A 72,089-nucleotide genomic window follows, 5' to 3' on the forward strand; every position below is an offset into this window, starting at 1 on the left:
TCCCTAAGACATTTCATGATAGTTGTGTTCTGCAGGCCCAGGTCCCAAACATGGGATGATAGGCCATGAAGTTGGGCTCATTAACATTCATGGGAATCATGATACCTGAAGTAATTGAGGCCACGTGGTGAGGTTGACTCCCAGAATTCATAAGGCCATAATTACAATAAGGACCAGCAAGTTCAGAAGTGTCGCCAAGGAGGATAGCCTGCAAGGGTGGGAGATAATAGCAAAATAGGCACCTTACAAAGTGCTTAAAGTGAATGAGGGTGATCACTCAAAAAAAGTGATGATCCTTTATTCAGCTCCCAGATAGAGACCAAGACGAAAGAGGTGCTCGAGTTCCTAGAAGAAAGGACCCTGAACCACCACGACAAGCTTATACTATGGCAATTTCCCAGTCTGTCCACAAGAAGACCTATGTATTAGGTGACTGTACGCTGGGGAAAGGTGGAATAACCAAACATTTTGACGAATAGTGGACAGAGGGTCTGAGTTTACATTGATCCCAGAGACACAAAATACCACCATGGCTCTTTATTAGAATACAGGTTTAAGGGGGGACAGGTGGAGCGATAGTTAAAGTCTAATTCTGTTCCATCTAAGTATTTGGGACCTGAGGAAATGACAAATGAGTGCGTCTGTGGAAGGAGAAGTGACCCAAGTTGTGGGGACAGAGATTCCTGGGCAGTAAGTAATGTCCTGATCATCTGGTTAGGTCACAGAAGAAAAACGGCTGAAAGATCAGAGACAAAGAGGTTTGGGATACAGACACAGGAATGGACATATGTGAGTGAGCAACAAGTGCGAAGATTTTTATATCACATGTTATTATGCATCAGAAAATATCCACTGTAGAGGAGACACTGAACAACAATCAATTGATAGCAGCCAGGGACACTAAAGCAAATCTGATGCTAGGATATGTAGGAGCCACGGGACCTCTGACATCGGACTCTGGCTTAAGGACAACCTGACAACCTTGCCAAACATTCTTTAGACTGCCCGGTCGTCAAGGATACTTGCACCCAACGTTCCTTCCCTCTCCTTTCCTCAGAGTCAGACTTGCATTGTGATGTGAAAGCTTCAGCCTCATCAGGCTCCCTTCATATTTTCTCTAGCAGCTGTTTCACCTAACAAAATGTTTGCCTGTTTAATCCTATCATGGTATCAGCTCTTGCAGGCTCCAGTCTAACACAGCTACCCTTTTATTTCATGCTTCTAGTCTCAATAACAAAAATATTTTTAATCTCTCCACCTATTAAATGCTTTTCCTTTATTATGCATGTTGATTTTCTCTGGTCCCTCTGCAATTCTGACAGAACAACTCAATATTGCCAGGTTTGGTTAAGCTCACTCCCAGCTTCCTGGGAAAAGAAAAGAACTCTAGTGAGAATTCCCCACTACAGCTGGATATCATTTCTACTCCTCTTGAAAAGAAACGCCATGAATCTTAAAAAAGATTTCTATTAATTCAGGAAATCTTCAAATGGTCTTGTATTGTTCTTGTTCTTCTCCCTCTCAACTCCTACTTCATCATATTTTTAACTTGTGCTTTCTAGCTGGCATCTTTAAGCTTTGCCTCCCTAGTGAAAACAATTGTATCAGAAACATTAAATCAGAATTTTTGAGCAGCACACCTAGTCTTACTATTTAAAAACAAATCAGCAAGATGGCAAAAAACAAACAAACAAACAAACAAACAAACAAAACAGTAAGAAAAAAATTGTTTTCACAATCCTTGCTCCGCCCCCAGCCCTTATTCTGTTCCTTCATTATCAATCTTGGTCACTGCTTTTTTTCTTGAAACAACATAATGTTCGTTGAGGTTAAAAGTAGGGTACATATTAAGGTAGACGGCAAAAGGTCTGAAAAAACGTGAGTAAAAGTTACCACATTTACTTCCATTTGGTAAGTAGTTCTGTTCTCTGTGAACTTTCAAGTGATCCTCTGTGAAAAGACAAACCTCAAATAAGCGCACTTAGTGCAAAGGAAGAAAACTCCATTGAAGCTGCTGAAAGCACTGCAGTCACCTGTTATCTTCAAAGTTAGCTACTAAAGCCAGTGAGAGGTCTATGGTGATCAGGCAGACCGTACACCTTACTGAGGAGGAACTCTTTCAACAGTCAGAGAACCTTTGAAGTGTTTCCTACTAAGATGGCAAAATGAAAACTCCTCAGTTCACCCAGCTTGTCTGTAAAATGCACTGGGCTGATTCACGTGGTGCTAAGAGTGCGCTCATTTTCATCAATGGTGACAATTAATTATGAGCAAAAGGTGTTAACTATGAGTCTGAAAGGCTATTCAGCATTTGATTTATTAAAAAGAAACTATTTTCCTAGAAGCTAAATTCTCTACAGTGTCCCGACTAAGTGAAAAAATATTTCAGGAGGACAAAAATGTATCATGACACTACTAGAGAAACTCAGGTCGAACACAGCTATCTTGGAGATAGGAGTCTTATACACGTGTACAAGTAGACTGCTTTCGGTAATCTTATATTGCCTTGAAATCATATTTTAGAGGCATGTTTAATCTGTGATCACACCAAGTCTACGAAATAATGACTTCTATTATGCGAAGCTCTGACCACATTTCGAAAACAACAAATAATTTAGTTCTACTTGCTCTTTTCTTAGGATATTAAAACAATGTCTCTTTGAAATTGAGTTAAATTCATTTGTTCAATATATATTTAGATGTGATAAGAGTGGCTCTGGTAGAGAAGGGAGATATAAAGCTTCCCACTTCTCAAGGAAGCTTTCAGATTGTTTATCTCAGATTACAATAGATCAGTACATTAGGACAATTCCTATTTCACTAGGAGGGGAAGAGAAAGACTGACCTGGTTTTGTTTAATCATGCTCTCTGAGCTTACCCAGCTTCTTGGTTGGCTGCCATTTTGCTGACGCAGTGAGTAAATGTGTTTCATTCCCATGTGCCTCTGAAATGTAAAGCCTGTCACCTACTAGATCCAGAAGGAAAAGTGAGTTTCTTGGTGGATTATGACTCTAGTTTTTTTTCTTTTCCATACCACTTTGGACTTCTCTGAAAATCTCGCCAGCTGAAGATAGATCCAAAGAGAAAAGACGAAAATTTAATAAAAGTCTGCAAGGGAATATTATCTGCAGTACCCTAGACACTGTGTGAGAATTCCTGCCTTTAATAAATAATAAGTAACATTATATGTAAGTAACCTAATAAGCAACAAATCTATAAACAGATTACAAACATAAGCTGGAGAAGGCAGGATCTATTTCAATTTAGTTTACTCCCTGGAGTCCAAAACTCTTTGTACAAACTTTATAAATATTTAAAACAACCATCATGTAAATATAATTAAAGAACACGAGATAGAGAATAGGAAAATTCCCCCTTTAATTTGTGAGGTGGTTTCTATTTCTCCGGTGTATTGACAGAGACAACTTAGAAAGGGTTTCTATTTGTTTATTCTGGGACTATTAGTGGTTGGCAATGAGTAGACCTTTCATTTTTATGTTGTTTTATTTTATTTTATTATTTGTTAATGAAAGGTAGGGTTATTTGGTATTCAGTGTGAAGTAGATCATAAAAATCCTGCCAACAATCTACCTTGACCTGCAGCTCTTTCCCCACATGTACATTCTGGATTCTCAGGATGGACCTTATCTCACCTCAGTCTCCTCCAGTCTTGTCGAAACTTTCCTCAACCATCAGCCTTCCTCTCCTTTGCAAAGCCTTCCCAGTTGGTAGCCACAACCAACAACAGCCTTCAACGTCCAAAACCCTCCCCCCACCCCTTGCACAAAACTCCACCCAACCATCTTCAGATGATTATCATTAAGCCTTAATAACCAGAACAGATTCGGTGACTTTTATTCGTCCTGTGCTTCCCAAATCTGTAATGACATGACTTGAATTTGTCAGAGGTTAATTTGATATCTGAGGCAAAAAGAATACTTTAACACAAGTTTAGAACATTATATATTTTGGCTGATATACTTTTAGATGCTTTTATAGCCATAGTGAATGAGTCTGTATTTTGCCACTTTCTGTTTTTCTACGTAGAAGTGTTAGTACTATTTGTTAGTACTATTGTATTTTCACTAGTAGGTTTTCAGAGGACAAGAAGTACAATTTGCATTCTTGGGGAAAGAAAATGAGGTTAACAGGGACACAGAGTATCTGTGAAAGTAAGTGACACATGATTATAGAATTTTTAAATTATAAAATAACTTGCTGAGTCATTCCTGCCTTTTTCAAAGAAAAATTTTAAAATCTTGAAAGGCCAGAATTCATGGCAATCCTAAGAACTGAATGATATGTAGTACTAGGGTATTTTTTTTTTAGTGCAGCATTTAAATGGTAATAATGCTGAGAAAAACAATTCTGCTAATTACTAAGTAATTTAAGTCACAGCGATTTTATTCCCTTGGATGTTAGAGATGTTTGCTCCATCAACATTAGTCTAACCCATGCTACCTGCCAGTCTCATCCTCTTCCAAAATCCACCCCCATGTCTCTTCCTAGCAATTCTTCACTCTAAAATATTGATCCTAAGGCATATATTTTCCCATTGTGGGCCTTCATGCATTTACTCTATAGGTATAGGATTTATTTTCCTATTTAATTACAACTCACCCACTATATTCACCTGGCCAAATCTCTCTCTCTCTCTCTCTCTTTCCTAATCTAAGTCTAATTTTCCATCTGACGTATTTTCCTATAATGCCAGCTGGAACTTATTTCTTCCCCCTGTACTTTTCCACAGGTCCTCTCTTTTAACTGTGTAACACGCTTTAACAGACTGATTGCATGTATGTTTTTCCACTGACAGGTATGCTTCTTGAGGCAAAAACTATAGATTATTCCTTTTACAGATGTTCTGTTTGTTTATGAGTTTTGTCTGTTACCATTTGGAATTGTTTTATTTAAAACTGAGAGAATTCAAAATTATTTACTAATTACTTTTAAAATAACAATATTAAAGTCATTATGTTAACATAATATATTTGTACCAAAAAAAAATATATTTCCAAAACGGAAGAAAATTTGTGAAAACAGTGGCATCACTTGTTATTTTGCAAACCTAGTTAATGTATGGCTTAACAGAAGAGAGTTGGATTTTCACATATGCTTCTGTATTCAATTTGTTACGATTTATTGGTTTGGTTGAAGCATATGAAGAAAAAGGGGCTTCACAAAGATATGTCATTGAAAAAGGGAGGAGTAAGTTAATATCTGTTTCAGAGAATTGTGGATATTTTCCTTTAATATTATGTTAAAACTTGACAGGTAACAGAAGTTTCTTGTAGGTTGGTTGAATGTGGGATCTAAAACCACATTAATAAACCTTTTTGTACTCTATTACATTAAAATCCATTGGTCTATCTTGCATTTTATGCATCTTTTATCCATGTATGATTTTGTTACATCGTGCACTGGTCATTTGCCATTTACTGAGTTATGAAGTTCTTCCAAAGTTGACGCCTTTCATTATAGTTGTGTTGGGGGTTCCTAAGACCACCTCAGGCTGAATTCACTAGAAGGAATTACACAGGGATGTGCTTAATTCTATTCACATCAACATGTGACAACACGTGCAAAGTACTGCCAACCAGAGAAGTTCACCTGAATCTTGATGGCCAGAGTTTTTATTGGGGATAATTTATATAGGCATACAATGTTCTCATAGCTGACTTGAGCTACTCAGTCTTCAGCTCCCAAGGGGTCAGACTGATACAGCATGATCCAAGAACTCAGGCACACAAAACACTTTTTAGGGATGATATTACCAGCATACCTACCATGAGCTAGTCAAAAGCCAGTGTTTTCTTTGGAATGTGCAGAATTGAACAACCTGCCTGCTGAAGAAACTCTTTACTGCACAATACTATAGTAAAAGAGCACATTTGTTAAATCACCACCAATCTCATCACAAAAATCTTCAAGTATTAGAAAATTTTTAAGCTCTTAATGATAGATACAAGTTTTCCAAAATTTCCTTTGAAAGCAAATATTATCGTTGCCAAGAAATACTGTTAATTATTTTCCTTGAAACAGCAGGCTCAGTCCCTTCACTTTTGAGAGACTATACATCGAATACCCAAGACTAGGTAACCAAAATGTGTCTATCAGTTATTCTTCAAGGAAAAAAAAAAGTGATATTCAATGAAAAACGTACCCAATTCAGCCTGCAAACCAAAAATCCCACAATCACTTTTTCTCTATATGACATCACACAAGTATTTTGGTTTATGTTAGAAGTACTTTATGTGTATTTCCTATTTTATCACATAAAATTTTAATGAGATATGTATTCTAGGGTTAAGATTTAGTGAAATTAATTAGTTTTGCTGCCTTATATTCTTAAGTGAAATCGGCTTTTTTTCCCTGTAAGTCCATGGCAGTGAAGAGCACAATAATTACTAGTATAGTGTCTGCTGCTGCCCTTACTCTTGTTAAGGCACCAGCAGTTTTACTCACCATTGATTTTGCATAATTAGTGCAATGTTAACACGGTAATAAAAAATTATCACCATTATTAAAATGGTTTTGACCTCATGGGCCTCCTGAAATTGTCTCAGGAACTTCCCCACCCAGGATTCTGTGGATCACATGTTGAGAATTACTGTTTTAGACTTAAGTCATTTCCCGCCCCTCCGAAAAAGTGTGTTGTACATGTAGCCTTAGAAACTGCTAGAGGTGAAGACATGCTTTTGATAGAACTTCGTTTAAACCCATAGATGAATGATGTTTACTTTTGATTTTACTAGAGGAAGTTTAGGTATTTTAAAGCATTGAACTGATAAAAAGTCCTGAAAGTCAAAGCCATAAAATATAAAACAATGAAAATAATATCTTTTGGGTGAAAAAAAAATTATATGCATGTGTTATACAAGCAGTATGTAAGAAACTAGGAGAGAACGTGAGCACTATAATAAATTTGAAAAATGACCACTCTTCCAGCATTAGCAAACGTTATATATTCTGAAATTAATTTATAACATAAACTATCATAGCTGTAAGAATTCCAAAACTATGATCAAACGACTGATTTTCACTCTTCGTTTTCCATAGTTGTTAAACTTTCATTTCTGATTCTTAGGAGTTAAAAATATTTCTCATATTTTCTTGCTTTTCCCTTCTGCTGTCTTTTTAGTGAGACGTAATTTGGATAGGAGCCATTTTTCTACCACACGCTAACTCCCTTCTCCTGGGAAAATGGGATTGTGTAAAGCTGGTTGCATAATGCTGTTGTTTTCATGAGCTGACTGTTTTCATGTGCTGTAGAAAACTTGAGGAATCCAGTCACACCCACTGTGTCCATATTGTTAGGAAATCCAAAGTAAATTATATAGGGTCATTAATCAAAAGTTAAGGAAAAGATTTATCTCTTTAGATTTCTTCCATTTATTTATTTATTTATTTATTTATTTATTTATTTATTTATTTATTTATTTATTTTTAGCTTCTATAATTGAAACCTAGAAGATTTTGCTCCGGAAGTGGTTAGCTACATTATTCATCTTACAGGCTGTGAAACTGAAAGTGATGTTGTTTTTTTGTGATGTATATCATACATACAATGGGGACTTAGCTCCAAGAACTTACAAAATAGTGGGTTACAATAAAAAGTACATAAACACCTAATGCAAAATAGAAAATGTGCCGTAAGAGAGGACCAGAAAGAGTTTAAAAGCCATAATAATCAGATATGGGTCATTAAGAAAGGTTCCTCAATGAAAGGAGCATTTGAGTTCGGACATAAAGAGAGCGAAATAATGGGGCAGGTAGATATGTGTTTGAAAGGGAAAGCAAATGAGAAAAATGGCCTAACATTAGAAGCAGAAGCAGAAATGTATTTTTAGAGACGAGTGAATAGTAAAATTTGCATAGAGTATGGAAACAATATATGTGCAAGAGAGTGGGAGAGAGAAAAGAAAAAGGGGAGGAGCCCAAGACAACACAGGACATGGATAACTAAAAAATGTAAATGCCTTTTACAACAAATACACACACACACACACACACACACACAACAGAGAGAGAGAGAGAGAGAGACAGAGAGAGAGAGAGAAAGAGAGAGAGAGAGAGACAGAGAGAGAGAGAGAGAGAGAGAGAGAGAGAGAGAGAGAGAGAGAGAGAGACCAACAAACAAAACAAAGAAATTTAGACTGAAAGTTGTCATGGTCAGGAATAAAAATGAGTTCATATTTGTATACATATTTACATCAATGTTTCTCAACAATACGCCTATTTAAGTCTACTCTTCAGATTCAAATAATTGATTATGTGAAATAAATATTAAAGATAACCTCATTGTTAACTGGATGAGCACAGGCTTTGGGATTGAAGACAGACTGACTGAGTCCTGAGTCTGCTTCCCTCCCATCATATTCACCTTCACCTTTCTCTCGATGACCTTTCTGTCTGGGACATTTCATTGTTCATGAACTGCAGACCCAATATCTACAGGGTGCCATCATTCTACAGTGTAGGGAACTCTTAGGTGCCTTGGGTTGGGTTAGCTTGGATATAAATGGAGTATTTGAAATTCCATACTGTGCTTTTTCAATTGAGTTTGTACACTCGAGTTCAAGTTTCTCAGGAGATTGCAAGCAGTATGAGCCAATAATAATTAATCCAGCAAAGACCCTTGGTTGGTTCTAAGAGGGAACTCCAGCCACATAGTCACATGTAGGGAGAAGGAATGACAGCCAATGACAACACCAGATAATGTGCCTGTGAATCTTAAACGAATAGACCATGCAGTATTTGGTGGGGTATTTGTAAAAATCCTTAAAGTGTAAAGGGAACTGATTGAATTCTGTGCAGGCTGCCTGCTCAGGTTATATGGCTGATTCCTATGGCAATGTTTTCTGAGACACCCACAGCTTTGATAAAGGGCTCTTATATTTCTCTTTGTTAGTGTTCTTTGACTTTGTTCTGAACTAATTGTGTCATATTTATTGTAGACAGTTTACAACATATTTTATTTTCATTAAACCTTTAATAAGTACTTATTTACCCAATGCTACCATCTCCTAGAGCTAAAAACAGTATCACCAATATTATTAAAACAAGTTCTAGTTTTGCTTTTAGAATTGGGTCCCAGAAAAGAAAATTTATCAATCATTTAATTTGATATTTCATGTAATTGATTTTTAAGTTGGAACAAGTTCAGTTTATCTAGAGTTAAAATAACTGATTTACTGAAAAACTGATTAACTAGAGTTAGAGAAATATATATCATTGTGACATCTAAATAGAGTTTGTTTGGTAATGATAACAAACCAAACTTTAAAACACTAAACATGTTTAATTAATATAAAGTAATTTTTGCAGGACTGTATTTGAACAGGCAATACAGTATCAGCAATTATCTATAGTTACGCAACTCCAATGATAGAATAATAGAGGTTACAATGTCACTAAGCACAATAAGGTTAATTACTCCTCCATTATTCTGATGGGCATGTAATTAACAACTTAAAAAATTTTCATAGGACTATAACAGCTACAGTTTCAGTAAAGACGATGTAAGCAGCTGGATTAATTGTAGTATAGTTAAAACTGACCTTTTGCATTGCAATTTGAAATCCCATACTAGCACTTTTTCAACCAAGATCTATTTTTTTGCCTTTTTAAGCCCTGGCAAAATCCCCATTACTACAATATCTACAGTATGCCTATGGACCTCATGTTTTGCCTTAGAAATCTTGTCATGATACTCAAGATGACATCTACTTTCCTGCGGTTAAATAATCCGATTTCCCTATGCCCTGATTTCACCTTTATAGAAACAGGCCTCTGAAAAGGTCCTCACTTAATCAGGTATCTACTTCTAGTCCAATCAGATGTGGCTGGGGCCAGAGTCTTGGGGTATACTCATATGTATGGTACTCCTGATGGGGGATAGTTGTCAGAGTGAAATGTAGGGGTGAGGCAGGCAGCACAGTCAATTAGCATCACTGAGCTGATTAAAGTATAATTGAAAGGCTGCTTCAATAACCATGGTTTACACTGTTTCTAAGGACAGTACCTAACAAATAACGTTTAATATATATTAGGTGAACTAAATTAAACATTTAAAAAATACTAATTTTCTTTAGACTGTGAATTCATCCAGGTCATTAAACATAATGTGTGTGTAACATAGTAATAATATATCTACCACATAAACCATACATATTTGTGTCTGTTCATTATTACTATATCTCAGTTTATTAAACAGATGTTTGTTTTATTATTACATGAATGCTACTATAACTTTTAAAGTCACTTGTAAACTGCTAGAGAAAGAGCATCATTTTACTGATTTAGCATATTAATCGCACATTAATTGGTTCTCTTTAGTTTTTGTTTCAAGTCATATTTCAACAAACTTTTAATAATGTTACATATGTCCTATTCGTCATCTTTTCTTCCCTAACATCCTGGTTTTCTCCCTAAAAGAACTAACCCTTACTTCTCAATGTACTTTTAACATATGAGTTAAAGATGAAAAATAACTCTACTTTATCAATATTTGCTATCTATATACTTCTTTAAAAGTTAAAGTCCAATTGAAGTAGAGGCACGTGAATGTTTAATAAATGATCTCTAAGATAACTTTTGCTGAAAGATTTTTTTATTCTAGATCAACACCCTGTCATCTTGCTACATATTTAATTACTTCTTAGATAAACAAGTCAAGACAATATATTTTCTTTACTGTTGATTAGCTAAATATGTCATATTAATTTTCGTTTAAGTATTAAATTTAGTGTCTGCTATTTGTATATTTTTCTTTCTTTTCTTTTTTACTTTTACCAATAAGTGATTAGGAAAAGACTGTTCTTAATTCTTTTTCTTCATGGAGACAGACCAAATGTGATATTTTCGAGTGAGTTTCAGGGAATATGTACATTGTTTTGTACATATGTTCAGGAATTGCCTGGGATGTATTTGAAGATGTTTAACTTCCAAAGACTCCCATTAGAAAGAGGTAGATGCCTGATCAATGCACTGTACACCTGAAGCTGAAGCTGAACAATAATGAATGTCAACTATAATTATATATACATATGTGTGTGTGTATATATATGTATATATATACACATATACATATACGTGTATATGTATATGTGTATATATATATATACATATATATATATATGTATATATATATATATATTTACAAGAAGCGGAGTACAGCATTAGGAATAGAGACAGTGGAAATGTAATGAATGTAACGGCTGTGTGCAATGTCAGAGGGGTAGTGGATGGGGTTAGGGGGCTGTCACTGTGTGAGGAATAAAAATGATAAATGTCTAACTATTACATTGTTTTGTGCACCTGAAACTAATAAAAAAGTTAAAGAAAAGAAAGATATAGAAGGAAATTTAATGTGTATTTATATAGGCTTGAAATAATTTTGTAGAAATAAAAATATTTTAGTCTGTAATCTCTTGCTGTTTATTCCATAGTTATCCTCTAATTTAACATATAGGATTTATAACTTTTCTATGTGTCCTTAAATGTTAATAGGATTTTCTGTGGAGTACTTCATCCTTCAAATATTCAGCTAACTTCCTCAGAATATGTAGGCACATTTTATCTCTGTGCCAAAATCAGATTTGAAAAATGTTATTTCTACAAACTTACAATATATTAGGGACTATAAAAAGAAAATGCTTTAAAATGCAGGTTTGGCCCTTTTATTAACCTTTTTGTTTATTGACAACTTGAGTGTTCACGAAACATTTCTATAAAAGGCACCACATGCAAATGGAAAGAAACAGTAGCCACCAATAGTGAACCCTTCCTGTGTGGTATCAAGATGTGTTAAAGCCTATACACAATACAAAGAAACTGGCATTATAGAAGTTTTTGCTACATTAATTTTGTTAATATATTTATATGTCAATATGTTACTTCTGGCCCATAATCAAGAGAGTTTTTAACTATTTATCCTCTTTAGTTCTTTTTTTAAAAAATAACCATCAATGTTTTCATATTTCCTACCGTTTTTTTTGTTTGTTTGTTTTTTCTGGGAGCTTTGTCTGGTTGATACCAAATAGTCAATAAATTTAAGGGATTAGGATCAACATATTCAGCATCATTTTTATCGGGTGCATAGAAAATGAGTTAACTCATCGATATTGGTATTTGATAAGAGAATGTATAATGATCCAGGGATCAAGAAACAAACGCTAGAGCCCAATTCTACTCTTTAATTGCAACAATGGCAGATTCTCTCAACAGTATTATTAAGAGCAGACTCTAAGAACTATAACTAATACACTAACTCCATATAAGCCAAAGATCTATAAGGTCATTGGGAGACTCGGAGAGAGAATATTTGCCCATCAGGAAATTCCAAAGAAGAAACGTGAGCCAGAGACGCATAGACATAAGTGTATGAAGTGAATGAGACACCAAAGTCACCATATGTCAGTGGTCAGATGTGCTAAAATCTTAGCAGCAAGATAAATACAAACACACATCCAAGGAACCTGAGATGGGCCTAATAATAAGTCATTAAAAATTTGATAAATCTGACTACGTAAAAACCAATGTTTGAAGTTAAAATAACACTATAAAAAAAAAACTAAGAATCAGAGACAAATCCAATAAAATACTTGTAACTTATTTGTCAAAGTATTATTGTCCTAAATTTGCTGTGCAAATCAATAAGAAAAAGATGAACATCAGAGTAGTAGAACAGTCAAGGTATAAGGAAATTCATCCAAAAAAAAAAAAAAAGGAAAAATAAATTTACACGGCAAATCAATCCATGAAAACTTTCAACCTCAATAGCCAAAGCAATTGATGTCTAGGAGATACTTAGTCAGTCTCTAGAAACAGAAAACAGTCATTGCCCTTCCCTCACACTCTGTTAAATATATCTAGTGTCTAATGCAGGACATTTAAAAGAGGTTGGCAAACTACTGTCAATCTGACCTGCTATCTGTTTTTGCAGATAAATTTTTACTGCAACACAGCCACACATATTCACTTACGTGTTGTCTCTGGCTGCTTTTACAAACAATGACAGAGCTAAATAGTTAACAGAGACCATAGGGTCCTCAAGCCTAATATATACTGGTTAGTTCTTGATGAAGTTTGCTAAACTCTGGTTTAAAGCATGACTCTCAGCCAATTGCCAACATCACAGATGATTCCCAAAATAACTATGCTAATATAGAGATACCATTACAGAGAAATTCTTGTTGAGCTGCAGAAATATGAGGATAATACTGATGAATGTTCATAATGATGACTCTATTAATACATTTTGTGGGAATATTTTAGATTTTCTTTTACTAACCAAAATAGGTACCATAAACAAGTTAGCAGCGATGATTATTTCTAAAAAAAATACTCCCATTTCCCCATGATTCTCATGATAACATTGGTGATGAGTTTGTAGATTATGTCTACAATGTAGGATCCATATGTAGGATCCATAAATCTGTGATTTCTCAATCTGGAGCCCACTATTGCTACAGCCATTGTTTCTGAGTCAGAGATGAAGAGAGGGAGGGAGAGAAGATGAGGGAAGGAAGGAGGGGGAGAGAGAGAGAGAGAAGAGAATGGGAATATTTCTCAAGACATTGTTTATTTTAGATGGTCAAAAGAACTTGATATCATTAACTTCTTTCTGTGACCATGTCATTGCTGTCTAAGTACAATGTTAGATACCATGCTTTGCTCGCTACAGTCCTCCTGAAACTTCACATAAGGATATTGAGGAAGTTCACACAGAACTGGGGATATATTTGTGGTGGATTTATTTGCTCAAAGAAAATGGATGAGATCCAATGATCACAAAATTTAAAATGCACGGTTTTCAAATTTCAACCTTAAACCATGTAGGTAGTTTGGGATTTTAATAACAACATGGTGACTGCAAGGAACACGGCCAGGCCATGATGGCATCGATATGCACAAAGGATATGATTTTATTACAGCAGGAACTTGAGTACTTGGATTTGGTATTTCTTGAGACGGTCTGTCATAAGCATCTGTCAAGTTGGGTATGTGTTGCTAGACATAAAGTATTGGTAAAATCCTGTGAATTAGAATAAAAGTCATAAAAGGAATGTAAACAATATCCTTATGGAAAAGGTTGTTGTTTTCTTTTTCTAAAACTTTAAATATGAGCTACAATTTCTTGCAACAGGTTAACAGAAACCTTCAAAGCTAATCTCACATAGGAGTTGTTTAGTCAATGAGTCAATATTGAGGCTCAGTCAGTTATCTGTGTTTGTGTGGTCAGTAAAGGAATCACAACATTCATGTCATATAAGTCATTGGAGCTAACCGGGAAAGGAACTAATGCATTACATTTCCTTCTAGACTGATTTTTAAAGCATATATGCACTGAGCGTTGTGATGGTATAACTCCTACTCTATGAATCTTTTCTAAAGAAATAGATGTCGCAAACATTACGTTTTCCCTTCGGAACTTTGGGTAAATGCCTTAACTACTAAATTAAAGGTTCTTCTCACTACTGCAATGACTAGTAAACTACATGGCAAGACACATTGCATATTGCCAATTCAGTGCTTTGTAAAAAGAAAAATTGGTAGACTGCCAGCTTAATATTTTTTCCAACAAAAGTGAAGTGGATTTTCCAGGTGTCCAGGTACCTACTGTTTTTGAAATGTGTTATAAAAATTAGTTCATTCCTTTTTGCAAACAAGACAGTAATGTTGTTGATACATGTAAAAAAAGACAAAGCTTATCCATTGCCTGGCTTATAGGACAGACGCATTCTAAATTTGCATGGTACATTTATATAAGGAACTGATAACTATGGTAATAGCCAGAGGCACCTTATATGCCTTTATGTAGAAAACTTGAATTTGCATAAAGTATATATTTTTTTTTGGATTGATTTTAGTTTTCTAAAACATCTTTTGTTGAGAAAATATGCTTTATTAATATATTGGAGACACTGTTGTGACAATAAATGAATGCTAGATTTATTTCTTTTTAATCTACATTTTATTACTAATAGTGATTTGATAAAAGACTCTCCCTTAATAGATGAAAGATGAGACAATGGCCAAGTAAAAACAGAGTTAGAGAAAATGAAATTTTGGAATTTATCTTGTGCTCAACTAGCACAGTTTCAACAAGTGCTTATAAACAGGGCTGGAGATCCTTGTTCATTAAAAAAATACATATTTGTGTGACATAAGGAATCATTTACCGTTGCACATTTTAAAAAGTCCACAAACATTTACATTTGAGTTATAACTTGCTGAAGGCTACTCTTAAGAAAATAATTTCAGCCTCATTAATAAAATCTATGGTAGAAGTTTACTGAGCAGGTAGACATTTTAAAAGTATCATGTTTATCGGTATAATGTTATGAAATGAAAATAAAATATTTTTTCTCATCAATTCTGTAGTTATGTTTTATATAGGAATTATACAAGGATTTATGCTAGTAATTTTTGAGAATTAAAGAATTGTAATTTGCCATACCATTAAAAACCATGATTTTAGAAATAAACTAAAACTGGAGCTGAATCTCATAAATCATTCTCTACATGGCAGAGGTAGGATGCAAGTGGAAGAGAAATTTTGCCTGAGGTAGGATGATGGTGATTATTTTGCATGTATTTATTTTTGTGGGCTTTTTGCTATCAGCATATCACTATTTATTTTGCCATTTATCACAATCAACAAAACATTCAAGCCACCACATTTCTAATAACTAGCTGGATGGTTAGAAATCACAAAATGATCCAGCTAACTTGACTACTAAACAAAATAGCAAGTAGCAAAATTCCTGGATTTTTAAAAACAAAAAGTATGACTATTTCATGATGGTAGTGGTATAGAAGATATTAGGTAATGCTAAGGTGTGTAACATGAATAAACCTCGGTGATGCTTTTGAGTTGATACATATTTGCTTTAAATTCCTGATCAATCTGCCAAGTTGCTGAGAATACTAGAAAATAGAGCATTACAGGGAGAGAGCAAATTCTGTCAATACTCTGAAATTTTCATTTGAGCCGTGTATGTAAAACTTTTCCTCCAGTTGTGGGGCTGTGAAATTGATTGGATTTATACCTCCTTTTCCTTTCCTTCCCACCTCTTTGGTGATAGTGCTAATGGACTATCAGATGACTGGAAGTGAACAGTCAAATCCTGGCAGCAGGAATATGAAGGAGAATTGAGAGGGTACAGCGTTAAGCCTATTAAGTTATCTCTGTTCTTTTTAACTAATTGAGAAGCTAGTGGAATGAGCTTTTGCTTGACTGGGACAGCGTCAATTTTTATCATTGGGATGGTATGTCTCATATATCTGGCACACGAAAAAATACCAGTGTAACAGAGGCAATTTTGTTGACACTTTACCTGTTTAAACATAACCCATTAATCTCAGCATTTACCTGAAGAGGATGTGTAACAGGGAAAAGTCATTGATTGGTTCCAGAAATCTTCATTAACGAACAGTCAACACACTCAGTTCTGGTGTCAAAAGTAGAATTTCTTTAAGCACACATTTCATTCCTTGGCAGGCAGATGCCAAGTCTACATTTGATTCCTATAACTGGAAAAATAATGTGGAAAAATACTGCTTTCATTTGTGTTGATCAACTATCACTAATTTTTGCCAAAGTACAATCTTATCCAAAAAGGGAAATTAAAGGACATTAAGTGACATGTTATATACTAGAGTTTAATTTTAAATAAAAAGAGCTTCACCAATAGGGTGAACTGTTAAAGAGGGTTTTTAGAACAATACTCCAAAAGCCATCAAAGAGGTATATGGAACTAATTTGATCAGTCCGAGTAAGTTCTTCCAATGCAGGCTGATGAACTAGCACACAGAATATTGGGTAGGGGGTTGCTGACATCTGAGTGGCATAAAGCCTCAGGTTTATAATATATAAGAGTTGAAGAATGTTTAGCCTAAAGAATTTAAGAATAACATCAATTTAATTATTAGACTTTTATCTGGGTGCAGGGTTAACAATGCGATTATTGATAAAATAAAAGTGAGTCATAATTCTTTCTGAGGAACTGCTTTCCCAGAATTGTTCAGGACCCTGGAATGACCTTGAACAATTATCTAGGTATTACTGTTTCCACATCTGGCATGTTTTTTGGGGGTCACTTCTTGTCTTGACCTTTCCATTCTCCATTTAACTAAGATATTACTGCTTACCCCTACTGATTCCTTATTCTTTATGATTTAACTTATTCAATTCTTTTTCTCTGGTCCCAATATCTGCCCACTAACATTATCTTGTCCAATGTTAACTTCTTCGTTGTTGTTTTCACCATTCCACAAGCAGTCGTACCCCACAGACTGGTATGCATATTTAGAATCAATGGCTATATGGTCATCTATCCATCTAGCCAACTCTAAGTAGTTTATTGAAGTCTGTCTTCGAAGTTGAGCTGTCACTGGCCACTGCTTCTTGCAACTCAGTGTGGTAAACCTCTTCCTGTCCAGTTTCGTTTGTATTCTTGCTCATGTCAATTTTCTGCATGGTGGACAGTTACTGCATTTGTGACCATATGGGAACATGAACATTAGAGATGCTAGAAGGTTCTCAATGACTACATTATCTAAGTTAAGATTGGTGGGGTTCAGTTTGGAAAATCAAATAGTAGCTTGGCAGCTTCAGTCTAGCAAGGGTAGATATGGGAAAGATTAGCAACTGAGAATGGACCTGGCCATCATACACGACTGGACAGTTAGAAAGACTGTGGTCATTATCACCTCAAATAGCCAGGGCACGATGAATCATGGAAACATATCTGGGTTAAGCAAAACTGAACTCCTTGATAAACTAGGATATCAAGCTTCAGATCCAGAAGAAATATTCAAGAAGCAATGTTGGTAATCCCAAGGATACATCTAAGATAGTTGTTCTAAAAATGCTCTTGCCTAGTTGGGGAAAAATCTAACTATCTTATTATCATTAAAGGTGTATATGTAAAAAAAAAGTTTTCATCTGGGTTTAGCTTCATGTTCAGAGGACTCCATTGTCCCATTGGAATGCTGGATCATAAATTACACATTCCATCCTGATTTAATAATAAAATATTCCCCAAATTGTAAAGGACTTCATACTCAGTGACCTAGTCAGGTTCTGAGTTGAGACTGTAGGACCATTTACAGGTAATTTTTTCCATGCTTTTTCTAGAGTACTCAGGCAAAGTTTTAATTACAATATCATTCCCATCAGCATGATAGCATCAGGAAAAATGAAGTACACAGCTTATTGAGTAATCTTGATTGGCTAACCCTAACGACATAGTAGTAAATATTTTACTACATTACCTTTTATATTCAGCAGAATTACATTTACATGGATGGAAGGGAAAAGAAAGAAAGTGTTCTCTCCTTCATCTGGGACTTATAATGGGCCAAAAACTTTCCTGGGACTCAAACTTTAACATAAGCATAATAACAATTATTCTTATATAGATTTCTTCCTCTTATTTTACCCAATTTCATTAGTTTAGAGCAATTGGCCTTGAATTAATTGTAAATAAAATGATTTTTTAAAATATATTTAAATAATATGAAAGGGGCCCTTTCTGGCACTGTGACCCAACAGTGCTGTGGGCAGAATCACAAGATTTATAACAGAATATTCAGATGTTTTTTCCCACTCAGAGCCTGCTCTGAAGATTCTTGAGAGTAGCAGTGACTTCAAGCAACATTATTTATTATTAGAAATATGCCCTCCGAGCTCTCATAAATAAAGTCAGAGAGATCAAAATATTCTTCATAGCAGGAATAATTTCAAAACAGAAATATTAGGAATAGTAGACCTTCGGGTGTACCAGTAGTTATTGTCTGGGAGCAGAAGAAAATTTCTGATTACACGGTTTACCACGTGACCGCACATTAGCTGAAATGCTATATTCTATCTAACACTACCCCATAGCTGGAAGTAAAGTGTTAATGGGTTACACCTCGATGAATATAAAGAACATCCACATGGCATTTTAAAGTCTATTTTTAAAGTGTACACTCTTACCTCTATCAAGCAATGTCGTAGCCAAATATTAAGCAGCCTGTAACACTGGACATTTTCTTTCTATTCAGATTTACATTTTCAAAGGTTAACAGCTTAGTTAAATTTACCATCCCAACAAAGTCCTTACTAAGTCTAAAGAATTGCTTGAAGCTCAGAATGCTTAGTTATGAGAATAAAATTCTCTGTAGAACAGAAATTGAATGTCAAGAGTTCTTTTCCAACAAGAGACTTTCAGAAAAACTTAAGACTGAAATTTATGTGGGGGGATTTATGTGGAAATCTTAATTATTTGAACTCAGAATTATGAAATTTGCAGATTTGTTCTTATAAATGCCTAGCACAATGTACTCTGATATATGAATGTAAGTGTAAAAAATTAAGTAATTTCTCACACTCGTGAAATTAGGAATTCACAGATCACCAAATTCAATTTCTCTCTTGATTCAAAAATGCCTGCTGCCTTTGGGAAACAGAGGCATTTGACCTCTTTTTGGCCACAGCTCGCGCTTTCTACTTTGAAACATTTCCAATGGGTTTAAAGTTGTTTCTCACACTACTCCAGAGCCTATCCTCTCTCCTCCTGCCCGTGGGAGTAAGACAGCACTGGTCTTTTCTCTCTTCCGTATGACAACAGCTTAAATATTTAAGGCAACTCTCTTATTGTTCACAAGTTAATTTCACACATCCCATAAGTTATAGAGCCTCCTGATCACTCTGCTGGTCAGTACTGGGACACATACCATCAAGTTTTCATCTGAATTCTTACGGAGGCAAGTCTTCATTACTTTCCATTTGAGAAGTCATTATTTGAATGTGAACATTAGTCATCCTAGGAATGAAATAAAGATAGTACATGGCAGAGGGTGACAGGTCACCAAAGGCAGCACACAAAATTACCAAAGTGCTGTACGTGTAATTGAAACAAAGGATGTTACACCTGTTTGCTTGTCTGTGTATCAAACCCACTATTTTGTGGACAATGATTATTCGGAGTAGGCTAAGTAAAAGAAGAATCGATTTAAAGTTAGTTAAAACAGAAATACTAAGTAAATAAAGAGCCCTAATAAAAAACAAATGACTGGAATGTATTTTGTGGTCAGGTCTCTTGAGATTAGTGTTTACTGCAAAATATACCTAATCACCCATCCTAAGAATGTACACATCCAAATTTTATAATCATGTGTTCCATATCGCCGTTAAGTCGATTGGAGAATGTTGGAGAATGTTGTCTATAGGGAAAATTGGAGAATGTTGTCTATAGGGAAAAAAAAAACGAAGCTACCAATTATTAGTGCATATTTTTCATCAGATAAAGTCTCACTCTTCATGAATCAACTATGGCAAAGCCTGTACAGTCTACCCAGGGCAGACTTCCTAATTCCATCTCTGTGTTTCCAAAGCTGTATTCATTTCCCGTTCTCAGAGTTTTAGAATCCTGTCTATTTTGCTGGAGTTCAAAGAGTATATGACTAGGTATACATAGTATCTGTGGCATAGTGCTATTATCTTTTAATTAAACAAAAGATAGTAGTTGAAAATTTGTTATTACACAATTGATTTCTTTATACAAAGGAGATAGATAAAGGTGAAGCTAGAAGTATCAAAAGACATGGAAAGGTGATCTGTGTTTGATGAAACAAATATGGAGCAAAGTGAAAAGAGAAAGCTTAGAGCAAGGCAGACATGGATTTGAAGCACAGCTCTTCCATTTACTAGCTAAGTGAACAGAAGCAAATCATTTGTCATTCCTGAGTCTCAAATTTCTTGTCTGTAAAATAAGAACCTGTGTGTAAAGTGCCAGGGATAAAGTAAATCCATACAGTAACAATCATCAACAGTGTTGTGTTATTCTTATTTCATAATTCAGGGAAAAAAACAAAAAACAAAAAAGGACTGATGCCAGGTTTTGAGAATACTCTTTAATATGACTCATAAGAAGCATTATTGTATATACCAGTATTTCCTCTTAAGTAAAGAATCAAACAGACAGTAACACAGTATCAGTAGAATTCACTATATAATGAAGCTTATGAATGGTCCAAAAGTTACAAATAATTAAACAGAACACAATTGAGTTTTCTATTTAATAGTTTCCCAGGTTACAAACAATTTTAATTTGGATTCTCGTCAGTTTATTGATATGTTATTTTTTTAAAAATTTTTATCTGAAAAGTATTATTGTTTAATCAGAAAAAAAATACCAATCTTTAAAAAGTTAATACCCTGGTAAAATCTTATTCCAATTAAAATGTGATTAGTTAATTAGAACTTCTTTAATACTAACTGATGGGAATTCATAGTTACAAAGTCCTTATATGAGATTATAAGGTACAATATACCTAAAGTAATCTTTCTGAATCAAATTGGACTAGTTTTATTTTTCCCAAATTAAATCCAAATCTCCTTAGGGCATTTAATATGTCTGAATGGAAATTGGTTGGCTTTTTATTTTAATAATTTTCAGCACTAGTGTTTACCTACATGCAATTTCAGAAATTTAAAGTCAATGAAATCATTTATAGTCAAATACATTTAGAGAAGGCAAATATGCAGCAATGAAATTTTAATTTGTGTTCCTTGTAGGCTAATGCATAAGGGAGATTTGAAAAGAGAATGATGGGGAGTAAAATGTTATATTTTTCTTAATATACAAGCAGAACTGGATTTTTTTTTATGTTTCTTTCTAATTAGATATCGTCACTATGGTAGACAATTTAAATTTAGAATGTGTCTCTCTGCAGAGTAGGAGTGCGAAATGTATGAGCAATTTCAGGGGCATGTGATATAATTAGAAAATCCTTGGTGAATCGTTGACACCAGGAAAGGCATTAAAAACCCAGTCATGGCCCTTTTAAAAAAATCAAATTCCTGTTTCCATTAAATGGAAACCCTGAGAAAATTAGTGAACTTAGTCACAAAGGTAAAATAAGGAGGTTGAAGTGATCTGACGTGGTCAATATCGTACAACCCCATGTGCTCAGCTATTTATTTGTTTTTGGAACAGTGACCCTGGCGGCAGGAAACTGAAAGCAATATATGCCTCCATATATTGTTCCTGACCTGATGGCAGTTGCACAACCAGAGGCCATGATTAAGGATGGATTACCACTCAGTCAATGCAGGTGGGTTACATTGCTACTGGATTTAAAGAACCTAACCACGTGAACACAGACTGTGAAGCCAAGTCAGACTGTCCTGCTCCTCTCCTTAAAATCCTTCAGTGGTTTTCCATCTCACTCAAAATATAAGCCCACATCCTTCCAACAATCCATGAGGTTACGATGGGTCTCCCCCTTGCCTCTCTGACGTCATCCCCTTCTACTCCTCCCCATGCTCATTCTGCTCCAGTCTCCCTGACTTTATTCTGAAAACCCACCAGACAACTCATGCATTAGAACCTTTACAGGTGTTCTTCCTTTCGCCCAAGTGTCATAAGCAGCCCCCACTACATGCACACGCATGAACTCAGTGCCATTAATTTTCTTGGGTGACATTGCATGCACACGTCATCCTATCCTATCCTTCCATGAGAAAAGTGTGTTTTCTATTCCATGTTCTCTAATATAGATAGATAGCCACTGCACATTTAGCAAACCGTGTCAAAATCGTGCCATAAGCTAGGAGGAGATACAATGAGTAAAGTTATACCAAAGATCTTTGGCTGTCTTACTCCAATGATAGTTCCTATGGTGTTGCAGCTCCCAATAGATATTCAAGGAAGGAGGATTCCTCATCCAGATCTCTTACAAGAATGTTAAACTAGCCTAGTTTTCTTATGTTCTCCCCTTCTCTTTGTCCTCACTATTAGGATCTAGGGAAATGCCTTTTAAATTAAACAATAAATCAAATTGTAGTCAAATATGTCCCTTTCTATTTGGTTTCTTTGCTTTTACCTTCACGATTGGGTACCTCAGAGGAGCCCAGAGGTTATAATGTGAAGAGAGCTGACCAACTCAATGATCCTAATGCACAGTTAAGGTGGTCTGCCTTCTAAGGCCATTTTGGGTTCCTGGGAGAGTGTAGGAAATTATTCCAGGGAGACTTGATTGCTTAAAAGTGATGTCATAAAAATTTAGATGGAAGTCATTTTGATCTTTTTTTTTTTTTTAATTTTTTTTTTTTATTTTACTTCATTTCAACCTGCTGGATCTCCTAGTTAGTCTCTTTTCCCTGATTGGGATGCTTTAATGGAGTTTCCCCAAATTATTGCACTTCAATTTCAAAATGTGATTTCCCTTTTCAATTTACCTGGATGAGAGTTTGAACTACTTGACATCATCAGTCACTGTTCTATTCTTATTTCTTCTGTAGTTTCTTTACTAGTAAGTCTTGCTTCAGCATAGTCAAATTGGCCCAAAGGGATTTCACACACACATATGACCTGGATAGAAATGCCCTAAATTGGTTTGGAACTGGGCGCGCCATAACATGGGAACAAGGCCTTGTGGCAGTTGAAAAGCCATTTAATGGGACCTAAATGGCAGCTCTAGAGATTTGGTAGACTTGAAAATTTCTGGCGCACAATGACAAAGACTCCTACCCTGGAACACTGCAGAATGTATACTTATAAAGTAAGGTGCTTTATGTTCTAACATACCTGAGGGGCTTTTTATTTTATTTTTACCATTTATAGGCCTTTGAGGAAACTCACTTTGAATAATTTTAGGGCAATTGAGAGATGTTTCACACAGGCCTCTAAACTTTAAAATGAAATAATTGAAAGGAGTATCAGAAATTCACATAAAAGAGACCCACAGTCTTCTAAAAGATAGAATAAGGCATTTTCCCCCCAAATGACTATGATATGAGAGGTCAAAGATCAATTCAAAAGGCAGCTTTTAGGCAAAAGAAACAGAGGAAGGAAGGAAGAAAGAAAGGAAAGAAGGAAGAAAGGAAGGAAAGGAAGAAAGGATAAGAAGAAGGTAGAAAAGAAGGCCTAAAACTTTTCTGAGCGTATTTTATTATGGAAAAGTTTTAATTTCATTTAAAATTTTTTTCCTCATGTTTCTTTTCTTCATTATAGTTTGCATAAGAAGAGTATGAAATTATCAAGTACTAATATGGTACTTAACGCTCAGTTTTCCTTTGTCTTTATTTTGTTATTTTTATATCTGTTTTGGCCCCCACTCCGCCCCGGTTTTATTCCAGTCATGTTCTCCCTTCTCTGCCTTCATTTCCTTTCAATCCCCACTCCCCTCTTTCAGAAAGCGTGCATCTTCATGCTTGCTTGTGACAGAAATAAAATGAGCACCTCTCACTTAAAGATGTTTTAAAAAACAAAATGGTTTGTAACGTATCACACCTCAAAATTCTCTCCATAGCACATGAAGGAGGGGAAACGTTTTGATTACAGTGTCACTGACGGATGGGTTATCAGTGTCAGGCTTTAATAAAATTCACCAACTCATGATTTCCTTCTGCCCTGGCACTGTAGCCCTGCTGTGAAGAATCACTCAGTTCCGTTCCCAGGTCTCTCTCAAGATCACTATGAAGCCCAATATGGGCCTTTGCTAGGTAGGAGGTTAGTTCATGAAGATCAGCCAAGATTTCTTTTATTTCTTTTCATCACTTGACTCTTGGTTAAGCCTCTGGTGCCTCTGGTGGGAAATTTTCGATGTTACCATCCAGTAGCTATAGCTCAAGGAGGACAATTGCGCTTTGTACTTAGAAGCTTCATCGCAGCTTTAGACTGGAAATTTAACTCAGAAAGTGTCTCAAAGTCAGAAGCAGAAAATTGGGATATGGGGAATCTGTCTTTTACATACTCTCTCCCAACATATGGCAGTATCTGTAGGTGCCAAATCCAGTCACTTTTAATTAAAAAATTAGATGGTAGATACACAGAAATATGAAGGCTTTTCTCTAAGCTCTTTTACATTATTCAACCTGTCCATATGTCCACCAAAGGTCGGGGGAAAGTGGAGAGTAAAAAGGCCAGAGATTGTAGAGTTCTGTTTTCCTTAATTTAATATTACAACGCTGTATGAGTAGATTTGTATCAAGCTTGCAACCTGATAGCGCGATGGTGATTTCATCTCACTACACTGAAGTCAATATATAGAAATTTAGAACATATTAATTTTCAACCTGCAATAATTTGCATATTGATGGGATTATTTTCCTTTCATTGACCATTAAAACAAAATGGATTCACAAAGAAAATGTATCATCTAAGGAGAATGTATAACCAATTAATAAAACAAACCACTGTCAAACATGTTTCAATATACTTTCAAACAATTATATGTTAATTATAATTCTTTTAAAATATATTGGTTAAACTGGAACTTCTCATGAACAAGTGTTTTCTGAGTATAGTTTACATCGATTGTACTAGAAAATTAACAGAATATTTCTAATAAAATACTCTTCAGTTGAATTGAACAAAGTTCACTGATTTATATATACTATTCTTCCTCCCAATTAGGCTTCACAGCTTTACTTGAAATTCAGCGGGCTATGTGACACTTTTACTTGATGTCTTCCGAATTTTTTAGAAAATTATTATCTCTGCAAATATTACTTCTTTCTTATGTCTACTTTCCTCTCTTCTGGAATTACAAGTAAATGTATATTAAATCTCACTGTATCCTCTTGTTCTCTTACCCTCTACTGTGTACTTTCCATATTTTGTTTCTTCAGTTTCATTCTGGATGGTTTCTTTTGACATTTTCTGATTCATGAATTCTCTCTTTATCTGTGTCTAATCTCTGCTTCAATCCATCTCCTGTGTTCTTAATTTTGGTTCTTGTATTTTTCAGTTTGAGAATTTCTAGTCTTTTCTTTAAAATCACAATATCATGTTGTAAAGTGTCCAAATCCTTGATAATATTTCTAAGTTCAGCTTTTATTTCTATGAGCATAATGAACATCTTTTTTTCCCCAATCTGATCACAATATTCCCACTATATTACATACCTATGGCTCCTTGTCTGTTATTGGTTATTTGTACTGTTTCTTTTTCACATTGGCTTCTCTTCCTATGTCCCTTATTATCTTCGTTGCTGCACATAGCATTTGAAAAATTTAGTGGAAATATTTTGAGGCCTAAAATAATGTTATTATCTTACAGAGAACATTTTCATTTGTCTTTACAGGTGCCTGGATGTCTTAGTTTTCCAGGATCACCTTCATCCAATTTTTCTGGGCCATGTAAATTACTTAACTCTGAGCTGCAATCTGTTCCAAGACTGTTTTACTTCTGGCTCAATCTTCCTCCTAGATTTGGTTCTCAAATTTAAGCCAGTGAAGTTCATCCAAGGAGAATCACCTTTGGCAAGCCTTGGACTCCAAGTTTTGTCCTTGAAGTCCTGAAACTTTGTCAAAGACCTGCTCAACTCCTCCTGTGGATTAGCAAATGTTCCTGGGCCAAAAATGTTCCAAATTCCAGGCTTATGTCTCTAAATTATTTCTTCTGTTACATCTTGGTCCAGTTATTCCTCATTATATTGTTAACTATTTAATGTTCAGAGAGTTTTGTTTTGTTTTGTTTTTAGTTCATCTATATTTTCAAATTACAGCTAGCAAGAAGGTCGGTTTAAATTACTCAGTATGAGATGCCCATAAACCAAAGCTCTTTTATAAGTACTCTTAACTTGGAAGTTTTTAACACATACCACATGACTGTACTGATATGCATATCCCACAATGTTATTATTTTCACGAACAATGAAGGCAAGGCAGATCTAATTGGAAATTTTGCCATCCATCCCAAATATGCCCCATCTATTCTGACAGACAAATAACCTAATAGCTCAGTGCATTGATTTCCCGGTATTGCAAAAAGGATTTATAGAACACTTTAAGAGAAAGAGTGAGTAAAGATAAAATAAAATTGCTAGTTTGTGTATTAGGAACAGAAGTGGAGCACACAGAGAAATTTAAGAAGGGAACTTTGTGAAAACTGAGGACAATAACAATGTCCTAATAAAATCTATAGAGCAAGATAAACTGTAGTTTGAAGATATTTTTGGATACGACAAAACTGCTGTGATCAAGTCCAGGTGTCATGCCCAGATTCTGAAATTGAGATTTTTAACAAAAATCAATTGCTTGAGAATGATGACCACCATACGTATTAAATAATTTTTCATTTACTAAATAGTTAAGTTAAATTCCTTGGCAATTAAAAACTTGCATTATAAATGTAAGTTTTAATGTTGGCATTCAATAGCTTTTCATACAGATTAGGTGGTAGATGACCTGAAACCGGGGACGCTGAGGACAGTGTTGAAAACCTGCCAAACTAACCCATTGTACTTCTTTTTTCTCATTTGTTAGTACTTTCTGTTGTCTGTCTTCCCACATGTGTTGTAAGGTCTTTATAAGCTCCATCTGTAGCCACGTGTTCTCCAATTTAATTTCCTTTCATGCTATCCTCTTCAAAAATTCTATGAAAGTTTTATTCTTAAGTACTTCGATATTTTCCCCAAAAAGGAGCTTCCCTGTGATTTTTCAGAGCCCGTGGTAAACAGAGAAGAGCCAGACTGAAGAGAAAGACAGATTCTCTCTTCTGTCGCATGCTATGTGATCTTGTGTCATTCTTGTAACCTCACAGTCTTTTGTTCCATGGCATGAGAATAATGACACCAACATAATAGGCTTTTGTGAGGATTACGCAATCCACGGAATTATTGTAAGCATTTAATGATGTGGTGAATAGAAATATTTAACCAAAGTTCTTGGGACATATAAGTCCTCAGTTGGTAATAATTGGTGTTTATTGTTGACACTTTATTACCATTATTAATAACTATCTTGTCCTCTTCCCACTAGAAGGAAAGCTCATCAAAGATAAATATTTTTGTGTATTTTATTGTCTGATATGTTCCTAATGCCTAACATAATGACTGGCACTTAACAGGTAATAAAGAGTTGTTGAATAAATGAATAACTTAATGAATGAACAATTTTTATTTATTTCAGTTGCATTTATACAATGTATGTTACCAGTTTTACCATCACCTTGCCCTAACAGTATTATAACATTTTTTTTGCTAAGCTGTAAAAGGTATAAATTCATAATTTATTTAATATTTTTGGTTACTGATAAGGTGAAACGTTTATTTTTAAAAAAACATTCTTGTGGGGTTAACACACGTATTAAAGCAGGTGAGTTCATGAATAAATTGATAAGAAATATTATTACATTCCAAGTGGGAGGAATATCTTACACATGAAATAAAATTATAAAACGTTTCTCATCTTCGCTTTAGAGTGAAAGTCTGATGTTCTCTCCTCTTTTCTCAATTTCCGGGGATGAACTTGTCTCATGTCTCATGGAGAACACAGATGAATTCCATGTTTGTTCTACCACATCTCCGGCCCTCCTGCACCTGGACCCAAACTTTTCACCTTCTTTTCTGCTGCGAAAATTGATCCAGTATCTCTGGCCCTATCAAAAATCCACACGTCCATCTCTGGTGTAGATTTCAATCCCTCCTCCCTAACAAGGTTTTGCCTTCCAGAATTTTCCCTTTTTTTCTAATCCTGGATTTCTTTCTCTTTACCAGATCATTTCACCAAAACATTAAAATGTGTTACAAGAGTCATATGTGAAATATAATTAATAAACCTTTGGCTTTTACCTTTCTTATCAAGTGATTTTCTTCCTGAGGAAACCTGCAGCCTGGAGAAAATGAGGAGCTCAATTTTGTGTACCTCCCATTTTTACACATTCAGAGAGAGCATAGAGAATTAAAATTTAAATAAAGAACATCAAAACAGAAAGAGAGAGGATGTGTACTAAAGCTTGCCTCTTTTTAGTTCCAGGGAGGGGGAGGATTCCAGATGTCAGTGTCTGAATATTCTTCTCTGTGGCTTTGGTGGAGTGTAGAATACATTGCCATTAGATACGCGGAAGTGAGGGTATCATCAACAGTTCTGCATTTATGATTCAGGAAAGAGATTAATTGTCTGACTGACTAGCTCTAAGAAGCACACTAAAGTGTAATTTTACAAACTTGGGGGTGCAATGTGGCCAGGCAAAGGGTGACCTTGATGTCTAAAGATCTTGATGGGTCCTTGGTGTGAGTCCTGGTGGTCTGTGTTGATTCCTTGGGGCTTGCCTTGTCTGCTAAAATGACTTTGTAACATTGGCTGGTCTCCAGCACTGGACCAGAGGGCAGGATGCAAGGCATGTCAAGGACTTAGGGAGAGAGTGGAGGCTGAGAGAGCCAGGGAGAATCCTCGGGCTTTGAGGAAGGCAGAGAACCTGTGAGAGCGAGCAGACCATGAGTTAGCGCAGTCAGTCACAGACTTCAGCGTTCAGTATCTGAAATAAACGATATCAGCTCGTTGAGAACAGAGGACCACACAGGATCTGAGTCTTTCCCTTCACCACCACGGGGCTGCAAAAGCAACAACCCCATCCTCCACACAGGAGGGAGATGCCATAGTACAAAGGCACTTGGGGAGGCAAATTGAAAAACGAATCACTTTTTCCCTAGAAATCTTTTTAAGGATGATTTAAATCATCAGATTGGGTAAAATATTAACCTGGAAAAAACACTCATTTATTTCTTTTTCTCCTTTAATCAGCAGGTGGTGGCTAATGAGAAAGCAAAAGTAGCAGTAGACAAAACAAAATTACATATTTTCCATACACGTCAAAATTAGTGTGAGTTATGTTGCATGATTTTTTTTGTTTGTTTACCTATTTTTTTAAGAAAGCTCTCTTAGCCCCAATTATCTCATCAGTGACAATGCCCATTTCTTTCTTTTATTTTCTTTTTTTAATTTTATCTTTTTATGTCAGTTTGACATGTACAAAACAACATAATGATGAGACATTTACACCTCTGACAAGGTGATACTCTCCCAAGTCTATTACCCCTCCGACACCATATATAGCTGTTGCAATACATTGACTATGTTCCCTATGCTGTACTTTACATCCCATGACTATATATTTAACTATAGTTGACGTTCAACTTCAGCTTCTGGTATACAGTGCCGAAGTACAGTACAGTCAGACATCTACACATCTATGAAGTGATCCCCTTGATAAGTCCAGTACCCATTTGGCACCCTACATAACCTCTACAGCATTGTTGATTATATTCCCCATACCGTATTTCACATCCCCATGACTATCTTGTGACTACAAATTTGTACTTTCTAATCCCTTCACCTTCTTCCCCGTCCCCCAACTCCCCTCCCATCTAGCAACCATGAATTTGTTCTCAGTATCCATGAGTCTATTTCTGTTTTCTTTGCTCACTTATTCTTTTCTTTAGATTCCACATATAAGTAAGATCATATAGTATTTGTCTTTCTCAGTCGGACTTATTTCACTTAGTATAGTATCCTCTAGGTCCCTCCATGTTGTTGCAAATGGTAAGATTTCATTCTTTTTTATAGCAGAGTAATACTCCATTGTATAAATGTACCACTATTTCTTCATCCAATCGTGTATTGTTGGGCATTTTTGTTGTTTCCATACCATGGCTATTGTGAATAGCACTGCAATAAACATAAGGGCACATATATTTTTTTGAATTGGTATTTTGGATTTTTTTGGATAAATACCTAGCAGTAGAATGCTGGGTCATACAGTAGATCTATTTTTTAATGTTTTGAGGAACCTCCATACTGTTTTCCACAGTGGCTGCACCAATTTGCATTCCTACCAACAGTGCATGGGGGATCCCTTTTCTCCACATCCTCACCAACACTTGCTGTTTGTCGATTTATTGATGATAGCCATTCTGACAGGAGTGAGGTGGTATCTCATTGTGATTTTTATTTGCATTTCTCTAATGATTAGTGACATTGAGCATCTTTTCATATGTCTATTGGCCATCTGGATGTCCTCTTTGGAGAAAAGTCTCTTCAGGTCCTCTGCCCATTTTTTAATTGGGTTGTTTGTTTTTTTCATGTCGAGTTGTATGAGTTTTCTATAAAATTTGGATATTAACCCCTTACCAATGCATCATTAATGCCCATTTCTTTCGTCTCCAAATTTGTTGAACTAATTTTCTGCCTGCTAACACCATTTTCCTCTGCTTTCTTTCTCTCATCCCATTCAGATTGCTCATCTTTCCCTTAGAACATTATTAAAATCCTTCTTGTCAAGATCACCAATGAGCTGCAAGTTGCCAAAACCAAGGGGCATTCCTCTGCCCTCACACTACCAATCTCTCGGCATCATTTGGCGCAGTTGAGCAATTCCTCTCCAAAATACCTTCTTATTCTGGATTTCAGTAGTCACCGATTTCTTCTACCTCATTGGAAGCTACTTTTCAACTCTTTTTCTCCGTACTTAACCCAGTTATCATTTCCACATTCTTCCTGTGTGACTGTCTCTAAGGCCATGGCATTTGTAACGTACTATCTATAGAGTAATGACTCCCACATCTTCCCAGGAGTCCCACTGCCATCGATCCAACAGCCAATCTGATATCTTCACTTAAATATTTATTAACTTTAGAAATTTAGTAAGCGTCTTGACACCTAACCCCCCCACCAACACACACACACACACACAAATCCCTTCCATTGATCATCTTAGGAAACAACACTACAATTTGAACAATTGTGTTAAAAAACCTAGAGTAAACATTATGTTTGACTGTGCTTTTTTCCTCACACCTTACACCCAATCCATCAGCAAATTCATTGGTTCTGCTTTTCCAAATCCGTAAACTTATTACCATCTCCAAGACCACTCTCTCTTCTAGTCATCATTAGTTCACACCCAGACTAACCCATTAAACGCCGAATTGGTTTTTCTTTTCATCCTCTTTGTCCCATATACATAATAGCCATGGTAAGTTTGTAACATTTTCTTTTTAAAAATATTTTTTAATAGGAAAGTAATATAGCTACAGAAATTTTTGGTATTGAATATATAAAATGTCTATCATAGAAGGCAGTTTGATTATCTTGCTCTCATGGAGGACACCGACCATAAACCATATGAAGTTCAACCAGTATGTGAGGTTTGCATTTTCCCCCAAAATAAATACCTATCTATAAAATCAGGCTCACACATGGATTCTTTCTTTGAGTACAAGAAAACTGAGAATAATTTTAGGCAAAAGATATTGTCTAGAAGAGGTATACAGACAAGGGGAAGACACATTGCAGAATGAGAAAAAAGAAAATGACAAAGTAAGCCAGAAGCACAGTGAATGTTCAACAACTATTTGTTGTTGTTTATGATGAAAAGGCTTTCCAATGGGATCAATGCAATGCCTGGTTCTGGCATATTTTCTCATTTGTCCAGAGTTGACAGAAATAAAGGCGACATTGAAATAAAAGTTTGCATGGATTTTGTTGAGCTGAAGAGGGCAGATGGACATCTCTTTAGAAAAATGACAACAGCCCTGGTCATCTGTCTCACAAATGTGTATCATTAATCCAATGGAGACAGTGAGAAACAGCATGAATTAAACCAAATCTGAGGTAAAACAGAAACAGTGCTGAGCTGGGAGTTACAGAATCAAAGTGCTAGAGACAACTCTCTTAATGGGCAATGTGACCTTCAGCAAGTCTTTGAGCATCTGGCTGTTTATAAGGTAAGTGGACTAGATCAACTTCAAGGTTCTTCCAGCATCTGGCTGTTTGTAAGGTAAGTGGACTAGATCAACTTCAAGGTTCTTCCAGTTTGTATCTTGTAGAATCTATATTTATAATTTCACAATTGGAAAGCCAACAGATGCTGTACTGACTGTGGTGGGTTAGTAGAGTTATTTTCATATACAAAGAAGGCACAGTGCCTTAAGTATATGGGGAGGTATCCAATGGATTTGTCTCTTCACAGAGTATTTTGAGCCACTGACTGATTACACCTCTAAACTTCCCATTTAGTAACATGAATGTGTGATTTTTGAACTTACCAGGGGTCCATTGCTTGAGGACAAAGAGAGGTCAATTCTTCATTGTAGAGCAGTCTGAAACAAGACGTTGGAAAAATTATTATTAGCCATAAAATGGCTTGGGTATGTGTGTTATACGTGAGATCCCAGAGTATAGAATAGTCAGATTGTATTTATTTAAAGAAGTGCATATCAGGATAAATAAATATTAGCAATTTAAAAAGTACATGAGGTTTTATGAAAGATTAGATTTGTTATGGTTTAAAATACGTTATTAAAAATCCAACAGATGCATTGTGTTTTAAAAAAAAAAAACAACAACAACACATAACTTGGGCAATGCATTTTGCTGACAATTTGAATAACAGGTCAAATCAAAGCTTACTGCTTTGCAGGAAATTGGAGATCCCTGAACAACTGAAATGTAGGCTGTGGGAGTTTGTCTTTCATGAGACACCTTGGAAGAAAGTACCATGAGCTAAAGAAGTATTCCAGTTAAACAAAGAGTGCAGTGGTAGGCACCTCATAGCAAAAAGTCATCTAGAAGAAAATACTACCCTCAGAAGAAGAAACTACCCTCATCAAAGTGAAGCCTTTGGATAACATGGTAAACAACACACGTTAAAACAGTTAATCACTGACTTAGTGCCTCCTACATTACAAACCCTATACTAGGTGTTTTACATTTCCCATTTCATTCTATATTTACAGCAAACCTAGGGGTTATATAATATTATTCCCATTTTGCAGTTGAGAAGCTTAGAAAAATGAGGTGATTTCCAATGGTGACAAAGGTGGTATGAAGCAGAACAGAGGGTCCAAATCCAAAATTAATGCTATTTCAGTTTCTTTGAACTACGTAAATGGCTGCCACATCATTATTCTGAGAAGTAGTATAGGAGAATCAAGTGAAGAATAGTTATGTCACAAAGCACGAGTATTTATAAAGAAATACTTGAAGTCAAAGTGATGTATGATGACTTAAGAATGGAAGCTCATTGTTTCTGTGGTATTAGAGCACCAGATTTCAACCTTTTCACCTGAATGAAAGAAAGCATTCATGTGTATACTCCAAATTACCAAGTAATCAAAGGAAATTGTTTGGGATACATTTTTGTATTTAATAAAACCTTGAGTATACTTGATTTGAAATTTCAAACACTATCTACCTTATAAAGATAGAGCATCACACATTCCATAGAAATGCCAAATACTACTTAAAACAGACTTCTATTTGTTTTCTAAACCAGAAATGTATTGAACTTGTATTTAACCTGAAAAGCAATTTGTTTGACTGGTGTGCATAAATTCTAATTTGTTAATGAAAAAGGAGATGCTAGTCATTTAATAAGAATTGATAAAATGCTACCAAAGTTACTTCTTGACGGAGAAAATTGAGTTTATTGCTTATCACAGTAAGGGAGATCACTATCTTCACAGAATTGTAGTAGCTTTTCAAAGGAGGGACAGCAAAATTGAGATACTTATGAGTTTTGCCGGCCCAATTTAAAACAATATATTTTATTAGGATTGGGTAAGAATCATACTATAATAGATTAGGACTGAAGGGCACAGCAAGCTAAGGTTTTAAGAAGAGTGTTTCAAAGACAGTCTTCAGAAGCAAACAGTCTTTGGTGCTCTTTATTGAAAAACTAAACAGTATAATGTTCATGTAAATGGGCTTCTGAGGAGTTCCTGGAACAAACAGTAAAGTTATTTGCAATTTTTTCTCTTCCTGAGCAAAAGTTAATTGGAGTAGTAGCATCATACTAATGCAGAAAGAGAGTGGTGTGGTCGTAAATGGCTTTGGTTCCAGAATCATGAAAGTATAAAATAATTTTAGTTGGGTATTTAATTTGGCCTAAGAAAATCAATTCTTCATTATACTAGGTTTATTATCAATCTCTGCATAATTTTGGGGAAACTTTGAAGAATATTTTTTTCATGACATGTGATTGAGAAATTTTATGTTTGTGGAAGTTTCCACTAAATTCTGTTCATTAATATTAATAATCACTATTATTTACTGACATTTTTATGATACTTAAGTAAATGTAATTTTCACTTTGCTGTTTTCATCTGAAAACACTGTCTCATGCATGACACAGAAAAAGGCCCTTCTATGGGCAAATACTTAATTCACCATTTTTTACCCTATCAACAAGACTAATAAAATCATATCTGCTACTGAACTGGTAGAAGGAGAAAAGACATAATTTCATAAATCACATCAGATAGATTATAGACTTGCCTTGGGTTAGTTTCCAACCTTAGTTGAAAAACGAGGTTAAAAAGGTTAATGTGGCAATAACTGTAAAGGACACATACAATGTAACACAGCAGAGGTAATGAAAAGGGAACTATTAGTTCTTATTATAAGTGCATTGCAAATTGGCGCCCATATACAGAGGGCAAGGAGAGACTAAAGAAGGAGGCAGACCAATCCAGATTAGTAGGTGGCAAGTTTAATAAGCAAGGGAACCTACATATGAGGCTTGTCTTGGATGTCTGCAAGATTAATAGATCTCCACGCATGTGTGCCAGAATCTTAAAAGTTTATATAGAGGCCTTAACTGGGTTCAATCACATACATGGTCCAAATAGACTCAAAAACACATTGCTCTCTCAAGGCTCTGTCCTTGAAAATGGCTCCCACTGCGGGAATAGTGGGCAGAACATATAATTGAAGGACAGGGGAGGGAGGGAGGAGCCTCTGATTGCCTGAGTCCAGCTTGCAAGTCAACTGGTCAGGTCCTCTCGATGATGTCTTCCAAAAACTACTGATCCCAGTAAGTGTCAACAAGGAAGTGGATCTAAGCTAATCTTGAAGGTGAAGAAACACATTCCTAAATGAAAGAATAGAAAGGCCCAGTAATGAACGAATGTTGGCTAAGATTGGGGCACAGTAGAAAAGTTGAATGGAGTAGGAAGCGCAGGCTGATGAGAAGCTGCTCTCATCTCTTTTCTCTTCTCAAACTTAGTTCCTTTTCTTGGCTACAAGGGAAATTTTAAACTAGCGAATCATTTCATTCTGTTAAGCTGCTAAGTTGGTTATAATGGCAGGGGAAAATTCAAGTAAAAGTGTAAATGTCTTTTCTCGATAGCATTTAACACAATTATAATTAAACAATCATCTGTGAAGACACTGTTTTCTCTGATGAGGGTCATCTTTGCATCTCTAGTGCCTAGGACAGTGCCAGGCCATGGAGTGGATGAACTATTAAGGGGCTGCATGAAATGCATTAGTTAATTTGGTATGGCCTGCGATGGAAGTTGTTATTGTCCTAAGAAGAAAACATATATTTTGGAAAATAGAGACTGTTTTGTATACATATCACATATATAACATAAATATAGTATATATATACACACACACACACGTGTATATATAATATATATGTGATTTATGTATATTATATATACAGGTATATAATGAATATACATATATACTAAAACAACTCCCAGTTATACCAGTCAATAAAGGTATCCCTGGGCCATGTGAAATTACACATTTTTTATGTTTGTATTAGCATAATATACACTTTGAGTTGCTTTTCTAATTTAACTCCCTAGCCCTTTTCCTTTATTGTTACTCTTGTGAAATTTGTTTTTCCTTTGTCTTATGTTTTGTTATTCTTTTTCCTCTGAAGATAAGTGGTTTATACAAGGATGGAAATGTTGGCCTTTGCTTCAGAATCCCCCGTTCTCTACAGAGACTATACTTATTCCAGAAAGGACAAAGGAGTAATTTAGGAGGAACAGAGGATTTTCGTAATAAATGCTAAGTGTCCACTATTCTTCAGGATGGATGTTCTCTTGTTGACCCTACCTGCCAGTTATCCATCTGTGATGTTTGTACTTAAGAGGAGTTAACTAAAAATTGTATATATCTGTAAATATGGCATCATCAATGATCTTTGATGTTTTGCTTCACTTCTGACTCGTTATTACTCAAATCTGGCAGGAATTATCTCTGTGATGCTCGATACAAGGCACACAGGCTTTCCTTCCTTCTGAGACCTTGGCAGCTCTCACCAACATATTCTGAACCTTTAGGTGAAAATCGATATAGCTTCAGAAATCTCAACACACACAACACTGCATCCTCTAGTGGCGCTGGCTTTGAAATGAAATGTCTTTGCCACTCTTAAATTTTCCTTAGTGTTTTTAACTTTTCTCGAATAGGAAGACAGGTTGTGGGTTACAAGGAAATCAACAAACAGTAAGGCTCTGGTAGGATGAGGAGCTCACCTCTGAGAAACACATAGGAGGGCATTTACTAGCAGGGCTTGGTTAACAGGCCTCTCTGCTACTTAGTCGGAGGCCATGTTCATCTTTCTCACTTACTCTTTTAAGGATAATAATAAACTACTGTTTGGCTCCCCATCTGTCAAGGAAAAATAAAGGTTGGATGTAAAATATGGAAAATCGAAAACTATTATAATAAGCTGTGCAGATACAAAATATGCATGCATGAAGCCATGTAGTCATGCATTTGCTTGTTTAATCGGTGAGTAACAAAAACATATTTGGAAGTTTGTACTATTCTACCTTTTATAATAGCATTAGAGGAAAGAGAGTGACATTTTTGCATTTGGGAAAATGTCTTTTTCTTCACTTTCATGTATCTCATTCATTAAGACTAAGAGGAATCATTATATTAATGACCTGTAAATATATTTATTGAATGTGTTTCTTTTACTTTAAAACTTTCATAGGCACCAACAATCCAGCTAGACAATAGGCCTACCTCTGTGGGCCAACCACCAGTCACAATTTAATGTCTGCCAGATATAACCATGTCACCATGCTTCAGAAACATTTGTTTAGAGGCAGAATATGGCAATTTGTTCTAGTCCACATTAAACGGAAACGGACAACAAAAATAACTTCTGCTGCTTTTGGAAAGTTATCTTTTTCAAGTGTTCTACTGATGAATATATATTTTTACACAGAGAGCACACTAACATGGAGAATGGAACAGATATGTCCACTTACAAGAAGAAGGTTTCACAGCTATATGGCAGGGAAGTACTGTGTAGACACTGCAAGAGTTCATTTACAAGGTTCAAAGACCTCCCTCAACAAGAGGCAAGTTTAGGCCTTTATGTTCCTAATTGGGGTATTTCTTGTATGTCAAGCAAGTTTAGGCCTTTATATTCCTAATTGGGGTATTTCTTGTATGACACATATTTAGAAGAGCATAAAAGAAAAGAATAATTGGTAATGTGCTAATTAGGTCTCTTTCAATGAGGGTTTTAACCATTTAAGGGGACAACTGAAAGCCACAGCACTGACTATGCCCTAATTGAATAGGACATCAAGGGAAGATAGGATTTCATTCCACATGGAATTCTTCAGCCAATTCCAACTATATTATTTGCATCCAGGCTTCATAAGATTGATTAAATTAAGTTTTAAGTATCTTTATATAAGTGATATAGTCAAAGCTCACCGACTTGAATTCAATTATATTTATTTTTTGATAGTGTAATTGGTATCAAATTTAATTCTAATGATCTGCTAAAGCTATGGTTTCTTTTGTCTTTCTAATTATCATGGAGTTATTTAGGAAAATAAGGCTACTGTCATCTTTGTTACTCTTAAGCAACAACAAAAAAAATTCAGTTTCAATTTATTCATACCAGAGAATACAGGTAATTATTATACCGACTAATTATTATTCACTGTGCTGAAATAATTCTATTAGATGGTTCACATGAAACAAGGAAAAAAAAAACAAAAAAACCTGCTAACCATTTATTTTCTACCCCTTGCTAATAAGCGACCTTAACCAAAGGAACACTTCTTTATGAAAGGGAGTTAACTTGCCATATCATCTCTTGACTGGCTTATAGATGTTTCTTTCTGTGTAGCAACTAAAATTGCTTCTCGTATGAGCTTTTTCATGCTGAATGGGGGGCATTGTTTCGATATTGATTTTGAGATGGAGTAAAATTCTAGGTGGGATCTTTTAAGCGCTCCAGCTTCACTGAAACTTCAAAGCAAATCTGTTTACTTGAGATCAGTCCCATTCCTAAATGCTCGGCTCCAATGGCTTTGTGTTCCTAAAAGCTATTCTTATTTCTAGGGAATAGCCTTGCAAAAATGAACTGCCTTTCAAAATGTGTGTGGGGAGCATGAAGGATATATTATTCGTGTTAATGATGGACCATCGAAAGAGCGTGTGTTTTCAAACTTACTCCTACGGTAGTTTGGGAGGTGTATTTTCTGTCATTTTTCACATTCTACCAATCCTTGCTCTTTGGCTATTCAGTCGCTTATGTTGTCTTTACCTTGCCCTGGCCGATCAGAATTCACATCCATGGATGTAGAACTCTTAAGTGCCTTAATGTTAGAATCTATTTCTTCAGATGAGCTCTAAGAGAATTATTGATTTAGAGTGGTAAGGTACCTCCAGATTTCTCCTAACCTAACATTCCACCCTGTGTAGCAACTCTACAACAGCATAAGCTAGGGATTTGCTGTATTCCATCCAATGACTGAAAATGAACCATATACCTCCAGCATATTGATGGCAAGATTTTATACACAAATATAGCTAAATTATGTTGTACGTCTAAGTGTTAGCTGCTATTCTTAGTTTTGCTTGTGGGAATAGAGAACATGTTCAAATTTTATTTTACATACAATCCATGAAATATTTTCATTTCTTTGTCACATATCCACATTAATTCTTCCATCATTTTTGCTTTTGATTCTTGCTATTATCTATACTCTTTTACGATATTGAGGTCTCAGCCCCAGCCTTCCAACAGGTTGATCATTATGAAAATAATGCAAGACAGACTCTACTGCATCATAGAGTCTTTTAAAATGTGCCACCCTGAAAATAGAAACGAAATGCCCCCAAACAGTTGTTAATCAGGTAGGTCGTGGTATTATCTAATATTAAGATTCTTGTCAGTAAATTTTTGCTATATACTTTTTCCAAAAACTCCTGCCAAACCAAAATTTTCCCAATTTGTATTTAATGAGATATGCAGGACTTCACTTTTCTCTTACAGGTTTCAGTTTGACATTTCAGCTTATCAGATCAATTTGAATCTTAAATTTGACATTGAACACAGTAGTTGTCCATTCAAGTTTTTTGTCACTTGAAGTATTATATCTCTTATATATGAAAAGATTCTTTAAAAAGAGGCTACAAAAAAACTTTATAGAAAACTGAATCAATAAATGCAGAAAAAGCATTTGGCAAAATCCGATACCACTTCATGATAAAACATTCTCAGCAAACTAGAAATAGAAGGCAACTTCCTCAATAAACTACAACTAATATTTTACTTAATGGTGAGAAACTAGATGATCTTCTATTAAGATTAGGAATAAAGCAAGGATGTGTTCTCTTATCACTCCTATTCATTACCATACTGGCAGGCCTAGCTAATGCAATAAGAGAAGAAAATAAAATAATAGGTAAACCACTGGGAAGAAAGAAAGTTCTCTTTGTTCACAGATGACATGATCATCTATGTAGAAAAATCCCAAATGAACAATAACAACAAAACTTCTAGAACTAATAAACTAAGGACAGCAAGGTTGCAGGATATATGGTTAATATACAAAAGTCAATTGCTTTTCTATTTACTAGCAATGAACATTTGGAATTTGAAAATGAAACCATAATACCACTTATATTAGCACTTCCAAAATGAAATATTTAGGTATAAATCTAACAAAATATGTACAAGATTTATGTGAAGAAAAGTGCAAAAAAAGTGATTAACGATATCAAAGAAGATCTAAATAAACAGATATTTGATGTTCATGGATAAGAAGAAAAAATATTGCTAAGAGGAATGGATACATAGGTCAATGAAACAGAAAAGAGAGCCCAGAAACAGATCCACACAAGTATAGTAATTGGATCTCTGACAAAGGAGCAGAAGCAATTCAGTGGAGAAAGGATAGTCTCCAACAAATGGTTCTGGAATAATTAGACATCTACATGCAAAAAAATTCATCTAGATACTGACCTTACATCTTTTACCAGTAATGACTCAAAATAGATCATAGACCTAAATGTAAAATGCAAAACTATAAGCTTTTTAGAAAGTAACAGAAAAAAAGTCTAGGTGACCTGGATTTGGCAATGACTTTTTTAGATACAACACCAGAAGTACAACCCATAAAGAAAAAACAAATGATAAATTGAACTTCATTAGATTAAAACGAAAAAAAAGCTCTGTGAAGGATACTGCTAAGATAACGAAAACGTAATTCACAGACTGGGAGAAAATATTTGCAAAACACATATTTGAGAAAACAATGTGATACATTCCTCAAAACCAATAAAACTATACAACACAAAGAGTGAATCCTAATGTAAGCTATGGACTTTAATAATAATGTTATAGCAATCAATATTGGTTCATCAATTGTAATGCATGTACCACATTAATGTAAGATGTCAGTAATAGAAGAAGTTGTATGTGGGGTGAAATATTATATGGGAACTCTCTGTACATGCTGCTCAATTCTTCTGTAAACCTAAACTACTCTAATAAAGTCTATCATGAAAAAAATAAAGTAAAACATTTTGATCTAGAGCCATGAAAAGAGAGTACATTAAAAATACAAATAACTCTGAAAGATGCCAGAAAATGGCTGCATTATACTAAAACTAGTAAATATGGGGGGAGGAATTAAATATTTATTCTGCTTTTTTATATGGCCTATCCTTTGGTTGAAGAGGAGAAATTTCTCTTTATGGAATTATTTCAGCTGGTAACAATGAAGAATTATAGAATTAACATATCACCATTCTGCAAATCCCTGATGGCTTAATGGATCTAAACAATGATTATTGGTTACAGTTAACATCAGAAAGAGAGAAAACCAGACTTAGGAATCTATTTATGAAAGTACACAACCCTGCCTGTTAAGTAGTTTATACAATACTAAAGAAATGAAAAAAAAAAAAAAATTGAACCTGAATTTGATCAAACCTTTATATCAAAAACCAATTTATCATATATTCAAGGTACAGAGAAAAATGTTTACAACAGCAAAAGTATACAATTCCAATTCACATTGGAAAAGTTTTGCAAGAAAAATCCTCTAATTTCTCATATAAAAAATATTGCAAAAAAGAAAAAAAGATACAGAGCCTAAAAGAAACTGACTTAAACTTAAATATAATGTGAAATCCTGGAATAGATTCTGGATTAGTGAAAAAACTGGTGACATTTGAATAAAGTCTGTAGTTTACTTTATAGTTTTATACCAGTGTTAATTTCTTAGTTTTGATGTATTATGGTTATGTAGGATGCTAACATTAGCCAAAACTAAGTAAAGGATATTCGGGCATCCTCTCTATTATCTTTGCAGCTTTTCTGTAAATCTAAAATTATTCTTAATTAAAAAGGTTCTTTTTAAAAAGATATATAAAAGACATATCAACCAATATATGGACATTGTTTTAATCCCAATGCAAACAAACAGGCTGCAAAAAAAATAATAATAATAATTACAAGGCAAATGGGGAAATATAAACATTGACCGAATATTTGAAGATATGAATGAACCATAATCAATAATACTAATTATTATTAATAATTTAGGTGTCATAATTTTACAAAGGCTAGGTTATTAAAGAATTTCTTTGGTGTTAAATATACATACTGAAATATTTCAAGATGCAATGATGTAATGTCATATCTGTAATGTAATCTGGTTGGGAATGCTGGTGAGGTAACAAGTTAAAAAAAGATTAGTCATGAGTCAATTTTTTATTAAATTTATTGCGGTAACATTAGTTAATAAAACTGCATAGGCTTCAAGTGTACAATTCTATAATACGCCATGTGCATATTGTGTGTTTATCACACAAAGTCAAATGTCTTTCTGTCACTATATATTTGATCCCCTTTACCTTTTTCTACTACCCTCTTCCCCTTTCCCTCTGGTAACGACTAAATTGTTGACTGTGTCTGTGAGATTTTGTTTGTTTGTTTTGTTCACTTGTTGGCTTCAGTTTTATATGACACATATGACTGAAATCACATGGGTCTTGACTTTTATTCATCTGACTTATGTAGCTGAACATGAGAATCTCAAAGTCCATCCCTGTTGTTGCAATTGTCAGTATTTCATCTTTTCTTAAGGCCAGGTAACATGAATCACTTATTTTTGAAACAAGTACGATGTGCAGGTATTGTTAGGAATTTTACACGTTACTGGTAACCTCTGTTACCCAAAAGTAGAATGTTCCTATGAAACGTTTCATAAGCCTTTCGAAATGGCATAAAGCAAAGAAGCAATTACCATTAAGTTATATGGAAAAAATATAACCTACCAAATCATACCATGTAACACATAAAACCTAAAATAACACTAACATATAGTAAAATCAGGAATGATAAGATACATAGCCTATATAAAGTAGAAATAATGTATGTACAGTGTAGTTGCATTTACTTGTGCATGCTGTCTCTATAACTGCTTGCTGCAAAGAAACGGTGAACGCTATTTTTTTCTTTTCACCTATTTTCTTAAAAGTGAAAATCGTCTTTAGATCTCTTTCAGTTAGTAAAAACAAGTACTAATGTAGGTCTGAAAAAGTAAAGTGGCATAAAGGAAACTTTGGTTGAAAGGAAGGGGGAGAGAAGCATTTTTCAAAGTGGAAACACTCATTTATTAGAATTAAAACTTAATCCTAGGTATTTGTGATTAATACCTAAGATTAATGGTTTGGAAAAAGAAGGATGGCAAGGGATTAATTTTATAGTTTGGTTACAAGGTAGTAATTTTGAAGAAGATTAAAAAGTCTATGAGTATGATGGGCACTTTTCGGGATATTAGGCCATAAGAGACGTCCCAACATCTCTCCTGTTGGAAAAAAGATTATTTGCTTCCAGAGGAACTTAGGACATAAGAGAAACCCCAGTTCTTGCAACAATTAAGAGATAGGAGTAAGGACACTAAATGTTTCAAAGATATAGAAAATTTGTCCTAAAGGAGCCAAAAAAAAAAAAACTGTGTGGAACACAGAATTGTACAGATTTTTTGTATCCTTGGGTATTTATTAAAGTACCAATTTTAAGCTCTTTGGCTAATGGCAGTGCACTGAATACATGAATTTATTTTAGCTTCCCTTCAAAAATTGCATTAAAACAACAGTAAAAGATTTTTTCCAAACATCATAAACCCACAATGAAAGGCAACAAAATAGAAAAGGAGATGGGCAATACAATTTTGGAACATGAAAAACAGAACCTGAAACTGACGTATCAGTCAGAAAAGTAGACGCATACTCTAACAGATATTGTTAATTTTCCCCTGAAAAGTCAGAGACACCAGATATGTTTGCAACAGGGAATGAAAGTAGAGCTGAAATTAGACTCTTCAAGATGTAGTTAGTTAGTCTCCCCCTCTACACAATACCTTCTCCCCTACCTTGTTATGAGACTAGAGGTTTATCCCTTGCAAAGGTTAATACAGAGGATTTGGGGGTTGGGGGACAGGTTAACAGGCTGATAAGAGAACATACACAAACTGGATACTGAGGGCCTAATCTAAATAATTCCATTTCTTCCTCAGCTTTCAGATAAGACAGCTAGACAAGAAATTTGAAGGTCCTTCTCCCAGAAATCTGACCAGTTCTAGGGGGGTCACGTAAAGTGACTGACATCAGAGGCTCCTCAAAGAAACATCCCTGGCAAATCACCCTATAGCAAAGCTCAGAATGGGTAAACTCACACACATTCTCAAAGACTGCACTTGTTTTTACGGTGCCCACTCTTAAATCTGGGCAAACAACCTAGGTTCACCAGGTTCAAACACTCTGAAGAAAGTCTCTAATGTGACACATAGAGAACAAATCAGGTAAAAGAAATTAGCAACTAGAACAAAAGGAAAATATGTGTATGCAGAGAGAAGACAATAAAGTTATATTAATATCATCAGAGAGGAAAGAGAAGAAATTGTATTTATGAAACAAGAACAGGAATTACATTTTTAAGAAAGAAGTAAAGCAAAGGAATTCTCTTCAGATGAGATTAAGGGAGAGGGGCAATGGGGCGGAGAGGATTATGGATGACATGTTAACAAGCTGGGTGATGAGGAATCCCAGAAATTCTTGGTTATGGGTGGGGGTGGCCAAACCCCACCCTCCCTCCTCACCCCCCCCAAACAGCAGGGCCAATGAAGTAACAACAGTTGTGCAGAAGGAGCAAGATGAAATGAAATCAAATCAAAGATGGGACCAAAAATAGGCAACATATCCCTACAAAAGGAGAGGATGCCCTACCACGCATGGAAACTGAGTCTTAGAACAATTATCTGAAAGGGAAGATGTCCCACAGCCTCCAAGTTATGGGTGAGTGCAAAACACACCTAGTGAGTCACTAAGAGGTTAAAAGGGCTTTGTTAATCTAACTACTTGAGAATCTCAGAAATAACAGCAAAAGTCTCATCAAAAAAAACCCTTCCAGAAAGACGGAGTTGAGGAAAAGAAAAAAAAAAAAAAAAGCAATTGCTAGGAAGGGAAACCAAATTGATGAGGGTTTGGCAGAAATACCCAGGAAATAAGAAGATTTAGATTAAATGAAGGATTCCGAGAGAGCAGATACGAAAAAAGTACTATAAGCACAAAATATCAGTACAACCTCACGGTGAGAACAGCATCTTCAAAGACAAAGCCTGCTGCACTCTGGGAAACCCCAGACGAGGGACAGGGAACTGATACAGAGAAGGGAGCCTAACCGACCCATATAAAGGATTCCCAGTATGCTCAAGACAGAATCATCCTCTTGAGACAATTCAAAAGAAATTTTCCTCAAGAGATCACAGTCCATCTGGGTAGAGACAATATTCATGCATGACACATTATTAACAAAGGGTCCCTGACTGGTTGGGTTATTAGGTTAGAAGTTATGTCAATGCGTATCAATGTCACAATGCATTCTCTGCACAAGGTTCACCCCTGACAAGTTACACTTGTTTGCTCTTGGGCTTTTCCTCAGTTTTCTCATCTGTAAAATGGAGACAATAATAGGAAATTCTCACATATATTTTGTGAAGATTAACTAATATACACATAAAACATCTAGAGTAAGTCTGGCATGGAGTAAGCAACTATTAAGTATTTGTCCGTGTTATTATGATTACTGCCATCCAGTTGCACAGTCAGAGAATGCACTTTGTCAGCCTGGTCAGCCTTTGTCACAGAGCATAAAAAGATCAGAGTCAAGTAATGACAGGATAGGGATAGACCTATAAAACCAAGAAAGACCCAGGTGTAGTTCCATACATTCAGAACAGACTGTGGGTTTCACCTCTGGAATCTTACTGTCTACAATAGCATCTGCTACTCACTAGGTACTCAGTAAATCCATATGAAATGAGAAGCGAAGAACTATCGCTACTGGAGGAATAATTCAAAGTCCATGTCCAATAATTAGTATTAATACTGCCAGCTCCCTTGCAATTTTCATGTATGGAAAGGTATAATTTTTTACTGAGTTTTTTTTTTCTGCACATATAAATCACAAATACAATTTATCATATACGATTTAGTATGGCTTTTGTTTCAGGAAACTTTTAAATGAAAGAATTCACCTAATTACACTTTTAAAAATTAAAATAATGTTTTTAATATTAGTGTACAAGGCAGTATATTTACTCTAAGGCTAAGGAAAATACTCTCGAGGTAATTTAAAATATTAAGAATTAAAATATTACAATTATATTTATATTTTTATTAAACACTTAGAAATAAATGTTTAAATACTTTTTTCATTTCCTTAAGAAAAAGATATAGCACTTTTAACAAATACCTTTCCTTTTTCTATCTGGAGTAAACACAACACAGTGTGAAAATAGAATGTGTTGCTCTTCTGATTTATAATAAAAACATGTTGCAATAATTCATATTATATCAAGTAAAGAACATGTAAGTCCACTAGATGCCCAACCTCAGGGTAATCTAAATATTGAACTGATTCTGTCTGGGCATTGAGCAATGAAAAAGGATGGTGGCTGGCAACAACCTGTTTAGCTGTACTGGGCTTACAGCTGAATAGCAGCCAGTTCTGACCAGCATTCTTTTAAAAGTACATGTTTCAGCCACCTTAAAGAAAAAGTACATATATGAAACCTGCAAAATGCATTTGTTGTTCTTTTCTTGCAGCATGCAATAAGCATAATCACCAAGCCTGTTACAGTTTTGTGAAGAGCTGCAAAATATTCAGTTGTCATTTTATATCGCCATCCCACAAAAAAATTGAACGGACTACACTGGGTCTTTAATCATTTAGAGTAACAAAAATACAGTGTTAGGACTAGAACAGCATAAGACATATGTTGTGTATAAATGCAATATATTCATTCTTTCATTGATTTTATTTCCCCCATGAAACATATAAACACCTTCCATAGTTCTTCGTCAGATAGATTATTAATTCTTGTTTTAAATTCCAATGTAGTTTTCTCTAGTCCTAATAATGCCTATCTTTGCTTCTACATATTTCCCCAGGAGGAGGCATCACGATTTTTTTTTTTTTTTTTTGCCAGGAGGGCGTTCTCAACACTATATGTGGGGGGGTGATTTTTTTCCATTGATTTCTTTGGTGTTCATTCCCACGTGTTTTCTTCAGATACTCTTTGTGTTTGCATTTTTTCGTTTTCAGTTACGTGGAGTCCTGTGGTATCACAGAGCCACAGGAAATCTTTCTGTCGCTACCTCATTTTCAATTACTTTGATTTACTCTCAGAGTCAGAACGGAGTTTTTCTATTGAAGAAATTTCTCCTTATTTCATTATTAGTATGTAAGAACTGTTCCAGATTGGTAAACACATTTAAATGTAGTTAATGCTGAGGATGATACCGTTGCCCTTTCTATTTTTCTTCCAGTAGCAATACCTCTCAGGATTCCTTAGGTCTCATCTGTTTATGCTGTGATAGGAAAACACTTCCGGCTTTTGCTGCAGGCTATTCCCTGACAGCAGATTAACAGTGAAGAATGCAGCAGCAGGGGGACCTGCAGGCATGACCTCAAATTACACTAGAGTGAACACGAGATGCATGCCCCTTCTCTCTCCCTCTGAGTGGGGCTGTCACCCACTTGCTACAATGACTGATTTCTGGTATGAGAAATGCCACATGGTTTGACCTTGACTTTCTCCCATTCTTTACATGGCAGAGCTAAGTGTGGTTGGGTTGTCCAGGTACAAGAGCTGTAGAAAGAGCAGCAGGAGGCTCCCAATGACTTGGAAGGGTCCTTGACCGCTAAAAGTGAGGCCAAGTTTGTGACAAGCTGCAAGTCCAATATATAACCTCATTTAGTTCTAGAAGGAGGCTATTATCCATAAAGAAAGAGCAGAGCAATTTAAGAAGCCAGTATTTTGTGTGTTGTTTATCTGCCCTTTCAATGAAATAAAATTTTTCAATGAATAATTAACTTTAAAACTGGACTTAAGCAAAAAGATATTGGCCATATAGATGCTTTCATTAACACTAAGTCTCTAGTCCTCATCCAATAGTCAGGGCTATTAACATTCTTTTATCCTCTTTGATGTGAGGGTTAGTGGTTTCAAATTTATTGAAAAATCTCAAAACTGAAAATTAGATAAAATTAGGTAACCCAAGGGCCACTCTGAGAATAGCTAACTGGGAAATATAAATTATTCTGGATTAGAAAATGATCATAATAATACTTTGAATAAAATTTAGAAATGTATTTCAATCTGCAATAGCTATAACAGACAAATACAAAGCAAGGGGAACAGATCATATCCAGTCATCTTTCCAAAAGCCAGGATGGCTGATATAGTACTGACATTGGAGACACTTAGTAGGAATTAATATGCCATTAGACTTAGTTACAAGAACTGGATTTAATTACTAGTTCTGTCATTTAGCACCTCTTGAGTCTCAGCTTTTTTTCCAATAAAGTGGCAATAATGGACATAGCCTGCTTCTTAGTGATGAGGTTTTTTTTAAGATAATTTAAAAATAATTTTGAAGTACCCTATAAAGTATACAAATATGCAGAGCTGGGATTATAGTAGTGCTTGTGGATAAGATGAATGAGAAACAAGCACAAGCCTTTACCTAGCTAATATAATCACTTGGAGTCTGACAACAATCACATTTAGAAGAGCACTAAATTATGTACTGTCTCATATCTGTTTCTGGTTTAATTTCATGTGTGTTATGAGTAGCCTTTAGAAAAAAATGTATGAGTTTCTAGATCATTGTCCTTTTTGTTCTGTACTTTCTACACGCATAATGTAACAAAGCAGTGCAGGTTAGTGCAAAGAGAATTCTACCTTCAGAGTATCCTCAGGCAAACCCTCAGGGCCTAGTCATTCCCTCCAAGATTGCCTTTCAAGGTCTTACCTTCTTAAACACAGCTTCTGCTTACTTTACTTGTGGTCAAAGAAATTATCAGTCTCTCATAGTGCAGAGGAGCCAGGAAGAAAAACCCTATTAAAAGTCAATTCTTAACCATTGTCCATTCCCCGAGCAGAAGATGATTTTCTCAGCCTTTGACTATCCACAGCTGGATTCGTGCTGTCTATCAAATGTCAGTGATCTCCTCACCACCTGAGAACAGACTCTGTTACAACCTCTTCTTACAGTACTTGTACCTTCAGTGCTTCTTTCTACCATTTTTCCCCTTCTATACTTATCAAAAAGCTCACTTACTGTTCAAGTTAAGGTCAAGTTCTAGTTATTCTCATGAAACTTTTCTGTCTACTTGTCCCAAGTTGACGTTCCTGACTCTGAATTCTTATAATACTTATTTTCTGCACCAATAACTCTGCACTTCCCTTGCATAATAATTTAATCATTATCATTCAGGGCAGAGTTCTATGTTTTATACACTATATCTTTCAAGATGGTCTAAAATTGTGCTGTGGATAGGATCCTTTATTTTCTGAGTTATATAAATGAATCAGACATAAACATAAATTTTATTGAAAATATCCCAAAGCACAATAAGTCTGACACTGATGATTTGGGTATCTCTGCTCCAATGCTCTGATTCCATTATCCCAGAGAGAAGAATTCATTACACTTCCTTTTTCTATTATGCATTTTCCCCACTTAGTCACAAGGTGGTCTTCAGTTGCTTGCTGGACAGCTTTTTGATATCAAAAAATGTCAGCAAGTACCTGAATGAACCTCCTGCTAAGGAGACCACAGGAGCAGATACAGTTCCTTGCTTGAGTTGCACAAATGCTCTCACTATTCAAACAACATTTAGTCTGTTTTTTGAAAGAGACACCTTTCATTCTCAAGACTATCAATCTAAACCCTATTTCCTAAAACTAAATGCCACTAAACAAGAAGGAAAAAAAGAAGAATTCAGCATTGTTGCGGTAAAGTGATAAATACATCAAATTTTCAGCTCAGCTAGGTCAAGAAATGGACAAATTCTAGAAGTGATGGAAAGCAGAATCAGTGGGTAATGGGTACAAAATCTAGGCTTACACTGGGAAATTACAGTCTTTCGAACATTTTTTGAAAATAGTGAGCTCTTCCCAAACATATAAAACTAGAAGGAAGGTAGTTTTGTTGAAATAGAATATTTCCCTTACGAGGCAAAACCCCAGTCACCCAGGCAGATTTCCTGAGCTTCTTTACTGGCCTACCCACGGCACTTCCTTATGTCAGAACCTTGCTGAAAGCCCCATGCCCTAGTTAGCATGATTCAGTACAAGAAGCCACATCCAGTACTGTGTGTAGGGATGGCTCTTTGAAGGTTCTCAGAGTCTGAGTCAGCAACCTGCAGGTACTACACCACTACGGAAAACAGTTTCTCTAGTGTAGCCACTTCAATATTTCTGATCTTTCCCATAAGTTTTGTCCAGTCACAAGGAGAATTACTCAGACAGGTTTCAAAAAAAGTAATGTTATTGCTAAATGTATCATAATAATTAAGAAAATAGTTGCATATTAGAGAATTTTAAAACAGCAGGAAGATCCTAAGACATTTGGCTGGCATTATATGGCAAGGTGGGATGGATTGTCCCCAAGAACATTCTACCTGATAGGACACAAATGTTCATCACCTCCATATTTACACCTTATTGTGTGTGTGTGGGGGGGGGGGGGTTCTTCTGGCATTTGCCTGGTACCTGAAGAGCTGTCTCTTACTGAGCAATGAATCTTCTAGTTAAATATTCTCAGAAAAGAGTCTTCCCACAACAACAATTTCCTCAACCTCAAGCTGTCCATAATTTTTTATGGTGAGTCGTCTTATTAATGTATTTCACCTACAGATAAAACGTGCAGTTGCAAGCTTATTCCAGGATGTCCCACTTTTCCTTCTGTCTGTCAATTCTAGCAGCCAGTCTTGTACTTGCACTTCCCACAGTCTTAGTCAAGAGTGACATGTTATTATGAAAGGCAACTTGGTGTTAGAGATGACAACCAACTGTCCTAAATGCACAGGACAACATGTAATTTCAAACTTGTTCATTTGAAATTTAAAATTACCAAATCCCTGGATATAGGGTCAGAGAAGGCTTCAGTTCACATTCATAAGCTGTATTTTCAGTAAGTCTAAAATTCTGAAAAGAAGATGGGCACATGATGGAGAAAAGACATTTAGCATTTTGCTTAAAATATGTGAAATGAAATATTTTAAATTATTATTCATTTTAGGAATGAGAATGTGTATACACACACATATATATATATATATATATATATATATATATATATGCATATGTATATGCATATCCCAAATAAGCCTGTGAACAAGTGTTCTAAAGCTAATTCCTTTCCCTTTCCCCAGGCAAAATTGGAGATGTCATTCAGCCAAAGATGTTAGAGGTTCTGAACTCCACATACCCAGAAACTGAATTGCTGAAAATTGGGTCAGACAAGAAGATATTCTCATCTGGGTATCTGTGATAATGATGACTGTGCAGCAAAGAAACTCTGGGAAGTGCTTTGAGGATCTGTGAGATAAGAAGTAAAGAAGATATAAAATGGATAAGAAGAGTTGGGGAGAAAAGAAGCTCAGTAATGATTTAGAATTAAGAAGTGACAAATGGTCATGTGGAGAGTTCTCAGTGAGACCTGAGAAGCAAGTCTATGACAATCATCAGCCCCTGCTCCTGCAGCTTAAAATAATTCATATATGGTTGTGATCACTATCAGATGATGTCATCACCCTGTTACCACTACTTTTGAGGCAGGAATTCATGGCTTCTTTCCTCTGGAAACAAGAAAGCAGTAATTCTATCTGAAATGTAGCTTAGGTGATAACTTTGGCACCTGTATGTATATTAGGTTGGTGCAAAAGTAACTGCAGTTTAAAAAGTTAAAAATAATTGCAAAAACTGCAATTACTTTTGCACCAACCTAATACTAGTTAGCTGGCCTGTGTTAAGTATCTAAGTATGAAGACAGCACACTAGGAAGCAGAGGTGTCCTGAGTCCTGAAAGAACTCATATTAAGTAGACAAATGGAGCCTTTTCAGATTTTGTTTTCTAACTAACATTGGGATTTTAACTCAAGAATTGGAAGGAAGTGAACATTAAATAGAAGAAACAGTATAATAAAATAATTTATCTGGTCCTATCAGCCTAATTCTGTTTAGGGTAGCAATTAGTCACATGATTAAATAAGCCTGTTTTTGATGTCAATAACTTCTTGTGTAGTCAAATATATAAAGTTTTGTATGTAACAAAACTACGCTAAATCTAGAGATAAATTCAGCAAAAGCTTCCTGGTTTTTTATTCAACATGAGCCACCATTTAGCCTCACGGTTAATGGTACTCAGAAAGACAGATACTTAGGGATGAAGAAATAAGCTTAGATGAATTAATATTCCAAAATTTTTCAACTCCATTTGCTCACAGACAGATAGACACAACCGTAAAGTTAGAATTTTACAAGAAGCTAAATGGCACTGACAAAAATAGAAAGAAAAAGCACATACAGATGTTTACTTGAAAAAGTGAACAGTGGAAGAAATAATGCAGGTCCCCAACTGAGTAATCATCAAGAACAAACTGCCACACCACTGAGATTTTACAAAGGGCAGCATGGAATGTGTTGCAAGATAATAACAGAAAATAAGCTATAAAAAGAAAGATATTTTTCAGAACAAAGGGAAAATAATGTTCTCCGATAGTTTTCAGAAACATTTCAAATAAAGCACTGTGATTTGAGGAAAGAAAAAGTAGAAAGGAAGTAAGAGACTTCAATTCCATCCCAGTTCCTCTTTCATATTTGGACAATATAGTCTGTATCATGGACAATCAGATTATTGACCCCTGTAGATATATGGGTGTCTGCAATTTAAAAAAGAAATACAGCATTCTCATTTCTTTTCACTAGCTAAACTCTTTAAAATTGTATCAGTTATGGTCAACTTTATTAATTTCACTTTCTCATTCATTAAAGAATTTGACATCAAATATATTTGTATTTTAATGATGACGATCCCACTTAGAATACATAGAATTTAGGCAAGTAAAATTTTACCTCCCAGACTCAGTTTTTATTTGTGTATGATGAGGACTTTGCAGAACTATTGAGAGGGTCAGAGATAATATGTATCGCCATACATGTTATATGTGTCTGATAATGGCTAGCTCCTCCAAATTGCTAATATATTGTCAACTGTTTTTATGAGAGTTTTAAAGATACTGTCCCCAATATCCACCAAGTTTTTTCGAAGCTCTGAGCCCAAACACCATCAAAATAACTTTTAAAATGCTAAGTTGCCTATACAACTGCTCAGATCCTTCTTAAAAATAGTTAACAGCTTATTTTTGAGCATCATTATGTGCAGATTTATGTTTTAGGGCGCTCACAACATTGCTCACTCCAACCATATCATTTAAGATTGAAAGCACTGAAATGGACAAATCAAAAATTTTTCAGGTAAATGTACAAACTAGGAGCAATTTTCCAGGAAAATGTGCAGTGTTTATAGTAAGAGTAAGGACAAATTAAAGTAATTTTGTAGAGCAAAAAAAGAAGAAAGTCAACTCATTTCAACAAATGTTTACTAGATGTCTACTATGCACAAGTAAGCCAGACGTTAGAAGTGCAGGAGCAGAGCTATGACACACAAGGGGTGCCAAAAAAATTTGTATACAAGTGGACACTTTGGTCAACGTTGCTCAAGCAGTAGTTCGCCGTAATCAGAAGTATCTGGACGCTGATGGAAACCACATTGAGCACTTCTTGTAATTGTAGAAGTCAAACATGACTTGTATTCATCTTTTGTTATCAGTATATATTGAGTATTAGTTTTAATAGGTTTTTTTCCTTTCTTAAAATGTGTATAGATTTTTTTGGCATGCTCTGTGTATTCCAGAGAACTAACCCTTCCTTTTCTACCCTCAGGGCCTGTGCTAATCAACATTTGATCAGCAGACAAGAAGACAGCAGACATTTTCATGTTTGCAGATGTCACAGAATGGAAAACCCCTAGGAGACATTAGGGAACTCCAATAGTAGGATAGATGAAAATAGAAATTGCCTTAGGATGTTGAAGATGTGCCCAAAGGCTAGAAATAGGAATCCAATAGAGCAAAAGCATACTGCCAGAGGAAAGCGAGGCTAAAGATTTGAGGCAAGAACAACTGTGGTCAGATACATTCTACCTTGTCGTAAGTGATTTTCTTCCTTAAAGACCTGGTAATGCAGCATAGTCCTCCTACCCACACACATAAACATAATAATAATTAAATGAAAGATTGGCAACAGCAAGTATTCTCCAGGATATAGAGCAACTGGAGCTCTCTTACATTGCTGGTGGGCATGTAAATTAATAAAACCACCTTGGAAAAATATTTTATAGTATATATACCCTATGACCCAGCAGTTCCACTCCTGGGTGTATGCCTAAAAGAAATGAATACTTATGGATACCAAAAGACATGTCCGAAATGTTTATAGCCACTTTATTTATAATAGCTCAAATGTCCATTAATTTTAGAATGGGTAAATAATGTGTATTTTATTTATAGAATGGAATATTACATAGAAATAGAAAATAACTAGCAACACACTCAAGAGCATGCGTTAATCTAATAGACAAATGCCGAGTGAAAGAAGCCAAACAATAGCAAGTACATACCGCATGACTGCATTTATATGAGATTCAAACAGAAAAGTGATCTATGGTGATGGAGGTCAGTGCAGTATGTCCTTGGAATACTCTTGGAAGGGGTCTATTGACTGGTGGGAAGGGCAATGAAGGTTTTTTCCTAGTGATGAACATTCTCTAATTTGGGTGGTGACCTGGGTGGTGTTTACAAGGATATATGCATATATTAGAACCTACCAAACTGTTCAATTATGATTAGTGTACTTTACCTTGATAGATAGATAGATGATAGATAGATAGATAGATAGATAGATAGATAGATAGATAGATAGATGATAGAGATAGATAGATGATAGATAGATAGATAGATAGATAGATAGATAGATAGATAGATAGATAGATAGATAAAAAAAGGCATTTTCCATATGGCCTCAGGCCCTTGGATGGGGATCATCCTGCTTATAAACTGCAAGGAATCACCTCACTGCCGGCAAGGTTGGTTTTGATTGGGGTAAGAAGGAAAGGTTACTAGAAAAATTGGCTAATAAATATGATCAAATGTATATGAAGAATATCTAAATTTCTATTGTGCCATCAGCAAAGACCAATATTTTAGCCATTATCTATTGTCTTTTATTTGTTGTGTTTGTGTGTCTCTTCCTCTCCCGGATTCTTAGAGAGACATCTTCTAAGACATGTGGCTGAAATGTCACGTTATAACTCACACGCCTAGTACAAAGCTAAACACGCATACAGAGATGTTCAAATCGTACTCATAATAACCGTAATGCCATTTGTCAATGACCATTCTATACCTAACAAAATAATTAGTCCTCCTATCAACCCTGTGAAGTAGGTATGTTTATTGTCAGGCTATGGATGAAGAAACTGAGGCTCAGAGACCTCTTGTGGATAAATGGAAGAGCAGGCCCTCAAATGCTGTACACAAATCTTATGTTCTCTGCTGCAGACATTTCCAGTTGTTAGAGTAGACTGAACAACTTAGGCTGCCGTTCTATCTGAGATGTTCATCACCATGGCTCTGCCCTGGCGCCCCTGCCAATATCAGACACTGTGTTTATCAAACATTGCCTGAGAACCCAAAATGCCCACGGACCTGGAGTAAACATGACTCAAGACCTCACTAAGACCAATGTCCACATAGTTCATATGCTCGTTCCGTGTTTCATAGCCTTCTAGACGGTCCGCAATCACTTCTCAGCATATCCCCATATGAAGTCAGGCAAATGAATCTGCTCAGGGGTCTTCAGTCGTTCCCTTAGTGTAATTATTCATCTACTCTCCAATTATTTATTATTAAATTTTTAATGTGATTAGGAATCTTTTTTGATAGATATCTAAGGGCCCCTTTATTCTGAACATTTCTTAATCTATTTATAAAATCACAAATTTGAATTTTGTTCTTTCTTGATCATGTCTAGAAAGAGTTCAAGCCCTCTTGGCTAGCCAAGGCTTCTCTGTTCTATGACCAAAGCAGACTAGTTAGTGCATTGGTGATCATATGCTGCCAATCCATGTCCACAGACAGAAAGAAGCCTTTCTGGAAAGAATTCGTTATCTTGTTTTACGATCTGCATTGATGATAGTTCTGCATCCTTTTCTCACCTAATTCTATTTGACAGCTAAAAGTAGATCACGTTTCTAGAACATCAGCATATTTTTAGGTGGCATGGGCATTTCTTTCATACGATGATCTGTCAGATTTAATTCACAGAAAGGTAGAATGTCCTTTAGTGATGGCAAATTCATATTCCTCATTCATGATGGACATCATTTCTGTGGACAGTTAAACAATGCAACATCTCATGGGAGCCTTACTTTCCCATAATACGTTCTGGATTAAACCCTTCCTAGAGGACTGAGTCTACTGGTGGAAAATAAAGGTATTTAAAGAGATAAACCACCAAAGGAGGAAGAGTGGGAAAAGCATTGGATAATGGAGTGAAAGGATTTGGAGATATGTGCGTGTTGCTACAGATGTATAAGAAACTCTTCTGGGTTTCAACCTGATTCCACATTTTATTAGGTGATCTTAAAACCATAGCCTCAGTTTACTCATCTGTAAATGTATTGTACATATTCAGTGTTTAAACTGTGCGGCACAGAGCCCAACAAATAGTTATACAAAAAATAGGTCTTTTCACTTGAGAGAACTTTCCTCAACTAACGTGTCTTCCTTCAATCCTTATATTCCTGGGCACAGGGGGACCCAGAGAATAATCGATGCTGTTGTCAATGGCAGTAGTTAGTAAGCTGAACTACAAGAACTTCTTAGTTGTTATGGTTGAAATATCATCAGCCCCTGCTTTGTGTCAGTTGTTTTTGCAATGTTGGGGCTGGACTTGAACCAGTCTCTACCTGTCACTAAGCAATTTACATTTTTCTTTTAATTATGGAGTTTATTTCCTGATTTTCTTTCTTAAAGAGAAGTTACTGAATCATCTTCTTATTAAACATTGTCTTTCAAGTTCTCACTAAAATCTCAGGAGAAGACTTTATTGTCTTCACCAGCAAGCCTGATTTCAGTTCCAAATTGTCTAGTTTTGCTTCTCTCACCTTTTCTACGAGATGGTTTTCTTGCCTTCTACTGTTACTGTCTATGCCTTCATGAAAAAGGATGAAAGACTCGCCTGCAGATATTTGTAAGTATACAATTAAAGTAATAATTTGGGAGTTTGTTTTCATAACATTTCATAAAAGCCATGGACTCCTGACACTCCCATTAGATGCTGTGTGACCTTGAAAATGTCAGAAGGCTCCCTGTGCCTCATTTCTCTCATATGTAAAGCATACAAAACATTAGTAACAATAGTATCGACTCTGTTGAACTGCTGTGAGGAATAAATCAATACCTATCAAACACTTAGTATAGTGTCTGCCATATAATGAGCACTTAATAAATGCTAGAAATAAATGTTCTTAATAATATAAGTGTTCTGAAAACACTTAGCAACTACTTTTATTCATTTTGCATGCTTACTATAGAGAATATTATGTAGTTTTGTTTTTCTTTCTCTTGAATCCAACACTTACATGCTTTTAGCTTCTGAAGTATTGGAAGCTCTGTCCAGCATATAGTAGACACCAAATAAATGTTTAAGTTTGTAAGTAAATGATGCAAGAAAGTGGGAGAAAATTTATTTCAGCTGTTCAAATGTGAAGTCTATATGATGTCGTCAATGATTGAAAAGTATTCTGCACTTAATAGGGATGCATGTAATAGACAAAAATCTGCAACGTAACAAAAAGGACACTACCCTCTGGATGTTTCTTCAGAAAGAGCCAACTAAACAGAAAAAAAAAAAAATCATGGTTCCCTGCATTTTGTGGGATACCATAGTATCTAGAATGTCTTCACTCTAGTAATTTCAGTACTGCAAAGCCTGGGTATTTTTAAACAAAGTGGAACAAAGCCTATGTATATTGATGAATTACTAAATTCTATGAAAAAAATCCCCAAACTATTAATTGATGAATACCTGAATTAAAGAATACATTTAAAGACATTCTATTTTTAAACACGTTAACTAATCCTATTGCCAACAAAGTGTTGTAGGTAGAGTTTTAAGAATAACCAAAGGTATAGTATTATATAATCTGATCAATTACTTATATAAAAATTATTGGTGATCATACACTTAGTTTCCTCTCTTTAAATGATAGATCACTGTGGCAAATCTCATGAATAGCAAACTTGCATTTTATTGCAAACTTTTATGTCATTTTTTTAAAAAATGTATAAAGATGTTTTTAGCATTGAACTTTTAATGTGACTTCAATTAAAATTGTTCTAGTCAATGGCCATTCAGGAGTTGAGCAAAGATGGAAAGGATTATTGTGTGAAGTATTAACTTTCATGACTTAGATGGGTTTAGTAAGAATGAATAACTATTTCTAAGGAATATTGTAGAAACAATTACAAAATCTGATTTGGGTGGAGTTTGAAATCGTTATACTCTGAAGTTGCTTTCATCTCAACAATTGTAATTTTGAATCTTTAACTTTACTGGATATTAAGCTCTAGTAGTTTTATATAATTAAATCTGCACTGACTGGTAGAAGAACTAGAAGCAAATAATTTATATAGTGAGTTGTTTATTGACCTGAAAACTGTATTACATGAGAGAAAAGACAGTGCTATATCATTACTTCACTGGTGACACCCACCACTTTATCCACTTGACATTCATTCAAGTCTAACATCTATTTTAAAATAGATGCATTTCGTATTTCGGTGGTATCATATATATTATCAATTGCTATGACAGCAGCTTTGTAATCCTATAGTCACTCTAGTTCTCTTTAGTGTACTTGTCAAGTGCTTTCATGAGAATATTCATAACCTATAATGATAAAGCCTAAATGATCATTGCTTCTTTGAAAAGCTTTTATTATATTTTTTTCCGTCTGAAGGGATTTATGTGTTTTTTTGTTTTGTTTTGTTTTTTTCCTGTGAAGATTTAATTAGTCCAGCTTTTCCTACTTGAGCTTTTAGGACTTCTACTGAAAACAGCATTTCCCTTTCCAAATAATACAGACCAACCTCACTTAGCAATGCTCTAAGTGTATCCTTTTATTTCAATGACTTGCATGGATTGTGTGTGCGACTCCACTGCCATTTGGTCAGTTAATGTGCACTATGAACCAGGGCCTGCTGGTTGCCCTATTATTGTGTAACTTTCTGTCTATTTACAACATGGCTAAAGTAAATATCCGTTTCTGGAAAAGAACTTCTGTAATAATATTCAATGTCGTTTACCTGAGCATTTTTGCTAGTAGTGCCCTTCTTTTTTGCTAAACTAACTTGCTTTTATCTTCTTACCTTTCCTCTCACTGACTATAAATTAACCTCAAGGCAAGCTACCACCACCGATGTCCATTTATCAGCAAAGGAAAGAAAAAGAAAATAGCTTTAATCGTAATTCAACTCAATAACTAAGCATTTATCGAGCACCCATTTCATGCCATGTGGTGAGCCAGAAATTGGGAAAACAAAATGGAATTTGTTTTTATCCCTAACGAGTTTTCAGGGAAGGTAGGTATGTAAAAATAAAAATACTATAATATAATAAGCAATGAAACATATCTGCAATGTAATGTAAAACAGTCTGTAAGTCTTTGTAACATCGTGGTTAAAAACATAGAATCCAGAGGAACTCAGAACCATATTGCCTGGGCATGAATCTCAGCTCCAGCTCTTAATACCTATGTGACTTTGGGCACATAACTGAACATCTCTGTCCCTCAGGTTTTTTAACCTGTAAAATAGGGATAAAATTAGTACCTACATCATAGTGTCATTATAGTTAATATTTATACTAAATATAAATGAGTTAATACTTATGAAGTACTTAATATAGTGTTTGGCACATATTAGGTATTATATAAGTGTTTGCTGAATAAAATAATGAAGGGTTGATTAATTACTTAGGGGGTAAGAAAAGGGGTGATCCCAGTAGGATATTTAGGAAAAATACTTCAGAGAACTGGCATCACTTAATAAGAGCCTTTATAGATGAATCAAATATTCCAAAAAAGGACAAGAAGAAGAAAGCATAAATAATGACACATGGGTGTGTCAAGTCTCTAGAATATTTAGTAAAGGGTTAATATGGCCCTACGAATAGAAGAAAACTTTCATTAAAACTGTGATTCAAGATGAGGATGGGAACAAGCTGTGAAGAAACAAATTAAAGACTTTAGGTTTCAATGATCAGGCAATGAGGAGCTTTTAAACTTAGTGAGTGAAGTGATTAGATTTGTATTTTAGAAAGATAATTTAAATTATAATATAGAAGATGAATTTGAGCAAGAGAAACTGAAGATACAATAATTAGTTAACAGACCACACTCTGGGAAGAGACATCTTGGGCCCGAAAAAAACAAACAAACAAACAAAAAAAAAAACGGGATGTCATTAATGTAGAATGAGGTAAAGAAACATGGCTCCATTCTAGTCGAAGACAGAACCTTTCTCATAATGAATGCCCAACTTCCTCCTAGAGAGAAATTAACATAGTCTATAAAATACGTAAGCAATTTTCTGACAAATGCTAATGGTTTAAGGTCTTTTCTGGGAAACGTGTTTCCCACAAATCCAGCTAATTGTCAGTCAAGAGTAATGACTTTTAACTACCCTATTCTCTTTCTCTTGTATATAGTGTAACCAGGGTTATCTGATCATTCTTTTTTTTCCTTTAATAAAATATCCCAACTAAGAGAGGATTTCTGAATTAAACTTCTTATGTTTCCTTCCTTAGAGTAAGCTTGAAATAACATTTGACACATGCCAATTACCAAATTAGCAGCAAAAAATTAGACAAAGAAAGCAGAAATTTGGAGGAAAACAGTGCCCTTGTTTGGGAAATTTTAAGCTGAAAAAACTTTCAGGATATCCAGAAAGAGAGTAGGAGGACGATGATAGAAGTTATTATTTGTTGAGTACCCTATGTGGAAGGCACACACTATGCCAGTTACTTACTTATCTTTAATGTTACAACAATGTAATTAATATCTTCATTGCCACTTTATGTATGCAAACACTGATATGAAGAGAAGCTATAAAATGTGCCCAAGACCACTAAACGAGTAGGTTGCTGAGGTGAGATTCAGATCCTAGACCTTTGATGTCAAGGTCTGTACGAGCACCACTATGCCAAATGACTCTGGTGTCTTGTGATTAGGAATGATTTTGTATTATCTTCAATGTATTGTTTAATGACATAAAAAAATTATTTATGTTTCTATTAAACGTAGTATCCAAAGACTTACTCTCTGCTCAAGTCAAATTTTAAAATTAGAATATATAGCAGCTGTACATCAGAATCATTAAGAACACAGCTTTAGACTCTGTCAGACTCCGTTAGGATCCATGCCTTAGGAAGACTTACTGGGCCCCCGTTTCTTACCGGTAAAATGGAGATAATGTTTGTCTCACGACATTGCTGTGAGTATTCAATCAAGGAGTATTTGCCAAGAGTCTTTCACAGTGCATGACAAATGGAAAGTAATCAAGAGTAGTTCTTACCATTATTATAATTACTTACCAAATCATGTTTGGCTCATAAATATTTTTGTGGGGACACATGACCAGGATTACAGTGAAAATCAAAGGTAATGACTTGATTGCAAAAAGTGAATTTAACTTCTGAACAGAAGCCTAATAAAATCAGGTCAGTTTTCATTTTCTCTCATTCCAACCCAGAAAAAGGTACAGACGTGTAGAGTTACCCCATGAAACTACCATCTACTATATATCTTATTTTGTAATGCTACCGAGGACCTAAAGGTGAGAGATACATTCTGCTTTCAGTCTAATGGAGTAAACAAATTAGCACAGTGGTAAGGTGATGAAGCAATTATCAGATTACCATCAGGTCACTCCAGAGTACTCCAGAATGGTCAGGTTCATTACAGAGTAGGTTGGATTAGGAATTCACTTTGAAGCAGGATTACATTCTGAGTCTGAAACCCAAACAACAGAAGATCTGAATCTCAGATTGTCCTTCAATGGATCCAACATTCTGATCTTTCATCGGGTATGACGTGACCCAGGGTTCGGTCAGATTTCTCTGGACATGTTGTTCTGTACACGAGTGTTCAGTTCAGAAACCCTTGGGTCAGGGTCCAAGAAACAGAACTAGCTGACACTGGATAATATAAGTTGGGAGACCAAACACTAAAAAGCCAAGAAGAAGTTTGTTTTCTTGAGTCACATCATTACACATCTATTAAGCATTTGCTCTGTGCTAGCGACAGGTTAGATGGGAAAGAGGAGCAAGCCATTGATCCCTGTCCTCCAATGATTTGTAATCAAGTTTAGAAGATAACTAATATGTACCGTGTTTCCCCGAAAATAAGACCTAGCCAAGAATCAACTCTAACGCCTCTTTTGGAGCAAAAATTAATATAAGACCCGGTCTTATTTTACTATAAGACTGGGTAATATAATATAATATAATATAATACCAGGTCTTATATTAATTTTTGCTTCAAAAGACGCATTAGAGCTAATTGTCTGGCTAGGTCTTAGTTTGGGGGAAACAGGGTATATATATTACATATATAATGAAATAATGTTTCGATCATAATAAATTCAGTATTTATTATGGTCCAGACATCTTACATATATTATATCCTACAATGATAATACAAATCTTATAAGGTAGGTAATACTAACTCCATTTTACAGATGAGAAAAAATGTCTGGCGAGGTTAAGAACTGAGTTTAAATTCATACCAATAAGTTTAAAGGCGGGGAGGAGTAGATTCCATATCTTTGAACTCCTAAGATTACACATGCTGTCTGCTATCTTTGACATTTGTGGAAGGAACTCAATTTCTTGTCCGAAAACATACGGATGTTGGGCTAGAATTAGTCAACGCCTGTGCCTCAGAATCTGAGGTTTTTGTGAAGAATACAGGGGCATGGGCCTTTGCTCCGGAGATTCCGTTTTGTGAGATGTGAATAATTAAAACACCCTAGAGAAGGCATTTTACAAGCGACTGTAGGTGATGCTCACAGAGCAGTTCTCCACAACAGGCACTTAGGAACCAGTGAGCCAGCACTGTGCGTCTCACAGAACATTCCAGAGATCAGCAGAATCGCCCTCACTTGGGAGTTAGTCAGGAATGAAAACCTGGGGCCCCACCTCAGATGTACTGGGTCAGAATCTGTATGTTAACGATGACTCTTTTATGATTAAATTCTATAGCCCTAACACAACAGCTATAGGGATCCTAAAACAGACAGAACCTAATTGATACAATCCTAACAGAGGAAGCAGAACCAGGGTTGGGTAGGATTTGGATCAGCAGTTGGGAAGGGGAAGAACATTTGGAATTCGGGAAAACAACAGCACTGAAACACAGGATGAAACTAAACCCAGAGATTCATGGTTGGTGATGAAGTCAAAGAGAAGCTTTTATATTCCACCTCTTCTTCAGGACCCTGCCTAAATACCTTGGCCAAGGCTCCTTTTCCCTGTCTCTATAAAATAAGAACATAGGAAGAAACTCCTGATTCTATTTCCCACACCCGTAGGCTTGCTCAGATACTCCCAGAGGTGACCCACTTTCCAGAGAAAGTGGTTCTTTTGAGACTATGCCTTTGCCAAGCCTGATTTGCTATAACCTAAGAGGTGACTGTGGGAAGGCTAGTGACAACTTATTGTTATTTTGGTTTTGAAATAGAGTCTTTGCCAACACTGCTCACAGGCTGGTGTCAGCTCGGCTGAGGGGGCAGCGGGAGAACAGAAGAGACAGTATCAGAAGCCACTAACCTCTGCTCCACTGAGTCCTGGAAGCAGCAGAGCCAAGACAAGAAGCACTTGCAACACTCCCAGGGCAGGCGAGTGGAAGCACAGGCTGAAGGGATGCAGCATCTGGATAAAGAGCTGGGACACCTGCACTCAATGATGCCCAGGCTGCCGCTCTCAGCAAAAAGGCTGACAGAGCCAGAGTTCATGGGCCCTAATGCCAGAGGGCAGAGATGCAAATAAAAGGCCACCCTCTGAAAGGGCACTAGTTCTCAGAGAGGACCCACCCTTGGACATGATCCCCACAGGTAAGGGTAAGGGGTAGAACCTATCCAGGCTCTGCTCAAAGGGGCGGCAGCAGCTTCATCTCTGAGGTAAAATAACAGGAAGGCGGCAGGTGGCCCCAGGCACCAGTAGATGGTGTACACCAGCAGGGCTGTAACTTCTCACCAAACCCCCAAAATGTTGACTACCTTTTTATGTTGTTTAGTTTGTGGTCCAAAATTTTTTTTTGTATGACAAATAAATGGTTTTGTATTTTTTTTGAACCCTTAGGTCTACATTGGCTCACGTTAATTTAGCAAACTTATCACCTGAACTTTAATATAAAGTGTTCTATTTGTCACATCCCAAGTATTCATTGGTTAAAACATGGGATCTTTTGGAGAGAGATGTTTAGGTTAAAATCTAGAGGCACCAATGAGAACTCTTCTAGAGGTGGAGACAGATATTTTGGACAAAGCAAATTGCTTTGTTGTTTTTGTTTTTCAAACATGTTTTATTATAGATAGGTGAGTTCTTAGAAAAGATGATTTAATAATTGATTATTTCTTTGTTTCGAACAAATATAGTATTTTTTTATTTAAAATTTATTGGGGTGACAATGGTCAACAAAACTACAAGGTTTCAAATGCACACTTCTATAATACATCATCTACATATTGCTTTATGTGTTCACCACCCAGAGCCAGTTCTCCTCCATGTATTTGACCCCTTTTACCCTCTTTTACCATTGCCCCTTCCCCCAGTAAGTTTATTTTAATTGATCCAAACTAAAGCACTCAATATTTAACAGTTGTGATTTAAGGATTAAACTGAGAGAAATAAAGGGTGACAACTAAGGAAGTTTCTGTTTTGTAAGTGGCTGTGCATAAAATAATCAGCTCCCAGACCTGCATGAATTAGTTCTGCTATTCCCATTTTAGATTCCCCAGAGTCGGCAGTATCCCATTGGCCCCTCCGTTTGCTCTTAAATGTCACTAGAATCTCTGTACAGAATTATAACCTAATTACAACCTACACATTTGGGGATACTTTTATGTTAAGAACTTGTGCAAATTTAACAAATGAAACCAGATGAGTTGAAGCAAGAAGAACCACATGAGAAACATAATGTAGCTTCAGAGATTAAAAAAAAAAAAAATTCAGGCAATAATCCTAACATTTTCTCCTTTAGCATTAAGTGTTTATCAAGGCTGCACATTGTAATGATGAGTAATGCTGCATGGTATAATGGAAAATGATTGAGTGACATATCAGAGCACTAGCTACACATCTGAGCTTGTACTTAACAGCTTGGCTGGTTTTAATACGGGCCATAGTTACAGACACTAAGCTGGCAAGTTTGGCTAAAAATGGTTAAGAAAGTAATCACTGAAATAAAAGGCAACACGGTTAAATTTTTTAAATCTTAATACTGCTTCCCCTTAGTAACATGTAAAGTGACTTTGCTGCTCTCCAGCAAAATGATTTTCCTGTGAAATTTCACTTAAGTCACCCAACAGATCCACAGGTATTCTGCTAATTAAAGAACAAAGCACCGCGTCATTGCACTGCTGGAGCAAACACAGCACTGACATGGGCTCCCCACATGGTCCTATCCCTTGGACTTTACCTGCAAGGCATATAAAATGAGGGGTTTACATAGTGTTGACATTCCACGTCTTATAACGTAATTGTGGTCTTTTACTGTTGAAGTTGAAAAAAAGCCGTTTTCTTCCATGTAGGGTGATACCATATTCATTTTTCTTTCTTTTTCCCTTTTCTTTTTTTTCATTAGCTTCAGGTGCACAAAACAATGTAATAGTTAGACATTTATTGTTTCTATCCCTCACACAGTGATAACCCCCTTCCCCCATCTAAAAACTCTCTGACGTCACATACTGCCATTACATTTCCACTGTCTCTATTCCTTATGCTGTACTCCACTTCATGTATATATATAATGATAGTTGGCATTCATTATTGTTGTGCAGCACATTCATTTTTAAACCAATCCTCACTCCCTCTAATCTGGGACAAAGAGGCGGTCACCAGCTTCTTAACATCAATACTTTCCAACAATACAATCTAGTGGAAAAAAGAAATACATTCCAGGAACTAGACCTTACAGTAAATGTCTACTAATTATATTTCCTAATGATTTTCATTACAAAGTTGGACATGCATTCCTTGACAAATGTTTAAAACCTAAAAATGGTTTTAAAATGTCTCAAAAACACAGTTCTTTAACAGATATCATATATTTACTTATTTATATGAAAATAATTGTTGATAAAAATACAGTGATAGTATTAAAATGTTTAAAACAGTACTGTGTTTCTCTAAAAGTTTCACATGTAAATACCAGAAATGAACATATAAAATAGCTCCAGTCTATGGCTATATAATCACGTCTTGCCTTAGCTATCATTTTCCCAGGATTGGAGCAATTCCCTAAAACTTCAGTAATTTGTTACGATTTTTCACATATTTTCAAATTGCTTTGGCAACACCAATTCTGCTTCTAAAATATTTTTTTTTCTTTCTTTCTTTAGCACTTCCGTTTAGTTGACCACATTTGAAATCTCTAGGTAACTGTATCTGGTAATAGTAATTAAAATGTATGATTCCCTGGTTGAATGATCAAATCTACAAGTTATTCCAACAAAATATTTATACAATTAATTAATGATGTTGATATTTCAATGAGTAGATACACTTTAATAATATCTCTTTATTACCTTAAAATCATAACTGTTCAAAATGCACAGCAGTAGTTCCAATGCTGAAATATAGATAGATACATAGATACATAGATACATATAAATAATAGAGGATTCCATATATCTAAAGGCCCACATATCCAATTCTTATTAAGCACCTAGGAGGAATCTACTTGAACATTTCATTGTCTACTACCTGGTTAATGTTTGTAAAGATTAGAAGAAAGCAAATAGATCAGTAATCTAAATTCATCATAAATTTTTTAATCTAATGTTTTGTTTATGAACAGTATGTAAAACAACTGTCTGTTAAATGTAGAATTTATTTTGATATTTTTGGATGTTGCTGATAATTACCCTAACTCAGCTATCACAAAAAGAGGAGAGATGCATCTGGGACCACAGCTAATGACAGAAACAAAAATAAGATCAAGATAGAGACACACTAGCTCTAAATTCTGGAAGGAGATGCTACTCCTTAGGATTAAACTGATAACAGTTGGTAAATCACACAAAATTAGAACTTTTTTTATTTTTTAGATTGTAGGAAAACTATTATTCTATGTTAAAGAAGTTAAACAGTGATACCCTTTGAAACTGGTCTCCTTACCAGGAGAAATCAGTCTCTTCAATTAAGTTATTCTAATCTTATAAATTGATCAAAATGATTCCCAGTAGAGAACATGCTAAATGATTGCTTGCTTATTGATAAAAAGAACTGTAGGCAGAACTTCAGAGACTATCATTTAATATTATCTCCATTTAAGCCTTGTTGAGTTCATCAGCATGCTTGTATAAGATAAAAATAGAGAACATGAATAAGTCAGAGAGAGGTAATTTAGATATTATATATTTTATAGAAGCTATTTTAAAAAGTGAGTCAATTATAAGAAGTACTGAATTACTTCATGAGGATTTGCTGAGAACCTACTGGCTAGACAAAGAAAATGTATTGGAAATTTTTCCAACAAAGTACATTTAGTGAGAAAAATGAATCTTTAATTCCAAGGCTCTGCAATTAACGTGTAGAATGCCTAGCCAAAAGTACAAACTGCCCTCGAATTTTTGTGTTGGGTCTTAAAAACCCATTAGTATTCTGTAATTCATCTTTTTATTTTAACATAAATAGATATGTTAGTCCAGCTCCTCTGAGAGACATATATCAAAACAAGATTAAACAGGCAAAAGATTTACTGGACAACTCCTGTGAAGGGAAATGGGGAGAGACCTGAGGGAGGCCAGGAAAGCTGTCAGACCACATGCTGGTCTGGCTCTTGTGAAGAAGAGAGGGAAGGAAGAAAGGTTAAGTGAAAGAGTCTTAGAAGGCAGTGCAGTTCCAAGGAAGTTTAACAAAGCTAATGGAAGCACTTGATCCAAAGTCACCATTTAGAAAAGTCCTCCACTTCCCAGGAATGGGCCTGCCTTATCTCTGCCTTGCTCAGTCTTTCACTGGACCAGTCCACTAAATGTGGGATGCAGGCTCACTAAAAGATTAAGACCTAATCAAAAGATTATGGAATGTATCCCCTCCCCTGACACCTTAGGCTGACAGCAACAGGGCTTCTGTATTTAAGCTGAAAGAACTAAAAGTCTGTCTCTATTTGAGAAGGAGTTTCGAGGGAAATCTAAAGACAACAAGGGATAAATAAATAAATAAATAAATAAATAAATAAATAAATAAATAACAAGAACAGTAAAGGATATCGAAGCCTCAGATATCTACAGTTACAGCAAACATCAAAGATAGCCAAACTCCTGGTCAAATGAACATACGCCCTCTCACTAAAGGCCTATTTACGTCTGTTACTATTACTCAGTATATAATTCCAGGCTTTCATAAAAATTTAGAAGTTGTATTAAAAGTCAAGAAAAAACACTATCTGAGAGACAAAGAAGCAACAAAACCAGATTCAATATGGCAGAGATTTCGAAATGATCAAACCAGGAATTTAACATAACCATAATGAATATGCTGAAGGCTCTACTGGAAGAAGTGGAGAACATGCAAGAATAAATGAGTAATATAAGCAATGACTGAAACCCTAAGAATCAAAAGGAAACTTAAAAACACTGTAAGAGAAAGGAAGAATTTCATCGTTGGGCTTTCTTCCTTCCCTCTCTTCTTCACAAGAGGAAAGAAACAGTGAGCTTGAATTCAGTATGTCAGTTAAAACTTTCCAAACTGGTTTTCCAATACATATTTCCAAACTGCCCTCTAAAATGGTTATATCAATTCACATTTCCACCAGCAGAGTGCACATGTGCAATTTCTTACACTTTCATTCAAACTGAGTATTGATACTTAAAAACAATTAAATTATTGTCCACCGATATACATTCTAATCCCAACAGTGCATATTAAATGAACTTGAAACATGATTGTTAACATTTGGAAGCAAGGGGTTCACACTGACCAAGTTCACATTGAGGTGAGTTGTCATCGATCCATTGCTTAGGTTTAAGCTTGTTCCAGGGGTCACTTGTTATTATGGTTAAAGAATAAGCAATCTTTATCTATCCTTCTAAAAACTTTTCTCAGAATTTATATATTGGGAGAAAATAACTTTTATTAATATTGAATATTTATTCACGAACAGGGTATGAATTTATTTAGGTCTTTAATTTCTCTCAATAATGTTTTTACTCTCTGAATTTTATTTCAAGAAATAATTTATAAAAGCCAATTTCTGTCCAATAATCCTTAAGTCATTTAACAAATCCTAAATCCACTTACATGTGAATTTATCATTCCACATATTTCTGTTTTATCCAGAATAATTTCTTGAGAAACTACAAAAATAATTCAACAGATCTTATATGGCATAGAAATTTGAGAGAATCTAACAACAGGTATTGCTTACATAGTAAACAGTCAACCAAAAAGATTAATAGGTTGAAGGAAAGGCAAGTATAGATATTTCAAATGTATGCCATATATTCAAGACTGTTCTATATTTATATTTTATTACTTATTTGGATAATAGCAAAGAGTCTAATTTATTAATTTAGGATTCATTTATGCCCCTCCCAATTGTCATCTGGAAGCAATAATAAATAAAATAATAAAAATGTCATTGAACTGAAGGGAATAATAGAAGCATGTGTATTTTGCATAACATTCCCAGAATAATGCAAAACAAAATGAATGCTGATTTCTCTTCAATATGCCAATTCTGCTCTTATTTTTAATTTGAAGCTTTTTAATATCAGCAAAAGGAATATAGAATTTTCTACTCAAATTTATCTTGTTGACTTTCTTTAGTCAATAGAATTTAACAAAATGTAAGTCATTTATTTCAGTTGGGGGGCAAGCCTAGACATTGATCATTAGTAATACTGTACTTACATAATAAGCTATTCAGTCCTAATTGTGATAACAATTGACTACTTGCAATGTAAGAATGCCTATGATGTAAGTGATTAAGAGATCTAACTGGAATTTAATTGTAACCAAAAATCATGAGCTAAATAATTTTACTGTGATTTGGTTTCTTTTTTTTCTACTTTTTGATCATTGTGATGCTCAAGATATAAGTCATAATTACATACATTTTTTAGAACAATGGTGTCCAAATTTTTTCAATCCGCAACCTGGTTTTCAAAAAAATCACATCCACTATAAAGCATAGTTAAATATTTAAATATCGTGTATGCGTGTGTATGTGTGTGTGTGCGTGCACATATGAGGTATAACAATTAAGTTCGCGAATTCACCCTAGAAAAAGTGCTGCACATCTCATTGCTAAATATCACTATGGTCACCTTTGAAGTACTCCCCTTGGGAAGCTATGCACTGATGCCAGCACCTAGTCCACCCTTCAAAGCAATTTTGGAACTCTTTTTCTGGAATGGCCATCAGAGCTGTCGTCGTATTATCCTTGATGTACTGAATGTCATCAAAGTGTCTTCCTTTCAATATTTCCTTTATCTTTGGGTAAAGAAAGAAGTCATTCGGGGTCAGATCAGGTGAGTGGGGAGGGTGTTCCAATACAGTTATTTGTTTCCTGGCTAAAAACTCCCTCACAGACAGTGCCGTGTGAGCTGCTGCATTGTCGTGATGCAAGAACCATGAATTATTGGCAAAAAGTTCAGGTCGCCTAACTTTCTTGCACAGCGTTTTCAGCACTTCCAAATAGTAAATTTGGTTAACTGTTTGTCCAGTTGGAACAAATCTGTAAGGAATAATCCCTCTGATATCAAAAAAGGTTAGCAACATTGTTGCAACAAGTTTGCGACCTTAATTGTCAGACCTAGCATATTTTGGACATTATAATACATTTCCAAAGTTATAAAGAAAAATAAGACAAAATAAATATGCAAAGAAGAGTGTCAGTATTTCCTTCCTGTACTCCAATGCACTGTCATGCGTATACCTCATTTTGGACATTATTGCTCAAGAGGATGATTGTTCTTAATGTGGATAATAGTCGCCACATAGCAAGGGTACTGGTTAACTAAGGAAATTTAGGTTAGCAGCTTCAACAAGCATCAGAATTGTCCAGAGAACTTGTCCAAACACAGATAACCTAGCTCCACCCTCAGTATTTCAGATGCAGCAGCTCTGAGATTTTGCATTTCTAATTAACTCCTAAGTAATGATGCTGCCGCGGCTGCTCAGGAGACTACTCATTTGTACCGGAAGAAGGCTCATACTAAGTATGGTTAAGTGATAACCTAGAGATTAAAGTACGTGATATCCTACTCTGTTTTTGATATAAAAATATAATTGTATATTAAAGTATACAAATATTAAACAACCAATTTGTTCAAATCACCTAATATACCAGGTGATTATACCAGCCAATATACCAGCCAAAAAAAATGTATACAAGTAGACAATTTGGTCAACGTTGCTCAAGCAGTAGTTCGCCGTAATCAGAAGTGTCTGGACGCTGATGGTAACCACTTTGAGTAACTCTTGTAATTACAGAAGTCAAACATGACTTGTCTTCATCTTTTGTTAAGGGT

Source organism: Rhinolophus ferrumequinum, chromosome 13 (assembly GCF_004115265.2).
Source record: "Rhinolophus ferrumequinum isolate MPI-CBG mRhiFer1 chromosome 13, mRhiFer1_v1.p, whole genome shotgun sequence".
NCBI classification, from domain to species: Eukaryota; Metazoa; Chordata; class Mammalia; order Chiroptera; family Rhinolophidae; genus Rhinolophus; species Rhinolophus ferrumequinum.